Consider the following 72,089-nt stretch of genomic DNA (forward strand, 5'->3'; position numbering starts at 1 on the left):
AATATTGCATATTATCCCCCATTTATTACTTGGTTTTATGAACATGGTAATGCTTAATGTTCTATTTTAATCATGTTTGTGCTACAAGATGAGTTTAGGAGCTTGGATTGAAAAGGGTGCTAAAAGCATGGATTTGATGCTCAGGAATCACCAATGCAAGGGATGGATCTTAGAAGGCCAAGATTGAAGAAATCACATGCTAAAGATCTAAGAAAACCAAGTAGGAATGAAGAGCATTGAAGACTTGAAGTAAAGAAAAGGAATCATGAAATTGTCCTGAAAACAAACATATTCCTGAAAGTGTCCTGAAGAAGCATATTCTAAAATGCTGAGACATTTTGTGAAATTGCGCAGAGTGAGGCCTATTTTGGGAAACTGCATAAATTTGAGGTAATTTTTAGAGTTTCCAACTAGGTGCGAAAGTTGGAGTTCCACAACTATAAATAGGACTCCCTCGGATGTTCTTAGGCATCTTCTAGGGTTTGTGGAGTGGAGCAAAAGCATGGAGAAGCCATCGGCAAGAGTTTTTCTTCCCTTGTTTTATGCTTTCTTAAGAGATTTTAGTTCAATCATATCTATGGTTGGCTAAACCTCTTAGCTAGGGCTAAGAGGTGAAGCTTATAGCATGATGGGATATTTTCTATTGCTTTGATTCATGTTTAAGTTGAACTATCTTTGATTCTAGTTTGATTATAAGAAATACTTTCAGTTTTTAATGGTTAGTTGTGACTTAAATTACAATAAATCTGCATAGCTTTGAGTATATTCTTTTCATGTATTGAGATTATGAAATTAGGAAATCTCGTTGTTCACCATCGTCCAATAGGCATGGTTGGGTAATGGAATCCTTCTAATCTTCATGATTCTCTTATGATTGGTTGTGGGATTGGTAAATCCTTTTGTTTGCCTTGTCTCATGGGCATGGTTTTGTGATGGAATCACTGTCAGTTCTCACACCTCTCATCCATTGAGAATTAGGTCAAAAGAAGTTCAAATTTGGTTTTACTAAGATATCTTCCAATTGGATAAGATGGGACTCTGATTCCAGTTGCATCATTGAATCAAGCATAGATCTTCCTAATCTCTACAAGCTGATCCTTGGAAACCCTAGATTCTCACCTTTGAATTTCTTAAGTTTTTCATTAAATCTCTCACAATTACTCTCTATACTTCTAGATTTAGGTTTTCATCTTCTTCTAGTTCTAGTTGTAGTTTCTTTTAGAAAACACACGAGATTAGTCCCTGTGGATTCAACCTTGGTCTCATCGAGATTACTATTACATCGCAACCCTACACTTGGGGTTGTGAACACATCCCATATTTGAGTATTCTCCGCTAACATGTCTAGAAAATTAGAAGTCTCATTATGTTCTTTGTCAAGAAAGGTTCCACCAGACATCATCTCTATGAACTGACGGGTATCCATGGTGAGCCCCTTTTGAATCGCATCAATCAAGTGTCATGGTTCATAACCATGATATGGGCAAGTGAGTAGAAGGTCTTTGAAGCGGTCCCAAGCTTGGAAAAATAGTTCATTCCCCTTTTGGGAGAATGACATGATTTCTTGTTTCAGTGCATTTGTTTTGTGGTTGGGAAAGATTTTTTTTTAAAAAACTCTCTACTTAAAGCTTTCCATGTAGTGATGGTATGAGGTCATAGAGAGTTGAGCCATGATTTGGCCCGATCCTTCAGAGAAAATGAGAATAACCTAAGTTTGAGTGCATCCCTATAGCCATTGTTTACTTATAATGTTACAATCACTTCCTCAAAGTCCTTGAGGTGCAAGTAGGGGCTTTCAGAATCCAAGCCATGAAATTTATGAATCAATTGAATCACATCTGGTTTAAAATCAATGTTGCCTATATGAGTAGTGAACACAATTCAAGATGGTAAAGTCGATCTCCTAGGGTGTAGATGTTCATGTAAAGTCCGTGGTTGGTTTAACACATTCCTATATACTTCATACTCATCCTCAAGAGGAGCATTGCATTGATTTTCTCTATTTTGGATTAAAGTTGGATCTAGCAAATTTGGATTTGCATTATCAACTAGATCTACCATGCAATTCAAGTGGTGTTGACTACCTTTCCTAAATGAATGATCAGGGCCTGAAACTAGTCCACCTTCGGAGGAGAGTTGATTTTTTTGATCCCTACTCCAACAGGACAAACCATCCACACCACACAACAAAAACCACAAATTCAAATACCAAGTATGATACTTAGAGTAAAAATAAAAACTTATCCAACACATAAGTGGCAGAGCCGAGCATAAGGGTTTAAACAATAAAGCAAAATAAATAAAAAGAATGTAAAACTAATGCAAAAATTAAATTATACTAATCTGAAAAATAGATTCAGCGGATGATCTTTGTGATCAAACAGCAACTGTAGGACAACCATAACACTTGGGTGATAAAATGCCAAGTAGGAGCAACCTTATGTCACAGTTAGTACTTAAAAGACCCAACTGAATTTACTTTCAAAGTAAAATAAAAAAATCTATAGAAATTTCAGAGGTTTTAGAAAAGAACTTACCTTAGTTATCTTGTATAGATCTAATCACTCTTGGTCTCCCTAGCAACGGCGCCAAAAAACTTGATTGCTTGCCTCCAAATGCAGAGGTTCATAAGTATTATCCTGTGAATACAGGGTCTATCCCACAGGGAGATGGTTTAGGAGAATAACAAATCAAATGCAAAACTAAGGAAAACTGACCTATAAGAATTCTAACTAATGAATAGAATGATTTTGAAGGTTTTATTTTTAAATAGAATTTAATTAAATTAAAAATAACACCCAAGCTATCACGCCTCAAACTTAAAAATCGGGCTCACAAAATTTTCGATCGCTAAATCTAGTGCTGACAGCCTTCGTAGTACCCCATTCTCGGATCCCGGCACCCATATACCAGGTTCCAATCCTGAGATCATACAAGGAGGATTTTCAATATGAATTTATTTTGTAATAAGCATAACTATAGCATAACCCACGAACAATAACCCCAAGAACACCATCACAAAATCCATTATGATCAAAAACTTTAAGGTACAATGCGCATAAAGGGAAATACAATAACAGAATCGGAAGCTCCAGAAGTCCGCTACACGCTCCAATCTCAATGTTGTTGCGGCGTCCTAGCATCACCTGCACACAACGGTCATACATAAGCTTACGAAAAGCTTAGAGGGTGGTGGGAGTGTGTGCACAATATAAGCGTGCTTAGAATGCAATATCAGAGTAATGCGGAATATGTTGGCGAATACATGAATACTATCAGTTGTACCAAGGCTATGCGATATAAGGCATGAATGCTATCAGCCATATCAAGACCATGCGATGTAAGATCAACTCAAGCATATTAGTCCTCATCCAAATCCACATATCAATGCAGCTCATCACTAGAGCATCAAATATTAGTACAGTTCTCATGTTGGATAATCATTAAGGTCTAGTATACTCTATGCCAGCTTGTCGCCCTATTCGAGTGCACAACTGGGTAAGTGAAAGACACCTTACTATCCGCCTGCCAATATCAGACCCGGCTCGTCGATAGCGGACTCAACCTAGATATTACCCCCTCACTCAGGCGGGTAAGGTCACACCCCTTTCCAATCGACCATGATACAGTGGGAGACGTGACCTACTGGTATATGGCCCTCTTGCGTTCATGTATCCATTCGATCTCAACGTTGGAGCTTCTTCCAGTACCGTCAAGTTTAGGGATTTTTACCCAGGGACATCTATGACGCCCCAATGTTAATAACAATATTTCTAATGTCCAATCCTACCATCCACGATATGCATGTGGAGGCTACGGCCCTGATGTCACTAGGGTGTACAGTAATCACAACACATAATGTAAGATGCATGAGTCATACAATCCAGTCATGCATCAATCCTGTGCATACTATGCGCTCATGTGAGACAATCTCCGCCTATCAGGGAGTCCCATAACAACCTGCCCAATGGCATATGCAATGGTCAACCACATCTCATATCAAGCATACAGATGATGCATATGGGCATGTATCATAATGATATGATAAACATACTCGTAATCGGTATCGATAGCCGGCATCGATAATTGGCATCGACAATCGGCCTCGATAATCAGCCTACATGCAAGGCGGGGTCCATAGATGAACAGCCGATCTAAACCATAATATGAAGATCGACCCTCAATCGTGAATATATTAATTCTGGTAGTAGGGAGTCTACGTGAGGATGAACCATGCAACAAAAATGGGGCCCAATAATTTGGGTTAACCCACTAAGAGAATGATGAGAATGGGCTTAACAAGACTAAGGGAAGGCCACAATGTGGACATTTAACCATCATTGCCTATCAATGTGGACCTTTAACCAACATTGCTCCCAAGGGATAGCCCACATAGAGCCAAGCATATAGTGGGTCTATGGCCTCACATAAGGGTCTAATATACATCACAATAGGCCTCACTCAAGGGCCACATATACATCACATCAGGCCTCACCATACGGGCCTCATATATATCACATCGAGCTCACACATGGGCCACATATATACCATATCGAGCCTCACTCATGGTCTTTATATACATCACATTGGGCCTCAGCCCATGGGCCTCAAAAACATCACAATGGGCCTCATATACATCAAGTGAGCTGCACCAATGGGCCTTATATATATCAAGTGAGCCGCATCAATAGGCCGCACCAATGGACCTCATATATAGCAAGTAGGCCGCATCAATGGGCTATGTCATCTACACTATACATCTATTTTAAGAGGTTATTTTAGAGCATCATCTAAATGAATCATAACGGAAGATCATCTGGACCATACCACAAATAACAGTGGAGATAATGATTTCCTCCGTTTAAAATTTCCAGGGCCCACCATAACATTTATTTTCCATCCAATCTGATCATAAGGTCACAAAGACTTGGATTAAGTGAAAAACAAATTTTATATTGATCTAAAGCTTCTGGAACCCAAAACGGGTTTCAATAGTAGGAGTTCAATCCTCCACTGGTTTTTGCAGTGTGGTCCACCTGATATGCAGATCTGTCTTATTTTTAGTCTCAAGCCTTAAGACGAGCTCACTGTTGGATGGACAGTTTGCATGTAACATATACATCAAGGTGGCCTTACACCACCCGTCCAGATGGACGACGTGGATATACAGTACAAACACCAAGGCAGGTTTCACCTACCACCTCCAGATGGACGGATAAAAAAAACACATACATAATTTGGTGGGCTCCACACAACACATACATCACGGTGTGCGCCGCATAACACCGTCCAGACGGACGGTGTAGATATAAAATATACATCATGGTGGGTGTTACACAACACCGTCTAGACGGACGGTGCATATATGAAATATACATTAAGGTGGGTCCCACCAAACTTGCTGACGTCACCACATCAGCTATATAGCTGGTGTGGGTACTCCAACCAATCCACATCCCACATAGGCGGGTGGGTCCCACTTGGGGCCCATCAAATATTGTATATATTTTTATTTAATATATTTTTTATTGTTGAAAGCACCCAGCGTCCAAGCCTTAGACGGCCTGGATGCAATCTCTTATATCAGTGGGTAGGCCCCATGTCCAGGGGTTGGACGGTGTGGCAAAACATATACATCAGGGTGGTGCCACGTGGTGGCGCACCCAACCAAGCTGATATTTATCTTTCCTTCATCTAGGCCTGTCCAAGTGGGATGGCTAGGATATACAATATGTACATGATGGCAGGTCCCACGTGTGGCCCGCCAATAGTTTTGAATCAAGCAGATATTTGTATTTTCCCTTCATCAGGGTCTGTCCAAATGGGTAGCAAGGGTGGGCCCTGGTTAGACAGCAGGGATAGCCCACTGGTGGATGGTCTGGATATATCATACATCAAGGTGGCCCACAACAAGGAGAGAGAGAAAGAGAGAGAGAGAGAGTGTGTGCGATGGAGGGACCCTGGCACTATGGGCCCTCCCTTCCATGCATTTCAAAACATACATCAAGTGGGTCCCATTACATGTGGGCCCATCAATCAAAATCAACGGTGGAGATCCCTTGCCACCATTAAATGCAAAGTCTAGATGATCATTCACAATGGGAAAATAAATATCATGATGGGGTCTATGGAGAATGGCCCCATCATGGGATGATCATATGAATCATAGTGGGCCATCGGTCACACCTAGGGTCCAAAGTGAGATCCATACCATCAATCAATAGGCCCCAATTGGCCCATCATAAAAAATGTAAATCAAATCCTATAAACACCCACCTACGGCCTTCTTCTTTAGCTCCTTAGAATCCTTGGCTCCTAAGCTAACTCTTTAAGGGTGGATGATGAAGTTTGAAGGGTTAGATGGCGAGATGAAGGGGGTAGGAAGTGGGCCTTGATCTTTTCTCTCCTTAGAGCTTTTCTCTCATGAAAGCTTGAAAAATAGTAGAGAGAATGAGAAAGGAGATATAAGACCCGTATCCTAGCTCGTACCGTTCCTTAGGCTTCCGCAGTCCTCCCGGTCGAATTCCGGTGACCCGCGATTTGTAACCGGTATTTGGGCATGATCCTGAGTCGTATCCCGTATTCCAGGGTCGACTCGACCTGAGACTTGTACCCTAGTGACCGCGTCGTCGCCGCGATTCCAATGCCATGACTCGCGCACCGATCCGATACCCGGGTTAGAAGATGTGGACCTGCGTTCATTCTGAAGAAACACCGTGCGTTGTGAATTTCGAGAGAATCTCTACAACCTATCCCATCAATCAATTAATTAATCAATCAATAATGCCAAGTATACACCATACCATAAGTACAAGCAACCCATCCCTTTCCCATTCCCAAAGTCAACTCTCTCTCTCTCCACCCATCCCTTCCTTACACCTATCACCCATCTCATCCCTTTTCACCCATCACTTCTCTCTCCATCTCATTTCTCTCATCACTCCCAAGCAATTAAAGCAAGCTCCAATGTATGGACTTCCCAAGCTCTCGTAGAGAAGCTCCAGTGTGGCCCACTTCCTACCCTCTCATCCCCCATCTCAACCATCAAAACTTCATCATCTTCCATTAAGATCGAAGCCAAGGAGTTTGACGTTCCATCGGACCAAGAAGGAGGCCAATAGGTGGGTGATCCATTGTTGATTTTCTATTAGAAGGCCCACTTGTGATGGGGCCCATTTTTTATGTATGTTTGTAACCATGGAGGGCCCATAGGGGGTCCCTCCATCACCATCTGATCTCTCCATTTCTCTCTCTCTCTCTCTCTCTCTCTCTCTCTCTTTTCCTTCTTTGCATGGTAATAATGATGATGAGGTGTGTGGCCCACCATGATGTTTACATCCATGCCATCTGCTGGTGGACCCCATCCATGTGGGACACACCATGATGTTTATATGTCATTCCAACCATCCATCTAGGATGTGGCCCACCCCACATGTGTGGGTGGGGCCCTCATTGATGTATTTATCCACCCAAATCCATAGCTCTAGTGGTAGACTAAGTGAAAGATGAAATTGCAGTAATGACCGCCTTAGTTGAAGTAGGAATATGCCAATATGTCCTAGAGGGGGGTGAATAGGACTTTTATAAAATTTTATAACAATTTAAAATCCTATCACTCTAATCCTAGCAGCAAGCATACATTAGGATTACTCAAGAGTAACTCTACTGACTTCTAAGCCCGGTAGAGGATCCAATCACAAACTATTTGAGAGATGAATAATATGCGAATTAGTTTATGATGGATGTGACTGTGTGTGAGATGTGATCTCAGATAATTAAACATGAAAGCATATAATCACATAGGAATGAAAGACAATAGCAATCACAAACACAGTCATTTTTATAGTGGTTCGACTACTTATCTACTCCACTCTCAGCTGACACACTCAACCCTTGAGTGTACTGGATTTCACTAAGGAGGTTTGGCACGGTTCACCTCAAACCCAAGGTTTTAAATCAGTTCACCTTTAACCAGTACAACCTACACTTATGCTGACAGTTTATGCTCCCATGAGCAAGGTCAATACATAGTACCCGATTTTAGGCACACTGGCCAAGGATCCACACAAGGAACCTCTCACATTTATGCTCTCACGACCAAGGGTCAACACAAAGCACACACTTTTAGGGACACTGGCCAAGGACCTCCTACAAGGCCCTAACTTATATGCTCTCCACAGAGCAAGGGTCAACACAAAGCACCCACTATGTACACTCCTGCCGGAGGCCTCCTAGAGGACTTGCAAGGGATGAGAAACACCTTAGACCCAATCCTACAAAGAAATGATCACAAGGGTCCTCCGGACTCTATTGACTTACAGATAAGTAGATGAGACACATTCAGCGCGTTGTTGAAGATCTTCCTCCTTTGTTGATGAAGAATCTTCTACTTCCTTGAACCGTAACTCAGAAGATGTACCAATGCATGGTGACGGGTTGGGTCAAGGTTGTAATGGAATCCTACTCTATTGAAAGTTTTCCTATAAGGGAAATAGAGCGATTCCAATCATTTATGCATTCAAGGCATCCCAGCTCAATGATTTTCCATTAAGATGGTAGCTGGAGGATCCTTGAATGTGGAAGTTCATTCCCCAATCCACTCTATTGAATGTCAATGATGAGGGTGGATTGGAGGATGAACTTTCATGAGAGAGAAGGCTTAGGGTATATGATCTGGGGTTAAACACACTAAAGCACTCTTTATTTTCTCTCTGCTAACAACTGAAGACAAGTTCTCTATATATAGGCAAAAGGTTCTAACGGATATCAAATGGTCACATTTATGATAGAGTTCGATATTATCGAGCGTATACTCTTAATTGCATCAAATGGCTGCTCAATGACACAAACTCAAATGTCATACGCTTTTGAAACATTTTACCATGTGGTCGAGGAAATCGAAACATGTGTCAATGTCATCGAATTTTAAACTCCGATTTCATTGATACGAGGATTGATTCCTCGACATTTGAAAATGAGAGAGACTTGCTTTTAAAATATTTCAGGTTAAAAGAATGATCGAGGCACACTCGATATCATCGGAATTTGAATGTCAATGATATCGATAGTCATGTCGATGCATCGATAAATCCAAAGGATTTTTCAGTTAAGCTTGCTAGACAGTTTATGTCCATTCTCGATGCCATCGACTCGGCCTCGATATCATTGTTATTTGAATATTGATTCTATCGAGTCATCCCCAATCCAAGATAAAAGCCACCTGAAAATATTACTGGTAATCAGTGTCCAAGACCGATATCATCGAAGGCCTTTCGATATCATCGATAATTGAATTCTGAGGATATCGAGGAGTACTTCCATATATCAAAGGTCTTTATGATTTTTCATATAAAAAAATAAGGACACAAAATCTCTGCTGTCGATTTTATCGAGTCAACTTCGATAGACTTGAGATTCAAATTTCGATGATATCGATATAGCTATCGATACATCGATAATTCCGTCCAGAAGTATATGCGGTTGCTAGACAAGATATGTCCTCATTCGATACTATCAAGTGAGTGTCAAGGACATCGACAACATTTATCGATTATATCGATCAGACTATCAAGAAATTGACAGAGGTAGAAAACTTAGAGATTTTTCTGAATTGTGAAAATAGTTTTCTAACTCAAAAACCCTATGATATTCTAATCAGTTTTAAGGGTTTTAATTACCAGGCATTTTGGGACATGGGATGTGAGGCTTAGATTTACCTGAGGCAAGTTCGTGCCCACATCCGGTTGAGGCAAATGATTGATTGATCTTCCTATGGAGCTTCTCTGTCTAGCGAACTTAACACTCACGCTAATTGACAACCCAGGGCACTTTTAAAAGATACCTCATTCCAACAGTAAGGTGTGACTAATAGTGGGGGTGGCTAATAGTGAGGTGTGACTGATGGTGGGGGTGGCAACAATGAGGTGTGAATGGACAGTGGGGACCATGGGACCCACCCACGTCGTCCACCCATTTAGATGGGCCACACCGTGATGCGTGTGAGGCATCCACCATCCTTGGACAGTGGGACCCACCCCACATGTGGGACTACTTTTGATATGACGTTGTCAATATATTACATAGAATATTAATATATTATATTATAATGTAATATAAAATTTTATATTAAATGCTGTGGTGGGCCCTACGTAGGACCCACCTCTGCCTCTTTAAAGCAGCAAAAGCTGCATGTTATTATATAATATAATATTATTATATTATATTATATATATGAGCATGGGCCCTACGTAGGACCCACTTCTGCCGTTTTAAAAGCAGCTACACATACAACAGCTATGTAACTACTCTCTCTTAATGTCAGCAAGTTCTGCAGGTCCCACGTGATGTACGTGTACATCCAAGCTATTCTGACGATGGGACCCACTCCAGATGTATGTGTTTTATCCTTCTGGCATGGGCCCTAACGATGTATGTGCTTTATCTACACCGTCCACTGTTTGGATGGTGGGGCCCTCCATGATGCATGTGTTGTATCCAACCGTCCAACCATTTGAGATATCATTTTATGGCATGAGCAAAAGAATGGGTCAGATCTAAAGTTCAAGTGGACCCCACCATTTAAATAGTGGACAGCGACATCCACTGTTCAAACTTCTAAGGGCCACAGTAGTTTCCAATTAAGTTGATATTTGGTTTTCACTTCATCTATCTTTATGTTAACTTATGGATAGGTCAGATCTCAAAATACATAAGGGTGGGCCCAGTTTGATATACATGAGGCCCATCGGTGCAACCTATTTGATATACATGAAGTCCGTTGGTGCGGCCCATATAATACAGCCCATGTGATGTAGCCCACTTGACATATAAGGCCCAGTGATGAAGCCCATGGGCGAGGCCCATTATGATGTATTCAAGGCCCATGGGCGAGGCCCATTATAATGTATTCAAGGCCCATGGGTGAGGCCCATTGTGATGTATTTGAGGCCCATGGGCATGGCCCAATGTGATGCATATATGGGCCATGAGTGAGGCCCATGACGATGTATGTTAGGCCCTTACGTGAGGTCATGGGCCCACTATACATTTGGTTCTATGTGAACCACTCCTTGGGAGCAATGTCGATTAAATGTCCACATTGATGGGCAATGATGGTTGAATGTCCTCATTGTGACCTTCCTTTAGGCCTTGTTAGGCTCATTCTCATCATTCTGTTAGTGGGTTAACCCAGATAAGTGGGCCCCATGCACCATAGACGGATGGCTCCATGCTATCGAATTGATATAAACATGGTCGAGGGCCGATCTTTATATTATGGTTGATTGGCTGTCCATCTATGGACCCCGCCTTGTTTATATATGCTGGTTGTCGGTGCCGATTATCGATGTTAATCGTCAGTGCTGATTATCGATGTTGATTAGCGGTGTCGATTGTTGATGCTGAGCATTGGTGACAATTGTCAAGGCCGAGTTCGATGATTAAGGTCGATTTCAATTGTCGAGGCCGAGTCAGATTGACGAGGCCAATTCCGATTGATGAGGGTAATTCCGATTGTCGAGGCTGATTTCGATTATCAAGGCCGAGTCCAATTGATGAGGCCGATTCTGATTGTTGAGGCCGAGTTCAATGGTCGAGGCCGATTCCGATTGTTGAGGCCAATTCCGATTGTCAAGGCTGATTCCGATTGTGAGGCCGATTATATAGGCCAATTTCGATTGTCGAGGCCGATTCTGATTATCGAGGCCGACTGCCAAGGCCGATTGTTGAGGCCTAATGTGATGTATATGTGGCCCGTAGTTAAGGCCCATTGTGATGTGTATTCGGCCTGTGTTTGAGGCCCAATGTGATATATATGCGGCCTGTGTTTGAGGCCCAATGTGATGTATATGCAGCCCGTATTTGAGGCCCATTGTGATGTGTATTCAGCCTGTGTTTAAGGCCTAATGTGGTGAATATGATGTCTATGTGATGAGGCCCATTGTGATGCATTTGAAGGTCAGGCAATGGAGCCCATTGTGATGTATATTAGGCTCATGTGAGAGGCCCATCGTGATGTGTATTAAGCTCTTGAGCGAGGCCCATGGTGTTAGGCCCTTGTGTGAGGTCATGGGTCCACTATTGTTAGGCTCTATATGGGCCATTCCTTGGGGGCAATGTTGGTTAAATGTCCACATTGTCGAGGCCGATTGTTGATGTCGGTTATTGATACCGATTATGAGTATGTGACACCTAGCATCACGATACATGCACATGCGCATCATCTGCATATTTGTTATGAGGTGTGGTTGACCATTACATATGTCATTGGGCAAGTTGTTATGAGACTCCCTGATGGGCGGAGGTTATCTCACATGAGCGTACAGTATGTGCAGGATTGATGCATGACTGGATTGTGTGACTCATACATCTTGCATTGTGTGTTGTGATTACTGTATGCCCTAGTGACATCAGGGCCATAGCCTCCACAGGCATATCGTGGATGGCCAGATGGGACACTAAAAATATGTTATTAGCATTGGGCTGCTATAGATGCCCTTGGGTGAAAATCCCTAGACCCTCTTAGTACCAGAGGACGCCCCAACATATATATGAGCACATGAGGGCCGTATAATAGTAGGCCGCGTCTCCCACTGTGTCATGGTCAGTTGGGAGGGGGTGTGGCCTTACCCGCCTGAGGGAGTAGGCATAGCTAGGCTGAGTTAGACCAGCTCGTAAATGGGTCCGATATCAACGAGCCGATCTGATATTGGTACACGGGTATTGAGGTCTCTTCCACTTACCCAGTTGTATTGTGCGCTTGATGGAGTGGCAAGCTGGCGTAGAGTGTACTAGACCCCAGTGATGATCCCAGAGATTTACAATAGTGATTTTTGGAGCAGGAGTTGCATACTCATTCATTCATTTATTCACTATCCACTCGGACTGGTGGTGTGCAACTATTTGTTACGTGTACCGTCACAATGGCCAGGATTTCGGTTGGGCCGCGCGACTAACCTAAGGTCAGGAGCTTACCACATTGGGTCTATCTATCCAAATTTAGGTATGGGACTTGTTTGGATAGAAGCTCTTTGTGATAGGCCCCATAGCCTGCGATACCATGTACTATCATCCCGACTTCACACTACAGCTTGGTCATTTCATTCACACCACATATTGCATATTGCATTACATCCTCAGCATATGAGATTTTGTGTTGCTATGTTTCTGCATTTATATGACCTAGATGAGGCTGATGGTATTCGTAGCTCTTCCGAATTGCATATTGTATTGCATCCTCGATATCTGATATCTAGTTCATTATGTTTTCGCATTACATAGCCAATTTACATTACTTTCTCAGTATATGACATTAGCTTACTATATCTTTTCATCGTATATCTTGGATGAGGTTGATGATATTTTTATGAACTTGTTAGTATTTCTTCTTACTCTGATATTGTATGGTTTGTGGACATATCAGTATCTCCGTTTACTCTAATATTACATTCTGAGCACGCATATACTACTTACACACTTATACCATCCTCTAAGCTTTCTATAAGCTTATGCACGATAGATGCATGCAGGTGGTATTAGGTTGCAGCAGCGTCAAGCTTGAAGCGTGCAGCTGTCTTCTGGAGCTTTGATTTTCGATATATGTATTTCCCTTTCAGCATTGTATTCAAATGTTTATATTAGTGGATATGTGATGATGACGTTGCCTTTGTGATTTAGGTATACTTGTGGTTATGCTTCTTATAAGACAAATGTACGTTGAAAAATCCTCCTTGTAGGATTCCAGGATCAAAACATGGCGTGTGGAAGCTGGGAGCCGAGAATGGGGTACTACGGAGGCTGTTGGCACCGGATTCGGCAATCAGGAATTTTGTGACCCCGATTTTCGAATTTGGGGCATGACAGGAGAGGGTGTTGTAAGAGCGATGAGATGGGAGGAATGGATGTTGTAAGAAGGGGATGGGTGGAGAGAGAGAAAGTTGACTTTGGGAATGGGAGAGAAATGGGAGTCATGCCTTGTTGGTAAGAGAGGGATGGCTTGTGTACTTGACTTGTGATTGATTGATTGATATGATGGGTTATAAATATTCTCTTGGAATTTGCAACACGTGCGTTTTCCTCGAAATGAATACGGGCCCACAACTCCTGGCCTGGGTATCGCATCGGCGAGCGAGACGCGGCGTTGGAACCGCGACGACGGCATAGTCGCTAGGATATAAGTTTCGAGTCGAGTCGACATAGATATACATGATGTAACTTAGGGTCGCACGCAAACACCGATTACAGGTCGCAGGTTACCAAAATTTGACTGGGAGGACCGTAGAAGCCTACGGAACGGTACAGACTATGATACAGGCCTTACAGCTCTCCCCTCCTAATAAAAATTTTACCCTCAAAATTTACGCAATCATCGCAATTAGAAATAACACATAAGGAAGAGGAAACATAGCATCATCATATAAAATTGGAGACAATATACAAGATACAACATATAATTAATCATCAAAGATATGGGGATAGCACTCTTGAATCTCTGCCTCGCGCTCTTAAGACGACTCATTAACAGAATGGTGACCCCACCGCACCTTCACTAAGGGAATGACCTTGGTCCGGAGGACCTGCTCCTTTCGATCAAGGATATAGACTGGCTGCTCAATGTGAGAAGCATCCTCGTGAACCTCTAACGGTTACCAATAAACCAAAATGGTGTCTCACCCACGCTTCCTCAACATAGAGACATGGAAAATGTTGTAAACATCAGACAACTCAGATGGCAAGGCAAGCCGATAGGCCATGGCACCAACACACCCAGTGATATCGAAAGGTTGTATAAATCTCAGGGCAAGCTTGCCCTTCGCTCCAAATCAAACCACACCCTTCATGGGCGAGACCTTGAGATACACTCTGTCCCCAATAGTAAACTTCAAAGGACAATGCTGGTGATCAGCAAAACTCTTCTGTTAGTTCTAAGTTGTGCGCATCCTCTGCTTAATGATATCGATAGCCTCTGACGTCTACTGCACAAACTCAGGACCTAGGAGATGCTACTCTCCAACCTCGGTCCAATAACTTGGTGATCTACACGGTCTGCCATATAGTATCTCAAAAGGAGTCGTGTCGATGGTCACCTGATAGTTGTTGTTATATGCGAACTCCGTCAATCACAGATAATCATCCCAGCTACCCCCGAAGTCAATCACGCAGGCCCGAAACATATCCTAAAGGATTTGGTTGACCCTCTCAATCTGCCCATCGGTTTGCGGATGATACACTGTGCTGAGCTACAAAATAGATCTCATTGCTCTTTGAAAGCTCCTCCAAAACTAAGACGTGAACCTCGGGTCTTAGTCAGAAATGATCGATACTGGAACATCGTGCAGTCTTATAATCTCCTCGATGAATAACCTCGCAAGACGATCCAAAAACCAGGTCGTACGAATCGCAATAAAATGAGTCGACTTCATCAAACGGTCGACGACACATGCTTCAAAGTTCCACATACAAGTTAATAACCCATAAATCATGATGACTTTGATAACACAATTAGGATCCGAGCACTATAGTCGGCCTAATTGAAAAATAAAACAGTTCAAATATTTTTAGTAAATGATATAAGAGATTAGAGAATCATGGATTAACACTATTAACATATATTATCAAGCTCCAGTGATTTTAAGCATCCATATTCATAAGACAATGAATCAAAGAAATGTAGTAGGTTGAGAACATCTCCCATCTAAGAAATCTAATTGATCCAGGTTAAGCCTATCCATTAACATGGATCTCACATAATGGAAGCATATGAATCTCACATGAGGATAAAAAACCTAAACCTATATAATTAATAACATGTATACACCATTCATCTCATCATTAAAAAAAATCAATTAATCATAACTTATGAATCATTAAACCCATGTCACTACGTGAAAAATGGAAAGAAAAAAAAAGGACGGATTTTGAGACGGTTCTAGACTGTCTCTAAAATTGCTTGGTTTAAAGACGCTTCAGAGACGGCCGTAAACCGTCTCTAAAATTTTAGACGGCCCCTGACCGTCCTTAATATTGTCTTAAAAACTTAAACATCCACAAATCATTTAAGACGGTCGTTGACCGTCTTATATGCGATCATCTGAGACGGTCATTGGCCGTCCGCATTAGAGATGGTCTTTGACCGTCTTATATGCGGTCATCTGAGACGGTCATTGGCCGTCTGCATTAGAGACGGTCATTGGCTATCTTTTACATGTAATCTGAGACTGTCAAAGACCATCTCTATTAGAGACGGTCTTTAGCCGTCTTATAGACCTGTCAAAGATTGTCTCTATTAGAGACTATCAAAGATCGTCTCTATTAGAGATTGTCAAAGACTGTCTGTCTCTATTAGAGACGATCCTAGACCGTTTTATAGCCCGTCAAAGACCATCTCTATTAGAGACTGTCAGAGACCGTCTCTATTAGAGACTGTCAAGGTTCGTCTCTATTAATGCTCAGGTCAAAAATTAAGAAGCTCAAAAAAATTATGAATTTTGAAAAAAAAAATAGTTGAGAAGCTTAGAAAAATAATTAATAATGTTAAAGAAAAATTTAAATTGTAAAAAAAAAAAACTGTAATTTTATAAAAATCTAGATTTTGAAAAAAAATAAAATTAAGAACTAAAATTATGAATTTCGAAAAAAAAAATAGTTGAGAAGCTTAGAAAAATAATTAATAATGTTAAAGAAAATTTTAAATTTTGAAAAAAAAAACTGTAATTTTATAAAAATCTAGATTTTGAAAAAAAAAATTAAGAACTTTGAATAATGTTGATAATTTTGAAAAAAAAAATCGATAAAAAATGATATTTTGAAAAAGAAAATTTAAAAAATTAAATAAATTTGTGAAAACAATTGACAAATTGTAAAAAAAAAAATATTTTTTAAAAAAGAAAACTAGATTTTGTATTTTGATAAGAAAAATTAAAAAGTTATAAAACTAAAGTGAGATTTAAAAAATGATATTTTGAAAAAGAAAATTTTAAAAATTAAACAAAATTGTGAAAAAATTGACAAATTGTAAAAAAAAAAATATATAATTTTTAAAAAAGAAAACTAGATTTTGTATTTTGGCAAGAAAAATTAAAAAGTTATATAACAAAAGTGAATGGACCAGACATGTAAAATGGTCCAAATATTCTGGTCAAAATTGTGATCCAACTTACTGACCTCGTGAGAACGTAAGAATTGATGTTAGTAAGTTTTGTGGGCCCCATCATGATGTGTGTCGAACATCAACACTGTGGATTTGATGTGTCCCCTTTAGGTTATGAGATATCTCAAAAATCATCTGTATATGAAACTCAAGTGGGCCAACCATCTAAAACTATGTGAAGACATCCTAAAAATATAAAAGCACTTGGTGGGGCCCACATGAGTTTTGGATGCGGTTGAAACTTGGTCTGACCCCTCATCCAAGTGGGACACACATAATGAGTGGGTTGGATATGTGAATCACATTTACGTAGGCCCAATATATGATTATGAATGTTTTAAGGAAACCCTTCTCTACTACATTTAGGTGAGTTACTCGTTACCCTTACCAGAGTAAACTCTGTGGGGTCCACTCCAATTTATTTATTTTATCCACTCCATTCATCCATGTTAACAGATAATTTGAGGTCTAAAGAACAAAAAGGAAGCATATCCAAAGCTCAAGTGGACCACACCACAGGAAATAGTGGGATTGAACCTCTACCATTTAAAATTTCTTGGAGGCCATAGAAGTTTGGATCAAGCTGATGTTTGTGTTTTCTATTCATTCATATATTTTTGATATTATGAACAACATTTAACCATTTTTGGAAAATCTAATTAGTTCAAATTGAAGAGTAAATAACTTCAGATGTTTAAATCAAATTTCACTGAAATTGTTGATCAATCTTGGTATACCCAATATCTTTTCTCATATGTAGTCTGATTGAGGCGAGTAACTAGTCAAATTCAGGGTATTGACTAGTAAAATAGAGTGAATGGACCAGATATATAAAATGGGCCAAATATTCTGGTCAAAATTGTGACCCAACTTACTGACCTCGTGAGAACCTAAGAATTGATGTTAGTAAGTTTTGTGGGCCCATCATGATGTGTGTCGAACATCAACACGATGGATTTGATGTGTCCCCTTTAGGTTATGAGATATCTCAAAAATCATCTGTATACGAAACTCAAGTGGGCCATTCCATCTAAAACTATGTGAAGACATCCAAAAAAAAATAAAAGTACTTGGTGGGTCCCACGTGAGTTTTGGATGCGGCTGAAAATTGGTCTGACCCCTCATCCAAGTGGGACACACATAATGAGTGGGTTGGATATGTGAATTACATTTAGGCAGACCCAATATATGATTATGAATGTTTTAAGGAAACCCCTCTTCATTATATCATGTGGTGTGGCCCACCCAAGTCATGGATTGACTTTATTTTTAAGCTCTTGGCCCACCTAAGTCATGGATTGACTTTCTCCATACTGTTCAACGCTTTTCTTGGATCATATTAAGATATTAACCAAAAAATGGGGCGGGTCCAAAGCTTAAGTGGACTACAAAGTAAGGACTAAACATCCACCATTAAAAATAACATTCATAGAAGTTTTAGATTAAGCTAATGTTTATGTTATCTCTTCATTTATATCTTCTTGTTTTGGGATTTGATGGTTTTTTGTCCATCTGGATTTGGGTGTTTGGGTATCACATTCCTTTTTTTTTCCCAGCTTTGATGTTGAAATCTCTTTCATAATTCGGATTTCTCCCTTTGTTTGTGAAATTTTAAGGAATCCTGTTCCTATATATAAAAAAAAAAATAGAAAGATTTACTCATTCTTCATGGTTATGAAGTATCTGCCCTTGTTGTAGCAGTAGTTGAACTTATTGAACATTGTCTCTTGAAGAAGAATTATAGTCTCCATGTAAAAAATAAATAAAAATAGTACAGTTGGCCTTAGGACGATTTTAATGATGGATAACCAATCACTATTGTTTTCATGTGGTGTGGTCCACCTGATATTTGAATATGATTCATTTTTGGGCTCATATCCTATAATGAGTTGGCAAAACAAATGGATCATATGGATATACAATATATAAATCAAAGTGGGCCCACATCTACCGCATCAGTCAGATGCACCATTCCATGGTGGGCCTAGGGCTTAAAAATCAAGTCAATCCGTGACTTTTTTAGGCCACACCACATACAAAAGTTGAGAGGGGTTACCCTCCATTAAAATATTCATAATCATTTGTTAGGCCCACCGAGATGTGGTCCACAAATCTAGCCTATCCATTATGTGTGTCCCACTTGGATGAGGAGTCAGACCAAGTTTCAAATGTATAAAAATTTCAAGTGGGCTCCACCAAGTACTTTTATATGTTTTAGGCATTTCTTCACATGATTTTGATGGTATGGCCCACCTAAGTTCTGTATACAGTTGATTTTTGGGATATCCCATAATTTAAAGGGGACCCATCAATGGAGGGTAACCCCTCTCAACTTTTGTATGTGGTGTGGCTCACACAAGTCATAAATTAATTTGATTTTTAATCCCTGGGCCGACTATGGGATGGTGCATTTGACTGATGGGGTAGATGTTTGACACGCATCATTGTGGGGCCCACAGAGCCATACCAGACCCAGCCTAAATTTGGGCGTGCGCTCAAAAACAGAGTCGCGCCCAAAAAACCCCAAATCCCAAATGTCTCTCTCTCTCGCTCTCTCTCTCTCTCTCTGTGTTCCCTAATCCAGATTTGGTCTGTCTTCTCCTCCTCTCAGCAGCTATTAGAATCCACGGCAGGTTCAGTAGTTGGTTTTTCGTGCAACGATGAAGGCACTCATTCTCTCTCTCGCGAGGCTTTCAAGAGAGAAGCTTAGATCCGAAAAACTGTAAGAAATTCTTCCTCCTTTCAATTTCTCGATGCAAAAGAGCTTCGAGATCAAATCATTTTGCGGTATTTTCACACAAATCCGTTGAAAATCACGTTAATCCATGTTCTTTCTTTGACTGAGTTGATTTCAGATTGAGAGGTAGATGTTAGGGTTTTGTTTTGTAGTGAGATCGATTGCTTGTTTGTATTGGAGACTGTAAATCTTTGATTCAATCTCTTGCGTTTTAGTTTTATTAAGAGAAAATGAAAATGTTTTTGTTTTTATTTTTTATTTTTTAATTTTAAAGAAATTAAGGATATTTTTTGGCATAGTAGTGAAATTTTTGACGTTTGAAACTGTAGATCCTTGAATAATCCATCTTTCTTTCTTTCTTTCTTTATTTCTTTCTTCTTTTTTTTTTGAAAAAGAGGCTTTGTGAAGGTAATTTAAAAAAAAAAAAACTGGAGGATATTAGTGAATTTCAGTGGGTTTCGATGTTTGGAACTGTAAATCTATGGGATTTCAGTGGATTTCGATGCTTGAAACTGTAACCCTTTTTTAAATTGGATGGTGAAAGAGGATGTTGGAAGATTTTTTTTTTAATTTATAATTTTTTTATTGGCATTTTATCACATATATATATTTTTCAAATTAGACGAATTAGGTGAATTGTAATTTTTGGGATGTTTAATTACAACAAATTCCTCTCTGTTTTTTTTTTTGGTTGTCACTAATCAAATAGAAAGATACAGAATTTGTTTTTCCTATTTTTTTCCCATGTCTTCTTGTCTGTTTGTCTTTGTTTTTTTTTCCCATGTCTTCTTGTCTGTCTGTCTTTATTTTTTTTTCTTGTGTGTGTGTGTGTGTGTGTGTGTAACTGAGCAAGTAAGAGGCGCTAATGCAATTTCTGCATGGGCAAATTGAAGAAGCAAGCAATTCCTGGCACATGCCAACCTGGCACTGTTGGAGATCACTGCCATTCATCAGATGGGGCCTAACATTGTTATGTTCTGGCCTGAAAATCAAGCCAGTATTGCCCACCTACCTGTCCACATATGGTTGAGTAAAAAGGGTGCTTAGAAAAAAAAGATCGACATTTAATGTAATATGTGCATGTGTTGCCTTCCTGATTAGTGGATCAACCTGATTTTTATGTTAGGGCATGTTCACAGTGGGACCCACCTGGTAAAAGATCAGGGAATGTTCACGTATTTGCCAGTAGACACGTGGACTACAAATTGTTTCGACAGTCTTGCCTTGTGTGCATTGCCTTAGCATTCCACTCAGCATATTATAGGGCTTCAATGAATTTAGTAGATTATCTGAAGTCGCAGTGCCGATACATTGTTAAAGCAAATTTTTTTTCTTCTTCTTGTTTTGTTTTGAAGATGCTTACTCTTTTTTTTTTTTTTTGGTCTCCGGTATGTTTCTACACTTGTTTGTTGGATGGATGGTCAACTGAAGTGGAATATCCAAATTTGGATTGGTCACATGTGTTATTGGTTAAGTCACTAATGAATAAAATCTTTGGATCTAGGACATTTGGAGAAAACAATGGGTCTTGAGTGGGGTTAGACTTGAATTTTAGTTGAACCTTTAATGCTTTGGAAAGATAAAAACACCGACAAGCCCAAAAATTGGATTTTAGGTTCTGCCAAGTTTCAAAGGAAGTTGCTTAAACCCAGGCAAGTGAAAACTTGATTAGATATGGGAAAATGTGTTGAGCTTCTCTAGTAATCAATTAATTTGTTTTTTGAAGCTTTTAAACAGGTGAGTTACACCCGTAGTCAACCAAAACCTCGAACAGAGCTATTCAATGCAATATCTAAATTATTTCAGATCTCTATTACCTGGTTAATTAAGAACGAGGGTACTGGTATCTTATCAATGCAGAAAGACTAAAAGCAGAGCATCAGAATTGAAATGCTTCCTTTTTTACTAAATTGCTAAAAACCGAAGTACATCATCTTTTTTTTTAAATAGATAACACAATAAACAGAAAACACAACCTGATTTTTTTTATTTATTTATTTATTTTATTTTAAATTTTTAAATCAACCCTTTTGAGTCAACTACAATGTCATGGAGTGTGTCATATATTCAGTTGTACATGACAGACACATTATTATAATATTTATCAATTGTATCTGTTAGTGTAGACTCTTTCTTAACAAAATTTCTAAGCCAGTTATGACTAAAGGCGAGGCAATATGGATGAGAAATTAATTAGTTGCCCTCAAATTTGTTAACAAGTACTTTATATGGTATGTATTTTAGAACCAACATTCTTGCAATTGAAGTAATAGGGACGGGAATTGCACATGCTTCAATGTGTTTAGATAGGGGTGCGGTTGCGAATTCATGATATTTTATAGGGCTATGTATGATTTAGTGGTGTGACTGAGGATGAGATAACACATGATTCAGTTAATATTAGTATTTTTAATTACATGCCATGATACAGATGAGTTTAAAAAGTCAGGGTCTGTTTGGTTTCCAGTAATGAATGAGTTGATTTCGCTTCAAATCTTTCATATATTTCCATTTTTTTTTCTCATTTTGGCTATTATTCGCTTCAAATTGTCATAAGCGAGTTAAGTCTTCTTGTTGGTTCATCCACACTTATATGTTTTCCCTAGTATTTCTTATTATTTTCTAATAATAAGTTTCATTCATATTGTATAATGTTAGGTAAGGGAGGGAATGCCAAAAGATTGCCTAGAACCATGGCGGATTGGATATTCATGATATTTTAAACACTCCTTTGTGGAGCCAGAAACATACAAGATCCCATGCCACAATAACTCATGCACAAATATCTCATGTTCTTGACATGGCTGCTTTTTGTGTTGGCAGGCTCAGTAGAACTGCACCAATGATACAGGACAAAATCTTGATTAAGGTAATATGTGAGAATCTTGAGAACAACTTATGTATTTGCTCGAAATTAATGGAGTAGACCCGGATGTGCGTCGGAGCTATTCGGATGAGCGGGGGTCCCTAGAAGATGGGAACTGCTGTTATGACCATGATGAAGCTGTCCATTTCCTATGGACAGCATTGGAGGGGCCTGGCCATTTGGACAGGCCATGTTTATGTATTTGCTTAAAATTAATGGAGTAGACCCGGATGTGTGTCGGAGCTATCCGGATGACCGGGGGACCCTGGAAGGTGGGAACCGCTGTTATGACCATGATGATGATGTCCATTTTCTATGGACAGCATTAGAGGGGCCTGGCCATTTGGACAGGCCGTGTTTATGTATTTGCTCAAAATTAATGGAGCAGACCTGGATGTGCGTCGGAGCTATCCGGATGAGCGGGGGTCCCTGAAAGATGGGAACCGCTGTTATGACTATGATGAAGGTGTCCATTTCCTATAGACAACATTGGAAGGGCCTGGCCAATTGGGGTAGGCCGTGTTTATATTTGTATTTGCAGGGACCACACCCTTAACGTAAACCACACCCTAAACCTAAAACCTAAACCTTTTCTCAAATCCCAAAACCTATACTTATAGCTGAAACCTAAAACTATAACCTAAACCTATTCTCAAATCTCAAAAGCTATACTTATAACGTTAACCTTAACCTATAACCAAAACCTATACTTATAACCTTAACATAAACCTATTCTCAAATCCCAAAACCTATACTTATAACCTAAACCTAAACCTTAACCTATAACCTAAACCTATACTTATAACCTTAACCTAAACTTATAACCTTAACCTAAACCTATTCTCAAATTCCAAAAGCTATACTTATAACCTAAACCTAAACCTTAACCTAAACCTATTTTCAAAAACCAAAACCTAAACCTTAACCTAAACTTATAACCTTACATATTCTCAAATACCAAAACCTATACTTATAACCTATAACCTAAACCTATACTTATAACCTTAACCTAAACCTATTCTCAAATCCCAAAACCTATACTTATAACCTAAACCTAAACCTGAACGTATAACCTAAGCCTATACTTACAACCTTAACCTAAACTTATTCTCAAATCCCAAAACCTATACTAATAACCTAAACCTATAACCTTAACCTAAACCAAAACCTATGACCTAACCTATAACCTATAACTAAAACTTAAAACCTATAACCTAAACCTTAACCAATAACCTAAAACCTAAACCTAAAACAAAAACCTAAATGTATTCTCAAATCCATAAACCTAAACCAACACCTAATCCTAATCTCAACTCCCTAACCTAAACCTAAACCTAAACTTGAAAACTCAAACCTAAACCCGATCCCGAACCCGAACCCAATTTCCTAAACCTAAACATTAACCTATTCTCAATTCCCTAAACCTATAGCTTATTACCTAAACATAAACCTTAACCTAAACCTAAACCTAAACCTATAACCTATAACCTAAGCCTAAAACCAAAATGTATTCTCAAATCCGTAAACCTAAACCTACACCTAATCCTAATCTCAACTCCCTAACCTAAACCTAAACCTAAACTAGAAAACCCAAACCAAAACCCGATCCTAAACCCGAACCCGATTTACGAAACCTAAACCTTAATCGATTCTCAATTCCCTAAACCTTGACCTATAACCTAACCTAAACCTAAACCTATAACCTAAACCTAAGCCTAAAACCTAAACCAAAACCTAAAACTGAAATGTATTCTCAAATCTTTAAACCTAAACCGACTTCTAATCCTAATCTCAACTCCCTAACCTAAACTTAAACCTAAACTTGTAACCCCAAACCTAAACCCGATCCAGAACCCGAACTTGATTTCCTAAACCCAAACCTTAACCTTAACCTATTCTCAATTCCCTAAAGCTATAACCTATATACTATAACCTATGACTAAAATCTAAACCTTAACCTAAACCTATAACCTAAACCTAAACCTTAACCTAAACTTAAATCAAAACCTATAACCTAAACCTTAACGTATAACCTATAACCTAAACTTATAACCTATAACCTAACCTTAACCTAAACCTAAACCTAAAACCTAAACATAAACCTAAACCAAAAACTAAAACCTAAAACCTAAACCTAAACCTAAACCTAAAACCTAAATGTATTCTCAAATCCCTAAACCTAGACCTACACCTAATCCTAATCTCAACTCCCTAACCTAAACCAAAACCTAAACTTGAAAACCCAAACCAAAACCCAATCCCGAACCCAGACCCGATTTCCTAAACCTAAACCTTAATCTTAACCTATTCTCAATTCCCTAAAGCTATAACCTATATACTATAACCTATAAGTAAAACCTAGACCTTAACCTAAACATATAACGTAAACCTAAACCTTAACCTAAACCTAAACCAAAACCTATAACCTAAACCTTAACCTATAACTTATAACCAAAACTTATAACCTAGAACCTAACCTTAACCTTAACCTAAACCCTAAACCTAAACCTAAACCTAAACCTAAAACCTAAAACCTAAACCTAAACCTAAACCTAAAACCTAAATGTATTCTCAAATCCCTAAACCTAGATCTACACCTAATCCTAATCTCAACTCCCTAACCTAAACCTAAACCTAAACTTGAAAACCCAAACCTAAACCCGATCCAGAACCCGAACCCGATTTCCTAAACCTAAACCTTAACTTATTCTCAATTCCCTAAACCTATAGCTTATAACCTCAACCTAAACCTAAACCTAAACCTAAACCTTAACCTAAACCTATAAGCGAAATATATTCTCAAATCCCAAAACATAAACCTACACCTAATCGTAATCTCAACTCCCTAACCTAAACCTAAACCTAAACTTGAAAACCCAAACCTAAACCCAATCCCGAACCCAAACCCGATTTCCTAAACCTAAACCTTAACCTATTCTCAATTCCCTAAACCTATAGCTTATAACATAAACCTAAACCTAAACCTATAACCTATAACCTAAACATAAACCTAAACCTAAAACCTAAATGTATTCTCAAATCTCGAAACCTAAACCTACACCTAATCCTAATCTCAACTTCCTAACCTAAATCTAAACCTAAACTTGAAAACCCAAACCTAAACCCGATCCGGAACCCGGACCCGATTTCCTAAACCTAAACCTTAACCTTAACATATTCTCAATTCCCTAAAGCTATAACCTATATACTATAACCTATAACTAAAACCTAAACCTTAACCTAAACCAATAACGTAAACCTAAACCTAAATCAAAACCTATAACCTAAACCTTAACCTATAACCTATAAACTAAACTTATAACCTATAACCTAACCTTAACCTTAACCTAAACCCTAAACCTAAATCTAAACTTAAACCTAAAACCTAAAACCTAAACCTAAACCTAAACCTAAAACCTAAATGTATTCTCAAATCACTATACCTATACCTACACCTAATCCTAATCTCAACTCCCTAACCTAAACCTAAACCTAAACTTGAAAATCCAAACCTAAACCCGATCCCGAACCCGAACCCGATTTCCTAAACCTAAACCTTAACCTATTCTCAATTCCCTAAACCTATAGCTTATAACCTAAACCTAAACCTTAACCTAAACCTAAACCTAAACCTAAAACTTATAACCTAAACCTAAACCTAAAACATAAATGTATACTCAAATCCCTATACCTAAACCTACACCTAATCCTAATCTCAACTCCCTAACCTAAACCTAAACCTAAACTTGAAAATCCAAACCGAAACCTGATCCCGAACCCGAATCCGATTTCCTAAACCTAAACCTTAACCTATTCTCAATTCCCTAAACCTATAGCTTATAACCTAAACCTAAACCTAAACCTAAAACTTATAACCTAAACCTAAACCTAAAACCTAAATGTATTCTCAAATCCCTATACCTAAACCTACACCTAATCCTAATCTCAACTCCCTAACCTAAGCCTAAACCTAAACTTGAAAACTCAAACCTAAACCCGAACTTGATTTCCTAAACCTAAACCTTAACCTATTCTCAATTCCCTAAACCTATAGCTTATAACCTAAATGTGAGACCTGACCCGAGTTCACATGTGTGCATATGTGTGTGTGAGTATGCATCTCGTGTATTTTGGTCCCGGGTCCTACCGGTCAAATTTCGGCGACCCGCGACCTTCGGATAGTGATTGCGGTCACCCTCGAGTTTGGTCACGTAGACCCGACTCGGATTGACCCAAGACCTATGCCATTGCGACTGCATCGTCGCCGCGGTTCCAGTGCCGGGTCTCATGCGTAAATCCGGTGTGTCCATCGAAAGTTATGGGCCGCGCATTATTTGGACCGTTGATTGCATTTTTGGTGGGACCCACCTGATTGCACATTTCCCCATGTGCACAATTCTCCATGAAAGCTACCTTTAGTCTAGCAATGATGGCTTCTTTTCTCAAGAAAACCATGATGAGATTGGCTTCTCTAGGCAATGATGAGCCACCCTATCCCATGAGTAATGATTATTTTCTCTTTTCAAAACTCATCTTTTTCTAGGGAAGCAATCATTTCAACCTTAGAAACTCTCTCATCTCCCTCTCTCTTTCTTCATTTCTCTCTTCTCCTTGCAATTGCTCTCCAATGTCCTCCATTGCTGAACTTTTCCAGCCCTCTTTCCTCTTCTTTCCCCCTAGATCTAACCATCAAAGATCCATCATCACCATTGAACCTCCTTCCTTGAAGCTTAAGGAGCATGGTGGTTGAAGAATCTTGAAGATCCAACAAGTGGGTGAGCATGTAGGATAGATTGCATGGTTCTTATTTTTCATAGATCTTTTGTTGCTTCATATGGAGAGTGTAGGACTCACCACATCAATGGTGAAGGTCCACCACTCCTTGGATAAGGTTTTTTTTTAGCCATCACTTGCATGCATGTGATCTTGATGGGGCCATTCTCCATGGACCCCATCTTGATGAGATTTCCTTTATTCCTCTCTTCTCCACTTTCTATGGTTTGGATGTAATGATTATGTGGCCCACCTGATGTGCCATGCAACCAGAATTTTTAAATTTTGGGACATCCAGGCCCAAGTTGTTGGACACCCAGGCCCAACTGTGCTGCCTAGTTTTGCTGCTTGATTTGGAAATCCTTTGGGCCTGATTTTATGGATTTTCTTGGGGAGGTGCTGGGCTTGGGAGTTGTGTGACACATCAGGGTGGACCCCACCTTGTGGAATCTATGATTTATTTCCCATTTATTAAATTTTTGGGCTGATCTAGACAGCAACATGTTGCTGTCCAGATTGCTGGAATTTTTTTTTATGCTGTAATGTATGTGTTGTAGGCCTTGTTTGTGGTCTCCTTTTTCCTAATTTCTTAGACTTCTCTTTGAGGTATGGACCCCACCTAAAAGTATGCTAAACCTCAGCTTCAAATGTCCCTATTTGATCACCCAAAAGGGTGGGCCAAGGAGGGTGGACGGTCCAGATTTTTCTGGACTGTCCAGCCACATTGTTTGCTGGAAAATCATAAATATCAGCTTGATTTTGAAATGGTGGGCCACCTTTGTGGACCCCACCTTACTGTATACTTGTATAGGAAGGTTGGCCTTGCATTTTTCCAAATTTACATAGACCTGGGCCCACTCAAATGGGGTGCTAAAGTTAGGGACAACAGCATTGCTGCAGCAGGAAAATAAAAATCTGGACCTTGCTGTCCATAAATTGCATGAGTTAAATAAAATATTTTTACTATCCCAAAAATCCTAAATTTTTGTAGGGAGGTGTCCCACCCATGGTAGGACCTATCCACACAATTTTAGGGCCAAGGAATCCTATTTGGGCATCCAAAATGGTGGGCCAACATACTGGACTGCCAGAAATTTCTGCTGTGCAGTCCAGCAGCATAGTCCCATAAAAATAATATTAAAAAAAATAATTTCTAAGAAGGTGGGCCATATTTCTAGATCCCAACTTGTTTTAGGCTTGATGAGGGACCTTGGGTCCAAATTTCAAGAATTTTGGAGGCCCAGAACCCACCCATTGGATGGCCCAAATTCAGGACAGTTATATTCCAGCAATATTTCACCCTGGATAGATTGTATTATTTAAATTAATTTAAATACTTTTGAGTATCCTAAAATCATGAAAATTTACAGGGAGGTGGTCCACCTATGGTGGGACTCACCTACAAATTTTTGGGGCCAATGGAGCCCTATGCACACCGTGGCAAGTGCTGGAATGGCTCACCACGTTCAGGTGTCCCGATTCACCAGATTTTCTTGATGGTCTGTTTTATTCAAATTAATTAAAATACTTCTGACCGTCCAAAAATCACAAAATTTTGAAGATTCGTGGTCCACCTATGGGAGGACCATCTTGTAAATTTTCATAGCCATCAAGCCCCTGTACTGACCGTGGTGTGGCCTGCAAACTTGGGTCAGTTTTGGGCCAGATACTCAGGCCCGTAGGACTACCCATCACGGGACGCCCCTACCTTGGGCTGTTGCTGGGCCTGTATTCCAGCGGCATGGCCCACTTCTAATGTGTGTTGTGCATTCCCCTCTCATCCGGTGGGACCCACTGTGATATGTGTGGGTCACCATGGGCTAGTAACCCATCTGAATTACATAAATTTCTGGATTCCAGCAGGCCCAGAAAGTGGGTGGGCTAGAATTCCAGTAAGGGGCCCAAATTTGCTCCATAGTTGATTGTTTTGGAGCTGTTGTGGCCCACCAGATTTAAGGGAGTGTTGCACATACTCCTTGCCTTATTTCCTTAGATATTTTTGGGCATAATTAGTGGCTCTTAAGGCTCACCTTTGTGGTGATGTTGTGGGTTAGCCTTAACCAAATTTTTGGTAGTTTATAGGCCCAATGGGCTGGAAACCTATTTCTTGAGCCCAAGATCGTGTAGGGCCTGACCTTATTGTTTCACGGGCCCAACGAGCCATCTACAGGCTGACTGTGTGTATTTATTAGCCGTGATGCCCTCATGAAATGCTTAATTATGGGCTGACTTGCGGGGCCCACATAAATGTATAGTGTGGAGGGCCTTACTAAGTCTTTGGGCTGATGTGGCAAGGCCCACACTGTCAGTATAGGCCATGCCTATGTGTATTCTTGGGTTTTTGGGCTGCACTCAAGCCCACCATAATGTATGAATTGAATGACTTTTGTTTTGGGCCATTTCTTTAGGGCCCATTATGTGATATAGTATATGCATGTTTGTGTTAGCAAGTAGGCCTTGTGGACTCAGTTCTTTTGGATAGGCCCACTGATCTTGAGCCTATACTCTCCTATCTATTGTGATGGGCTTAGGGGCAATGATACACAAGAAGTCGGGCCCTTGGCTACCCATTAAACTGACCCTGTACTTAGGCCAAAAGTGAGGCCCAACTCACTTGTGTTAAATGTGAAACTTGCCCATGTAAATGAATTATTGGGCTGCCCATGAAGCCCACCACAATATGTGGAATTATGACCTTTGTGGTTGGGCCTAAACCTTACTTGAGGGCCCACTATATGGCTTATGAGTTGGGCTTGGTGTATGGCCTACTAGTCCACACATTGCTTAGGCCTTAGATCTTTCATTATATGGGTAGTGGTGAGCTACCTCTTGAAAACTAGTTGAGGTTGGATGTCCTCCTGGGTGATCCTAAGGTAAGCTCATAGGTTTCTCTATGGGTGGTTAAAGGCCCACCATAGACCTTAGGCCATTTATTTAAGGCTCAATGTGCATGTTTGGTCCAGGCCGTCCAAGCCTTGGATCGCCCGATTGTGGAAGCACTCTCTGCCTTGGGTTGCTGTTGGACTCACAATCCAGTAGTAGGCCCACTTGATCTTTTCATGATATATACACACTCTCCATCTAGTAGGGTTCCCCAGTGAGTATAGTTGGCCTTCATGAGATTATTTCCACATACTCAACTAATTTCTGGACCTTAGCAGGCCCAGGAAGTCAAATGGGCCAAAAGTTTATCAAAGGGCCTTCGATGTACAATTTTATGGTTACAACTTTATTTGGCTGTGGGGCTCACCATATTGAGAACTTGTGTACGTGTTACATACTTATGTTTTCTTATAATCCTTGGGCTTAATCAGTGCATTCTTTTGGGTCATTTTTAGTGATCTTATGAGGACCACCATCTTAAGATCAGAATTTTGGGACATCCAGTGAGCTCAGATTGGGCAGGGACATCCCAGCTTGGCCCAACCATACATTGGGCCGACTTCCACCATTTTGATGGACTTGTGGGCTGAGGTAAGGATAATATTGGGCCCTCGGTTGCCTACTTAAATTGCTAATTATTGGGCTGATGTAGTGGGGCCCATTTCATCCAAACTTAAACCTATTTTTGGGCCGTATATTATGTACGCGGGCTGCCCACCAAGTCCAACTTAATGCATGGATTCTATGGCCATTGGGAATTGGGCCTTGGGCCTTAATTTCCCTCTTAGAGCCATGTTGTTAAAAGTGGTATTATATCTTTTTATGGCCTATTATGAGGAATATATGTATGTCGTTACTTTTATTTTTATCTTAAATGTAGGCCTTGGGCCTTTTATCCATATAGTTCATGGTAGATATGCCTTTTTGGGGAATGGTGGTTAAATGTCCCCATTATGAACCCCTCTAGGTCTGATTGTATTTAAAAGTGATTGGATACTTATCTTAGACAGTTGCTAGGCTCATTTCTATATTACTTAGACCCGTAGTTATATGCTTAATCTCGTGGGCTACCCCAGGTAAATGGGCCCCCACTAGAGGTGGGATTCCTTATGGATATTGTCTAAGTACCTAGTCTTGATTCCTTCTTGGATAGGAGGAATGTAATTTACTTTGTATATCGCCGCATAATGCGCCTAGACCCATCTTCATGACCCATGTGCATCATTGTATGCTTGGATGACACTGTGTGTGTGGTTATGATTGTGCCATTGGGCATTGCATGCTGTCTTCCAGAGGGACGTAATATTCCCTCTTGAGCATGTTGGATGCTTGGAATTGATGCATAGTTGATTGTGTGATTCATGCATCTGGCATTGCATAATATGAGCATTATCACCCTTGCTTCATCAGGGTTGTAGCCTCCATAGATACATCATGGATGGCCATGTTTGGACACCGGAAATGTTACTTGAGCATACTGGGTGCATAGGATGCCCATGGGTAAAATTCCCAAAACTTCCATGGTACCAAGGATCTGCTCCAACGCCGTGACCGGGTGGAATATATGAGCGCACGAGGGCCTTATACCATTAGGCCGCGACTCCCACTGTCGTGTAGTCGGTTGGATAGGGGTGTGGCCTTACTCGCCTGATGTAAGAGGGCATTGCTAGGCTGAGTCGACCGCTCGTGAATGGGTCCGCTACCATCGAGGCCTTGTTGGTGATTGGTTGTCCACAGCGGGTAGTGAGGTCTTTTACGCTCGTTTGTATGCGGGGTCTGTAGAGCGGCCAGCAGTGTAATGGACCCCGGTGATTTCCTTATGATTGGAAATATACTTGACACACGGTTTGGTTATGAGCACTGGCATTACTTGCATCGCATTTGTATTGGTTATGTAAGCCCCTTCATGCATTGCCTTGGTATGGCGTCCAGTACTCATTGCATCATATTCATGATAAGCCTTGGTAAGGCTAGTGATATTCTCATTGAGCATGTCTCCTTCCTGTATCTCCTATTATTCTTCTGTGCACTATTATCACACACTTACACCACCCTCTAAGCTTCTATAAGCTTATGCACGATTGATGCGTGCAGGAGATCCTAGGCAGGTGTCGCAGTGGCAGAGTTTGGATTAGAGCTGAGCTTGAGGACCCAGTATTGCATCCTTCCTTTCTTTCTTCTATTATCTTATGTATGTCCTTTTGGACCTTATGTAAACTTGTAAAAGTTTAAATTCATAGTGGATTTTGTGATATGTGCCTTTTTTTTATTCTCAGATTTACTTGTTATGATCTTGGGTATGCTCATGTTGGAAATGGTTATATTGTTATGAAAATCCTCCTTGTAGGATCCCAGGATCGGAACCTGCTTCAGGAGCCGAGAATGGGGTACTACGGAGGCTGTTGCGGCCAGAACCGGCCATCGGGTTCCTTGTGAATCCGGTTACCGAGTCTGGGGCGTGACACTAAACCTAAACCTAAACCTAAACCTATAACCTAAATATATTCTCAAATCCCAAAACCTAAACCTACACCTAATCCTAATCTCAACTCCCTAACTTAAACCTAAACCTAAACTTGAAAACCCAAACCAAAACGCGATCCCGAACCCGAACCCGATTTCCTAAACCTAAACCTTAACCTATTCTTAATTCCCTAAACCTATAGCTTATAATCTAAATCTAAACCTTAACTAAACCTAAACCGAAAACCTAATTGTATTCTCAAATCCCTTAACCTAAACCTACACCTAATCCTAATCTCAACTCCCTAACCTAAACCTAAACCTAAACTTGGAAACCCAAACCTAAACCCGATCCCGAACCCGAACCCGATTTCCTAAACCTAAACCTTAACCTATTCACAATTCCCTTAAACTTGACCTATAACCTAACTTAAGCCTAAACCTATAACTAAAACCTAAGCCAAAAACCTAACCCTAAACCTAAAATCGAAATGTATTCTCAAATCTTTAAACCTAAACCTACACCTAATCCTAATCTCAAATCCCTAACCAAAACTTAAACCTAAACTTGAAAACCCAAACCTAAACCCGATCCCAAACCTGGACCTGATTTCCTAGACCTAAACCTTAACCTTAACCTATTCTCAATTCCCTAAAGCTGTAACCTTTATACTATAACCTATAAATAAAACCTAAACCTTAACCTAAACCTATAACGTAAGCCTAAATCTTAACCTAAACCAAAACCAAAACCAATAACCTAAACCGTAACCTATAACCTATAACCTAAACTTATAACTTATAACCTAACCTAAACCTAAACCTAAAACCAAAAACCTAAACCTAAACCTTAACCTAAAACCTAAATGTATTCTCAAATCCCTATACTTAGACCTATACGTAATCCTAATCTCAACTCCGTAACCTAAACCTAAACCTAAACCAAAACTTGAAAACCCAAACATAAACCCGATCCTGAACCAGAACCTGATTTCATAAACCTAAACCTTAACCTATTCTCAATTCCCTAAACCTATAGCTTATAACCTAAACTTAAACCTTAACCTAAACATATAACCTATAACCTAAACATAAACCTAAAACCTAAATGTATTCTCAAATTCCTATACCTAAACCTACACATAATCCTAATCTTAACTCCCTAACCTAAACCTAAACCTAAACTTGAAAACCCAAACCTAAACCTGATCCCAAACTTGAACCCGATTTCCTAAACCTAAACCTTAACCTATTCTCAATTCCCTAAACCAATAGCTTATAACCTAAACCTACACTTAAACCTAAACTTAAACCTGAACCTAAACCTAAACCAAAACCTATAACCTATAACCTAAACCTAAACCTAAAACCTAAATGTATTCTCAAATCCCTAAACCTAAACCTACACCTAATCGTAATCTCAACTCCCTAACCTAAACCTAAACCTAAACTTCAAAACCCAAACCTAAACCCGATCCTAAACCCGAACCCGATTTCCTAAACATAAACCTCAACCTATTCTCAATTCCCTAAACCTTGACCTATAACCAAACCTAAACCTAAACCCATAACCTAAACCTAAACCTAAAACCTAAACCTAAACCTAAAACTGAAATGTATTCTCAAATCTTTAAACTTAAACCTACACCTAATCCTAATCTCAACTCCCTAACCTATACTTAAACCTAAACTTGAAAACCCAAACGTAACCAGATCCCGAACACGGACATGATTTCCTAGACCTAAACCTTAACCTAAACCTATTCTCAATTCCCTAAAGCTATAACCTATAACTAAAACTTAAACCTTAAACTAAACATAAACCTTAACCTAAACCTAAACCAAAACCTATAACCGAAACCTTAACCTATAAACTATAACCTAAACTTATAACCTATAACCTAACCTTAACCTTAACCTAAACCTAAAGCTAAACCTAAACCTAAAACTGAAAACCTAAACCTAAACCTAAACCTAAAACCTAAATGTATTCTCAAATCCATAAACCTAGACCTACACCTAATCCTAATATCAACGCCCTAACCTAAACCTAAATCTAAACTTGAAAACTCAAAACTAAACCCGATCCCGAACCCGGACCCGATTTCCTAAACCTAAACCTTAACCTTAACCTATTCTCAATTCCCTAAAGATATAACTTATATACGATAACCAATAACTAAAACCTAAACCTTAACCTAAACCTATAACGTAAACCTAAACCTTATCCAAAACCTAAACCAAAACCTATAACCTAAACCTTAACCTATAACCTAAAACCTAAACTTATAACCTATAACCTAACCTAAACCTAAACCTAAAACCTAAAACCTAAACCTAAACCTAAACCTAAACCTAAAACCTAAATGTATTCTCAAATCCCTAAACCTAGACCTACACCTAATCCCAATCACAACTCCCTAACCTAAACATAAAACTAAACCTAAACTTGAAAACTCAAACCTAAACCAGATCATGAACCCGAACCAGATTTCCTAAACCTAAACCTTAACCTATTCTCATTTCCCTAAACCTATAGCTTATAACATAAACCAAAACCTAAAACTTATAACCAAAACCTAAACCTAAAACCTCAATGTATTCTCAAATCCCAAAACCTAAACATACACCTAATCCTAATCTCAACTCCCTAACCTAGACCTAAACCTAAACATGAAAACCCAAACCTAAACCCGATCCCAAACCCGAACCCGATTTCCTAAACCTAAACCTTAACCTATTCTCAATTCCCTAAACCTATAGCTTATAACCTAAATCTAAACTTAAACCTAAATCTAAACCTTAACCTAAACCTATAACCTAAATATATTCTCAAATCCCAAAACTCAAACCTACACATAATCCTAATCTCAACTCCCTAACCTAAACCTAAACCTAAACTTGAAAACCCAAACCTAAACCCGATCCCGAACCCGATTTCCTAAACCTAAACCTTAACCTATTCTCAATTCCCTAAACCTATAGATTATAACCTAAACCTAAATCTAAACCTAAACCTTAACCTAAACCTAAACCTAAACCTATAACCTATAACATAAACCTAAACCTAAACCTAAAACCTAAATGTATTCTCAAATCCCTAAACCTAAACCTACACCTAATCCTAATCTAAACTCCCTAACCTAAATTTAAACCTAAACTTGAAAACCCAAACCTAAACCCGATCCTGAACCCGGACCTAATTACCTAAACCCAAACCTTAACCTTAACCAATTCTCAATTCCCTAAAGTTATAACCTATATACTATAACCTATAACTAAAAAATAAACCTTAACCTAAACCTGAACCTAAACTTATAACCTAAACCTTAACATATAACCAATAACCTAACCTAAACCTAAACCTAAAACCTAAAACCTAAACCTAAAACCTAAATGTGTTCTCAAATCCCTAAACCTAGACCTACACCTAATCATAATCTCAACTCCCTAACCTAAACTTAAACTTGAAAACCCAAACCTAAACCCGATCCCGAACCCGAACCCGATTTCCTAAACCTAAACCTTAACCTACTCTCAATTCCGTAAACCTATAGCTTATAACCAAAACCAAAACCTTAACCTAAAACTATAACCTATAACCTAAACCTAAACCTAAAACCTAAATGTATTCTCAAATCCCTAAACCTAAACCTACACATAATCCTAATCTTAACTCCTTAACCTAAATCTAAACCTAAACTTGAAAACCCAAACCTAAACCCGATCCCAAACCCGAACTCGATTTCCTAAACCTAAACCTTAACCTATGCTCAATTCCCTAAACCAATAGCTTATAACATAAACCTAAACTTAAACCTAAACCTAAACCTTAACCTAAACCTAAACCTAAACCTATAACCTATAACCTAAACCTAAACCTAACACCTAAATGTAATCTCAAATCCCTAAACCTAAACCTACACTTAACCCTAATCTCAACTCCCAAACTTAAACCTAAACCTAAACTTGAAAACCCAAACATAAACTCGATCCCGAACCCGATTTCCTAAACCTAAACCTTAACCTATTCTCAATTCTCAAAACCTATAGATTATAAGCTAAACCTAAACCTAAACCCCAACCTAAACTTAAACCTAAACCTAAACCTATAACCTATAACCTAAAACTAAACCTAAACCTAAAACCTAAATGTATTCTCAAATCCCTAAACCTAAACCTACACCTAATCCTAATCTAAAATTCCTAACCTAAATCTTGTCACGCCCCAGACTCGGTAACCTGACTCACAAGGAACCCGATGGCCGGTTCTGGCCGCAACAGCTTCTGTAATTCCCCATTCTCGGCTCCTGAGGTAGGTTTCGATCTTGAGATCCTACAAGGAGGATTTTCATAACAGTATAATCACTTCCAATGCGAGCATACCCAAGATCACAGCAAGTACATCTGAGAATAACAAAGGCACACATCACAAAATTCACTAAAAATTTAAACTTTTACAATCATCCAAAAGGTCCAAAAGGACATACATGAGAATAAAAGGAAAAGAGAGAGAAATCAGCAACACTGGAGTCCTCACTGCTCAACTCTACTCCACGCTTTGATACTACGGCACCTACCTAGAGTCTCCTGCACGCATCAATCGTGCATAAGCTTATAAAAGCTTAGAGGGTGGTGTAAGTGTGTGACAATGGTGTACAGAATAATAGCGGGAGGTATAAGGAGAGAAGCATGATCAATGAACATATCACTAATCTTACCAAGGCTTCACATGAATGCGATGTAATAAGTAATGGGTGCCATACCAAGGCAATGTATAAAGGGGGGCTTGTACAGCCAATGCTAATGCGATGCAAGTAATGTCAGTGCTCATATCCAAACTATAAGTCAAGTACATTTTCAATCATAAGAAAATCACCGGGGTCCATTACACTACTGAATGATTGTCGCTCTGTAGACCCCGCACAGTCAAACGAGCATAAGAGACCTCACTACCCGCATATGGACAACCAATCACCAACAAGGCCTGAAGGTAGCGGACCCATTTACGAGCTGGTCAGACTCAGCCTAGCAATGCCTCCTCACACCAGGCAGGTAAGGCCACACCCCTATCCAACCGACTACACGACAGTGGGAGTCACGACCTAACGGTATAAGGCCCTCGTGTGCTCATGTATTCCACCCGGTCACGGCGTTGGAGCAGATCCTTGGTACCATGAAAGTTTTGAGAATTTCGCCCATGGGCATCCTATGCACCCGGTATGCTCAACTAATATTTTCGATGTCCACATATACGGCCATCCATGAATACCCCTGTGAAGGCAAGGCCCTGATGAAGTAAGGGCGGATATCCACAAGATATGCAATGCCAGATGCATGAATCACACAATCACACATGCATCAATTCCAAGTATCCATCTCTTGAGGAGATAACAACATGTCCTATACAATGACACAGCCATAGCCAATCATACCTCAACCAATCATGCATATGATGCGTATGGGAGTGGGCCATGAAGATGAATAGGGGTGCCGATGAGGTGAAGATGAATTCTCTACTTAACAATGAAGGGTCTAGGTACTTAACCAATTCCTCATAAGGAATACAACCTCGAGTGGGGGTCCATATACTTGGGGTAGCCCATGAGACTAAGGACCTAGACTAAGGACCACGAGACTAATGGTATAGGCCTAAATAGATGAAACGGGCCTAACAAGGGTCTATGGTGGGCCTTTAACCACCTATAGAAGCCCATGGGCCTACCTTAGGGCCACCAATGCGGACATCCAACCACAATTGGTCCCCAAGAGTTAGCCCATCTCTAATTGATTATGGATCAAGGCCCAAGGCCCACGCAACATCAGAAATAAGAAACGGGCAGCCATAATCATATCACAAATACTCATGTTGGGCTTTAGAAAGGCGGCCCAAGGCCTATCTACAACATGGGTCCAAGGGAAACACACATAGCCCAACCCATATATACCACTATGGGCCCATAGGGGAAAGGTTAGGGCCCAACATAAAGGCCACTAATCCCATATATTGTGGTGGCCTAGTGGGCAACCCGTTACTCAAACTACATGGGCAAATGTCATGCTCTTAGTCAAGTAAGTTGGGCCTACAACCCGGCCCAAGTATTAAAGATGATTTGGTGGGCAACCAAGGGCCCATCTACTTATGTAATCTGGCCCACTAACCCAACACAATATTATGGTAAAAATGGCCCATGAGTTTAATGGGCCTGTATGAAAAGTCCCAGCCCAATTGGGCCTAAAGAGTTCAACAACTAGCTACATTCACGAACCCAAATTAAAATTCAACTGTGGTGGGCCTCAAAAGTACATTTATTAAGCCCAACATTTAAGTAACCAAAGGTATAAATTATTCCCTCTAAGATCTTCACAATGTGGTGGGCCTCACTCCTCAAAATTTCAGCCTAAAGGCCAAGCATAATTATAACATGTTGCTGTCTTAAATTTGGGCACTCCATTGGAGTGGGTCCAGGGCCTCTAAAACTCTGGAAATTGAGGGCCAGGGTCCCTCATCATGCATACAATGAGAGGTAACCCAAACATGTGGCCCACCATCGGAGGAAATATTTTTGAATTATGGTTTTATTAAGGCATATTGCTGGACTGTATAGCAGAAAATCTGGCAGTCCAACTATCTTTTCCCATTCTTTTGGATGCCCAAATGAGGTCCGTTGGAGCTGAAATTTTACAGAGTGACACTACCATTGGTGAGACACACCCCCACAAAATTTAAAAATTTTTAGACATCTGTAAATATTTTAATTCATTTAAAGAAATCCATTTGTCCTGAAAATCGGACTGATCTGGATGCCATGTTATAATGGGCCGGTCCAGCCATCACTATGGTGTGTACAGGTGTCCATTGGCCTCAAAATTTTGTACGTGGGTCCTACCATGGGTGGTACACCTTTATGTAAATTTTTATAATTTTTTCACACCCAAAACTATTTTAATAAATTTTGGAATTCTAACCTGTCCAGGGTGGATTGCTGCCGGAACAGTGCAGAAAATCCAGACTGTCCACCTCACTTGGACCACACCTTTGGGACCCCTATGAATGTTAGATTGGGTTGAAATTTGGGAGACATTAAGATGAGATCCCCACCTTTAAGAAAAGTATATTTGGTGGTTATGAATAGTCCCCCAAACAGTCCCAAAATATGGTCCAAAATCAACCAGAAACTGTCCAGAAAATTCTGGACAGCAACATGTACTTGGATAAAATTAATTATATAAGCTAAATAAAAAGGGGAATACTCCAAGAACTAGGTGCTATGGCCCTCCCTAGTGGGCCCCACAAATGTCCAAAACAAATCCCAAGGTTACCACACTTGCATGCATCAATAAAGGTCAGCAAATGGGACATCCAACCATAGTGTAGGTGGGTATGGATGTCCCACCCTAGCTGGACTTTTCTAGACTGTCCAGGCCCACCAAGTGGACCACACACATCATCAGCAATCATAGAAAAGGTAAAATAAGAGAAATAAAAATATTCTGGCCATTGGGAGAAGGCTCCGTCACTATTAAGCCTTCCCCAACACAATCACACCCATACATTGCATTTCCATCTATATTTCACCATGGATCTTCATTATGCATAATCTACACTTGAGATGAATGGATGAGATACCATCTCAACCATGATGCAAGGGTCTAGATGACCCATCAAGTTATGGAATGTGTAGAACCCTCCATGATGGGGTCAATCAAGAGGAAACCCCATGCATGGGACATGCATGCATAAGATGGACCATTTGGCCACATCCAAGGAATTGTGTAAGATCTCCAACACTGATTGGTGGGTCCTATACTTTCCGAATAAAAGAAGAAGAAGATCTACACTATGGAAGGGATATTGCATAGAATAAAGAAGCACCCACCTAAATATCTTCACCAAAACTTGGATCACCAAGCTCCAAATGCTCTAAGGAACTAAGATAGATGGATGAGATGGGTTTTTAATGGATGGATTAAGAGGAAAAAGGAGGAGAAGGGGCTGGAGAATTTGAAAATTTTTGGAGGAATGTTGCTAGGGAAGAAGAGAAGAGAGAGAGAAATGAGAGGGAAAGAGAGAAAAATCTCTTTTAAGCTAAGTAATCATGAGTTTCTTACCTAGGATAAAGAAGAGAAATCATGGTAATAGGGAGTTAGAAACAATGTTATAGGGTTAGTAGACATTTTAGGTTAGTGGGTGATGTTTTAGAGATGGGTGGTGTAAGGATAGGGCCTAGGTAGTGTGTGTGTGTAGTGTGTGTTGGAAATAGTGTAGTGTGTGTTGGAAATAGTTCCAAGAGATGGGACCTACTGAGAAATCCATGCACACCACCCCTAGGTGGGCCGCATGATCATGATCAAGGGCTTAGAAAATGAAATGCACCCAACTTACGATCTACACATCAGATGGATGCACAAGATGCGCCGTTGGAACCGCGGCGACAATGCGGTCACAATGGTATAGGTCTCAACTCGATCCGAGTTGGGTCTTCATGACTGGGCTCACGGATGACCGCAAACACTATCCAAGGGTCACGGGTCACTGGGATTTGACCGGTAGGACCGCGGGATCAAGATGGAAGGAATGCATACTCACACACACACATGCACACATGTGAACTCGGGTCGGGTCTCACAAATCTAAACCTAAACTTCAAAACCCAAACCTAAACCCGATCCCGAACCCAGACCTAATTACCTAAACCTTAACCTTAACCTCAACCTATTCTCAATTCCCTAAAGTTATAACCTATATACTATAACCTATAACTAAAACCTAAACCTTAACCTAAACCTAAACCTAAACCTATAACCTAAACCATAACCTATAACCTATAACCTAAACTTATAACCTATAACCTAACCTAAACCTAAACCTAAAACCTAAAACCTAAACCTAAAACCTAAATGTATTCTTAAATCCCTAAACCTAGACCTACACCTAATCCTAATCTCTTAACTCCCTAACCTAAACTTAAACTTGAAAACCCAAACCTAAATCCGATCCCGAACCCGAACCCGATTTCCTAAACCTAAACCTTAACCTATTCTCAATTCCCTAAACCTATAGCTCATAACCTAAACATAAACCTTAACCTAAACCTATAACCTATAACCTAAACCTAAAACTGAAATGTATTCTCAAATCCCTAAACCTAAACCTACACATAATCCTAATCTTAATTCCCTAACCTAAACCTAAACCTAAACTTGAAAACCCAAACCTAAACCCGATTCCAAACCTGAACCCGATTTCCTAAACCTAAACCTTAACCTATTCTCAATTCCCTAAACCTATAGCTTATAACCTAAACCTAAACTTAAACTTAAACCTAAACCTTAACCTAAACCTAAACCTAAACCTATAACCTATAACCTAAACCTAAACCTAACACCTAAATGTATTCTTAAATCCCTAAACCTAAACCCACACCTAACCCTAATCTCAACTCCTTAACCTAAACCTAAACCTAAACTTCAAAACCCAAACCTAAACCCGATCCCGAACCCGAACCTGATTTCCAAAACCTAAACCTTAACCTATTCTCAATTCCCTAAACCTCTACCTAAACCTATAACCTAAACCTAAGCCTAAAACCTAAACCTAAACCTAAAACCGAAATGTATTATCAAATCTTTAAACCTAAACCTACACCTAAACCTAATCTCAACTCCCTAACCTAAACTTAAACCTAAACTTAAAAACCCAAACCTAAACACGATCCCGAACTCGGACCTGATTTCCTAGACCAAAACCTTAACCTTAACCTATTCTCAATTCCGTAAAGCTATAACCTATATACTATAACCTATAACTAAAACCTAAACCTTAACCTAAACCTAAACATTAACCTAAACCTAAACCAAAACCTATAACCTAAACATTAACCTATAACCTATAACCTAAACTTATAACCTAGAACCTAACCTTAACCTTAACCTAAAGCTAAAGCTAAACCTAAACCTAAAACCTAAAATCTAAACCTAAACCTAAACCTAAAACCTAAATGTATTCTCAAATCCCAAAACCTAGACCGACACCTAATCCTAATATCAACTCCCTAACCTAAACCTAAATCTAAACTTGAAAACCCAAACCTAAACCCGATCCCAAACCCGGACCCGATTTTCTAAACCTAAACCTTAACCTTAACTTTTTCTCAATTCCCTAAAGCTATAACCTATATTCGATAACATATAACTAAAACCTAAACCTCAACCTAAACCTATAATGTAAACCTAAACCTTAACCTAAACCTAAACCAAAACCTATAACCTTAACCTAAACCTATAACCTAAAACCTAAACTTATAACCTATAACCTAACCTAAACCTAAACCTAAAACCTAAATGTATTCTCAAATCCCTAAACCTAGACCAACACCTAATCCTAATCTCAACTCCCTAACCTAAACCTAAACCTACACCTAAACTTGAAAACCCAAACCTAAACCCGATCCCGAACCCGAACATAATTTCCTAAACCTAAACCTTAACCTATTCTCAATTCCCAAAACCTTGACCTATAACCTAGCCTAAACCTAAACCTATAACCTAAATGGATTCTCAAATCCCTAAACCTAAACCTACACCAAATCCTAATCTCTACTCCCTAACCTAAACCTAAACCTAAACTTGAAAACCCAAACCTAAACCCGATCCCAAACCCGAACCCGATTTCCTAAACCTAAACCTTAACCTATTCTCAATTCCCTAAACTTATAGCTTATAACCTAAACCTAAACTTAAACCTAAAGCTAAACCTAAACCTAAACCTAAACCTAAACCTAAACCTATAACCTATAACCTAAACCTAAACCTATAACCTAAATATATTCTCAAATCCCAAAACCTAAACCTACACCTAATCTTAATCTCAACTCCCTAACCTAAACCTAAACCTAAACATGAAGACCCAAACCAAAACCCGATCCTGAACCCGAACCCGATTTCTTAAACCAAAACCTTAACCTATTCTCAATTCCCTAAACCTATAGATTATAACCTAAACCTAAACCTAAACCAAAACCTTAACCTAAACCTAAACCTAAAACTATAACCTATAACCTATAACCTAAACCAAAACCGAAACCTAAAATCTAAATGTATTCTCAAATCCTTAAACCTAAACCTACACCTAATCCTATTCACAACTCCCTAACCTAAATCTAAACCTAAACATGAAAACCCAAACCTAAACCCAATCCCGAACCCGGACCCGATTTCCTAAACCTAAACCTTAACCTGAACCTATTCTCAATTCCCTAAAGCTATAACCTATATACAATAATCCATAACGTAAACCTAAACCTTAACCAAAACCTAAACCAAAACCTATAACCTAAACCTTAACCTCTAACCTATAACCTAAACTTAAAACCTATAACCTACCCTTAACCATAACCTAAACTCTAAACCTAAACCTAAACCTAAACCTAAAACCTAAAACCTAAAACCTAAACCTAAACCTAAACCTAAAACCTAAATATATTCTCAAATCCCAAAACCTAAACCTACACCTAATCCTAATCTGAACTCCCTAACCTAAACCTAAACCTAAACTTGAAAACCCAAACCTAAACCCGATCACGAACCCGAACCCGATTTCCTAAACCTAAACCTTAACCTATTCTCAATTCCCTGAACCTATAGATTATAACCTAAACCTAAACCTAAACCTTAACCTAAACCTATAACTTATAACCTAAACCTAAACCTAAACCTAAAACCTAAATGTATTCTCAAATCCCAAAACCTAAACCTACACCTAATCCTAATCTCAACTCCCTAACCTAAATCTAAACCTAAACTTGAAAACCCAAACCTAAACCTGATCCCGAACCCGGACCTGATTTCCTAAACCTAAACCTTAACCTTAACTATTCTCAATTCCCTAAAGCTATAACCTATATACTATAACCTATAACTAAAACCTAAACCTTAACCTAAACCTAAACCTAAACCTATAACCTAAACCTTAACCTATAACCTATAACATAAACTTATAACCTATAACCTAACCTAAACCTAAACCTAAAACCTATAACCTAAACCTAAACCTAAACCTAAAACCTAAATGTATTCTCAAATCCCTAATCCTAGACCTACACCTAATCCTAATCTCAACTCCCTAACCTAAACCTAAACCTAAACCTAAACTTGAAAACCCAAACCTAAACCCGATCCCGAACCCGAACCTGATTTCCTAAACCTAAACCTTAACCTATTCTCAATTCCCTAAACCTATAGCTTATAACCTAAACCTAAACCTTAACCAAAACCTATAACCTATAACCTAAACCTAAACCTAAAACCTAAATGTATTCTCAAATCCCAAAACCTAAACCTACACCTAATCCTAATCTCAACTCCCTAACCTAAACCTAAACCTAAACTTGAAAACTCAAACCTAAACCCGATCCTAAACCCGAACCCGATTTTTGAAACATAAACCTTAACCTATTCTCAATTCCCTAAACCAATAGCTTATAACCTAAACCTAAACCTAAACCTTAACCTAAACCTAAACCTAAACCTATAACCTATAACCTAAACCTAAACCTAACACCTAAAAGTATTGTCAAATCCCTAAACCTAAACCTACACCTAATCCAAATCTCAACTCCCTAACATAAACCTAACCCTAAACTTGAAAACCAAAGCCTAAACCCGATCCCGAACCGAAACCCGATTTCTTAAACCTAAACCTTAACCTATTCTCAATTCCCTAAACCTTAACCTATAACCTAACCTAAACCTAAACCTATAACCTAAACCTAAGCCTATAACCTAAACCTAAACCTAAAACCGAAATGTATTCTCAAATCTTTAAACCTAAACCTACACCCAAACCTAATCTCAACTCCCTAACCTAAACTTAAACCTAAACTTGAAAACCCAAACCTAAACCCGATCCCGAACTCAGACCTGATTTCCTAGACCTAAACCTTAACCTTAACCTATTCTCAATTCCGTAAAGCTATAACTTATACACTATAACCTATAACTAAAACCAAAACCTTAACCTAAACCTAAACATTAACCTAAACCTAAACCAAAACCTATAACCTAAACCTTAACCTATAACCTATAACATAAACTTATAACCTATAACCTAACCTTAACCATAACCAAAACCTAAAGCTAAAACTAAACCTAAAACCAAAAACCTAAACCTAAACTTAAACCTAAAACCTAAATGTATTCTCAAATCCCTAAACCTAGACCTACGCCTAATCCTAATATCAACTCCCTAACCTAAACCTAAATCTAAACTTGAAAACCCAAACCTAAACCCGATACCGAACTCGGACCCGATTTTCTAAACCAAAACCTTAACCTTAACTTTTTCTCAATTCCCTAAAGCTATAACCTATATACAATAACATATAACTAAAACCTAAACCTCAACCTAAACCTATAACGTAAACCTAAACCTAAACCAAAACTTATAACTTTAACCAAAACCTATAACCTATAACCTAAACTTATAACCTATAACCTAACCTAAACCCAAACCTAAAATCTAAATGTATTCTCAAATCCCTAAACCTAGACCTACACCTAATCCTAATCTCAACTCCCTAACCTAAACCTAAACCTAAACCTAAACTTGAAAACCTACACCTAAACCCGATCCCGAACCCGAACCTGATTTCGAAAACCTAAACCTTAACCTATTCTCAATTCCCAAAACCTTGACCTATAACCTAGCCTAAACCTAAACCTATAACCTAAACCTAAACCTAAAACCAAAATGGATTCTGAAATCCCTAAACCTAAACCTAGACCAAATCCTAATCTCAACTCCCTAACCTAAACCTAAACCTAAACTTGAAAATCCAAACCGAAACCCGATCCCAAACCCGAACCCGATTTCCTAAACCTAAACCTTAACCTATACTCAATTCCCTAAACCTATAGCTTATAACCTAAATGTAAACCTTAACCTAAACCTAAACCTAAACCTAAAACTTATAACCTAAACCTAAACCTAAAACCTAAATGTATTCTCAAATCCCTATACCTAAACCTACACCTAATCCTAATCTCAACTCCCTAACCTAAGCCTAAACCTAAACCTGAAAACTCAAACCTAAACCCGAACTTGATTTCCTAAACCAAAACCTTAACCTATTCTCAATTCCCTAAACCTATAGCTTATAACCTAAACCTAAACCTAAACCTAAACCTTAACCTAAACCTATAACCTAAATATATTCTCAAATCCTAAAACCTAAACCTACACCTAATCCTAATCTCAACTCCCTAACCTAAACCTAAACCTAAACTTGAAAACCCAAACCAAAACACGATCCCGAACCCGAACCCGATTTCCTAAACCTAAACCTTAACCTATTCTTAATTCCCTAAACCTATAGCTTATAACCTAAATCTAAACCTTAACTAAACCTAAACCTAAACCTAAACCTAAAACCTAAATGTATTCTCAAATCCCTTAACCTAAACCTACACCTAATCCTAATCTCAACTCCCTACCCTAAACCTAAACCTAAACTTGAAAACCCAAACCAAAACCCGATCTCTAACCCAAACTCGATTTCCTAAACCTAAACCTTAACCTTTTCTCAATTCCCTAAACCTATAGCTTATAACCTAAACCTAAACGTAAACCTAAACCTAAACCTACAACCGATAACCTAAACCTAAACCTGAAACCTAAATGGATTCCCAAATCTCTAAACCTAAAACTACACCTAATACTAATCTCAACTCCCTAACCTAAACATAAACCTAAACTTCAAAACCCAAACCTAAACCCGATCATGAACCCGAACCCGATTTCTATTCTCAATTCCCTTAAACATGACCTATAACCTAACTTAAACCTAAACCTATAACCAAAACCTAAGCCAAAAACCTAACCCTAAACCTAAAATTGAAATGTATTCTCAAATCTTTAAACCTAAACCTACACCTAATCCTAATCTCAAATCCCTAACCAAAACTTAAACCTAAACTTGAAAACCCAAACCTAAACCCGATCCCAAACCTGGACCTGATTTCCTAGACATAAACCTTAACCTTAACCTATTCTCAATTCCCTAAAGTTGTAACCTTTATACTATAACCTATAAATAAAACCTAAACCTTAACCTTAACATAAACCTTAACCTAAACTTATAACGTAAGCCTAAATCTTAACCTAAACCAAAACCAAAACCTATAACCTAAACCGTAACCTATAACCTATAACCTAAACTTATAACCTATAACCTAACCTAAACCAAAACCTAAAACCAAAAACCTAAACCTAAACCTTAACCTAAAACCTAAATGTATTCTCAAATCCCTAAACCTAGACCAATACCTAATCCTCATCTCAACTCCCTAACCTAAACCTAAACCTAAACCAAAACTTGATAACCCAAACATAAACCCGATCCCGAACCAGAACGCGATTTCATAAACCTAAACCTTAACCTATTCTCAATTCCCTAAACCTATAGCTTATAACCTAAACCTAAACCTTAACCTAAACCTATAACCTATAACCTAAACATAAACCTAAAACCTAAATGTATTCTCAAATTCCAAAACCTAAACCTACACATAATCCTAATCTCAACTCCCTAACCTAAACCTAAACCTAAACTTGAAAACCCAAACCTAAACCTGATCCCAAACCTGAACCCGATTTCCTAAACCTAAACCTTAACCTATTCTCAATTCCCTAAACCAATAGCTTATAACCTAAACCTAAACTTAAACCTAAACCTAAACCTAAACCTAAACCTAAACCAAAACCTATAACCTATAACCTAAACCTAAACTTAAAACCTAAATGTATTCTCAAATCCCTAAACCTAAACCTACACCTAATCCTAATCTCAACTCCCTAACCTAAACCTAAACCTAAACTTCAAAACCCAAACCAAAACCCGATCCTGAACCCGAACCCGATTTCCTAAACATAAACCTCAACCTATTCTCAATTCCCTAAACCTTGACCTATAACCAAACCTAAACCTAAACCTATAACCTAAACCTAAGCCTAAAACCTAAACCTAAACCTAAAACTGAAATGTATTCTCAAATCTTTAAACTTAAACCTACACCTAATCCAAATCTCAACTCCCTAACCTATACTTAAACCTAAACTTGAAAACCCAAACCTAACCAGATCCCGAACACGGACCTGATTTCCTAGACCTAAACCTTAACCTAAACCTATTCTCAATTCCCTAAAGCTATAACCTATAACTAATACTTAAACCTTAACCTAAACATAAACCTTAACCTAAACCTAAACCAAAACCTATAACCGAAACCTTAACCTATAACCTATAACCTAAACTTATAACCTATAACCTAACCTTAACCTTAACCTAAACCGAAAGCTAAACCTAAACCTAAAACTTAAAACCTAAACCTAAACATAAACCTAAAACCTAAATGTATTCTCAAATCCCTAAACCTAGACCTACACCTAATCCTAATATCAACGCCCTAACCTAAACCTAAATCTAAACTTGAAAACTCAAAACTAAACCCGATCCCGAAACCGGACCCGATTTCCTAAACCTAAACCTTAACCTTAACCTATTCTCAATTCCCTAAAGATATAACCTATATACGATAACCAATAACTAAAACCTAAACCCTAACCTAAACCTATAATGTAAACCTAAACCTTATCCAAAACCTAAACCAAAACTTATAACCTAAACCTTAACCTATAACCTATAACCTAAACTTATAACCTATAAACCTAACCTAAACCTAAACCTAAAACCTAAAACCTAAACCTAAACCTAAACCTAAAACCTAAACCTAAACCTAAACCTAAACTTAAAACCTAAATGTATTCTCAAATCCCTAAACCTAGACCTACACCTAATCCCAATCACAACTCTCTAAGCTAAACCTAAACCTAAACCTAAACTTGAAAACTCAAACCTAAACCAGATCACGAACCCGAACTAGATTTACTAAACCTAAACCTTAACCTATTTTCATTTCCCTAAACCTATAGCTTATAACATAAACCTAAACCTAAAACCTCAATGTATTCTCAAATCCCAAAACCTAAACCTACACCTAATCCTAATCTCAACTCCCTAACCTAGACCTAAACCTAAACATGAAAACCCAAACCTAAACCCGATCCCAAACCCGAACCCGATTTCCTAAACCTAAACCTTAACCTATTCTCAATTCCCTAAACTTATAGCTTATAACCTAAATCTAAACTTAAACCTAAACATAAACCTTAACATAAACCTCAACCTAAACCTATAACCTAAATATATTCTCAAATCCCAAAACCTAAACCTACACCTAATCCTAATCTCAACTCCCTAACCAAAACCTAAACCTAAACTTGAAAACCCAAACCTAAACCCGATCCCGAACCCGATTTCCTAAACCTAAACCTTAACCTATTCTCAATTCCCTAAACCTATAGATTATAACCTAAACCTAAATCTAAACCTAAACCTTAACCTAAACCTAAACCTAAACCTATAACCTATAACATAAACCTAAACCTAAACCTAAAACCTAAATGTATTCTCAAATTCCTAAACCTAAACATACACCTAATCCTAATCTAAACTCCCTAACCTAAATCTAAACCTAAACTTGAAAACCCAAACTTAAACCCGATCCCGAACCCGAACCTAATTACCTAAACCTAAACCTTAACCTTAACCAATTCTCAATTCCCTATAGTTATAACCTATATACTATAACCAATAACTAAAAAATAAACCTTAACCTAAACCTAAACCTAAACCTATAACCTAAACCTTAACCTATAACCTATAACCTAACCTAAACCTAAAACATAAAACCTAAACCTAAAACCTAAATGTATTCTCAAATCCCTAAACCTAGACCTACACCCAATCCTAATCTCAACTCCCTAACCTAAACTTAAACTTGAAAACCCAAACCTAAACCTGAACCCGATTTTCTAAACCTAAACCTTAACCTACTCTCAATTCCCTAAACCTATAGCTTATAACCAAAACCAAAACCTTAACCTAAAACTATAAATAACCTAAACCTAAACCTAAAACCTAATGTATTCTCAAATCCCTAAACCTAAACCTACACATAATCCTAATCTTAACTCCTTAATGTAAATCTAAACCTAAACTTGAAAACCCAAACCTAAACTCGATCCCAAACCCGAACTCGATTTCCAAAACCTAAACCATAACCTATTCTTGAAAAGGCCAAGCTATATGTCCTAGGGGGGGGGGGGGGGGTGAATAGGACAATGCCAAATAAAACTTATAACAGCGGAAATAAAAAAAAATATGATAGCCAAAGTAAATCACAAAGCAGTAAATTAAAATAACCTCAAAATTCAGATCTTGAGAGGTTGATACAAACGTTGTTCTAAGGACAACCTTACACCAAAAACTAGAGTTTATGGTAGGACAACCTTATTTCTAGAAAGATCTTTGTATCAAATCTCAAATCGAAGAGGAATACAGAATTAAATACAAACTGAATTGAAATAACTTGAATCACAAATGTATTGTTCTAGGGACAGCCATACACCATAAAAATGGCAGGGCAACCTTGCTGGAACAACTTTCAAAAGAAATAGAATATCAAGCGATAAAGGAATAGCAGAAAATAAATTCTAAACTATTACAAAATTCTCACAATGCTTGAATTAAATGATTACAACATTCACCACCATACATACATCCCACAAAATAATTAAAGATTAGAAAAATAAATCAATCAACCATAACACAAGGGTTTATAGTGGTTCGCCTATGTGTTCACCAACTGTTATACAACAGCCACACAAAATGCTACTCCACTCCTAATATCCACACACAGGGGATATTAGCGTTCACTAAAAATAGGTTTTCCCAGGTTCACCCAAAACCTTTACAATTGTGTCTTTGTCTGTGGGCTTACACAATTAAAAAAACCCCACTTCTGAGTTTTCCTGGCTCTCCTCAGATAACCAATACAACAAGATTTTTCTGGCAAATCTTGAAAGAAACCAAAACAAAAAGGAATTTACAATTAAATGTAAAATACCTGAATATCTCCTTCGTTGTAGCAGCCCGGTAGAACCAAATCAGAGTAGATGATTGAATGTCCAAGTTCAATATCCAGTACTCAATTACAATGGTTCTAATTCTAATAGATTTTAAATTAAACCGAATAGGGCTTGCCTTAATTGATTTTGATTCCAAAGAAAGGGAATAACAATTCCTCTTATCAAATCAGATTGGAATAGCAGAAACAAAATCAATTAAATAAAGCTAAGGAAAGAGAATATTAAATAAGCACACTTAGCTTAGATGGAGCACAGAATTATCTCTCAGAAGTTCGACGAAGATTGGCTTGAATAGATTAAGTAATTCAATGATTTCTTCTGAGATTCGTCACTATTTATAAGTGAGAAGATCGTGTCTTCGACTGGTCTAGAGAGCTCTTCGACTAGTCGAAGCAACAACAGATTTTTGAAAAATCCGACGGGATATGCTCTGACCGTTCTACGACTGGTCGAAGCTCTCCTACGACTGGTCGTAGGTCACCTATGACTGGTCGTAGCTCTCCTTCGACTGGTCGTAGGTCTTAAAAAGCTTCGCTGGAATTCGAGTCAAAAATGTTCTACTCGTCGAAGATGTAGTCGACACTGTTCCTACGACTGGTCGAACAGATTCCTGGACTAGTCGAAGCCTAACAGATTTCATCCAAAATTTATAACAAACTCACGACTGATCGAGGAGTTTCTTAGACTGGTCGAAGCAAGTCTAGGACTAGTCAAAGAACAGACCAATCACATGAAAAATAACATTCGGTTTATGTATCCGAAATGACCTACTTCTAAGGTCAACCTATGGTCAATCAAACCTCAATAATGAAGTATGGACATTGAAACATTAGGAACAAGTGACCTTGAAGTATCAGCCATGAAGTCTTGATGTGGATTAATCTTAAAATCTTCATGTAGCTCAATCTTGAAAGGGTCTTGAGTTCTTTACCAACTGCCTTGTACTCTTCAGCTTGAGTCTTGTCTTGTGAGCTTAGCTTGTTCATGAATGTTGATCCTTGAGAGAGCTTCACTTATGCAAGTTATATATAACATAACAGTGATTTTGACACCACAAATTTGACAACAGACAGGGATATAAACTATAGCACTTACAATCTCCCCCTTTGTCAAATTAGTGACAAAACACATAACCAAGATAAACAAAAGTAAAACAACTGGTTAATACATGCAAATCAATATTCAATATTCAACATTCAACCAGTTTCAACCAGTTTCAACATTCAACCAGTTTCATTCAACAAGATCAAACATATACTCCCCCTGACTCCCCCTGAGTAACATAACCAATGCTACTTCTCTCATAATCACATTAAGAACAAACCATTCTCCCCCTTTTTGTCACAATATGACAAAGGAGAACTAAATAAAGGAATTCATGAGAGTAAACATGAGGAGATAAGCATAAAACATGAGTATAGCAAAAGAGTGATAGCATCACATAGAATAAATATCCAGCATAAAACATAAATAGAATCCAACTCTAAATCAGCCAGGTGTTAAGTTATAAAGTTATTACAGACCAGAAGTCTCATAAAAACTACTCAGAACTAGAACTTGATGACGGAGCAGGAATAGAGGGATCAAGTTGGTGCATGCCTTTGTTCAAGCGCCTAAGATATTTGCGCATGTACTTGAATTGCAAATCATGAGCAACAGACATGTTTTCCAACTTTATATTTATATTTTCAACTTTACCCTCTAATGCACTCAGACGTGCATCAACATCAGATGGTACAAAATCTGGATCATTTGCTGAGTCAAAATCCAGTTCCTCAAAAATGTCAATGTGCTTATTACGAGAATGCTGAATAGGATTTTTTGAAATATTTATCGCACTGGAATTATCACAATGTAATAACATAGAATCCTATTTAATTCCATAATCACTTAGCATTCGTTGCATCCAAACAAGCTGTGTACATGTATTACCAGCTGCGATATACTCAGCTTCAGCTGTTGAAAGTGATATAGAATTTTATTTCTTACTAAACCAGAAAACTAGACAATTTTCAATGTAAAAACAACCACCACTGGTTGATTTTCTATCATCTAGATTACCAGCCCAGTCAACATCCGAGTACCCAGCTAATTGAACATTGGTTTCATGAGGATACCAGAGACCGAGATTTACAGTACTTGCGACATATCTAATAATTCGCTTGACAGCAATCAAGTGAGATTCTTTTGGATCAGATTGATATCTTGCGCAAATACCAACACTTAGAGAAATATCAGGTCTACTAGCAGTTAAATATAACAAACTACCAATCATACTCCAATAAAGTTTTGAGTCAACATTTTTACCATTAGAGTCTTTTGATAGTTTCAGGGTAGTACTCATAGGAGTATCGAAATTCTTGCCATTCTCAAATCCAAATCTCTTGATTAGATTCAAAGCATACTTAGATTGAGAAATGAATATTCCTTCAGGTTGTTGCTTTACATGCAATCCAAGGAAATAAGTCAATTCCCCAACCATGCTCATTTCGAATTGTGATTTCATCAAATCTGCAAACTCAGTAGTCAAGTCAGTACAAGTTGATCCATAAATGATATCATCAACATAAATCTGCACCATTAAGATATGATCATTATGTTTCTTAACAAACAGAGTTTTATCAACAGATCCCATTTGAAAATTATGACTTAAAAGAAATTTTGTTAGTTTCTCATACATGCCCTAGGTGCTTGTTTTAATCCATAAAGTGCCTTTTTAAGCCGATATACATGATCAGTATTTTTGGAATCTTCAAAACCCATTGGCTGTTCAACATAGACTTCTTCATGTAAATCACCATTTAGAAAAGCACTTTTTACATCCATCTGATAGATCTTTATCTTTCTAAAACATGCAATGGATATAAATAGTCTGATAGATTCAAGACGTGCTACTGGTGCAAAGGTTTCATCGAAATCAATCCCTTCAATTTGAGTATAACCTTGTACCACCAGTCTAGCCTTGTTTCTAATTATATTTCCACATTCGTCAAACTTATTTTTGAAAATCCATTTTGTTCCAATGATGTGTTTATCTTTAGGTCTTGGTACGAGATACCAAACATCATTTCTTACGAATTGGTTGAGTTCATCTTGCATCGCAACAATCCAGTTCTCATCAGCCAGAGCTTCTTTTACATTAGATGGTTCAATTTGGGATGTAAAACATACATAATTACATATATCCTCAAGTGGTCTACGGGTGCGAACACCGGTGAGAGGGTTTCCAAGAATTTGTGTGGTTGGATGATCTTTAACTGTCCTCAACTCAGAATTAGTCTGATTCGATGAAGTATCGGGTTTATCTATGATTAGTACTTCATCATTATCTGAATTTGAAATTGGTGTGTTTAAGTGATCATCAATGACAACATTAATGGATTCTTGAATCACACCAGTCCTTTTGTTCAGAACTCTATAAGCTCGACTGTTTAAAGAATATCCTAGAAAAATACCTTCATCACTCTTTGTATCGAATTTTTCCAAATTTTCACGATCACGTAAAATATAGCACTTGCTGCCAAAAACTCGAAAGTATTTAACAGTAGGCTTTTTATTGAACCATAATTCGTAAGCCGTTTTATTATTATCTTTGCTAGTGTATACTCGGTTAATAATATAGCAAGTTGTGTCGACTGCTTCAGCCCAAAGATTTTTAGAGAGCTTCATGCTATTCAACATGACATTAGCCATTTCTTGAAGCACCCTATTCTTTCTTTCTACAATTCCATTTTGTTGTGGAGTTTTGGGAGCAGAGAATTCATGTAATATTCCTTGGTCGGTACAGAACTTCTCAAAATTGCTATTCTCAAATTCAGATCCATGATCACTACGAATTTTACTGATTTGAGAAGATTTTTCAGTTTGAATCCTTTTGAGAACTTTTCTTACTTCTTCAAGGGTTTCAGATTTATCCCTTAAGAAGACTACCCAAGTGAATCTGGTAAAGTCATCAACTATTACCAGGATATACTTTTTACCACCACGACTTTCTGTTCTAGTAGGTCCTATCAGATCCATGTGGAGAAGTTCGAGTGGTCTTGATGTGGTATTTGAATTCACCTTTTTGTGTGAGTTCTTTGTTTGTTTGCCTATCTGGCACTCACCACATATTTTATCTAATTTCTGAGGTTTGGGTAAACATCTTACAAGTTCTCGTTTGCTCAATCGATATAAATTTCGATAATGTACATGTCCAAGACGTTTGTGCCATAAATCCGTCTCGTCTGTATGGACCATGTAACATGTTTGATTAGATGAGCTGGATTCACTAATAATATAGCAATTTTCAGATGTTCTACGTCCAGTTAATATTACAGAACCCTTATTGTTTAGAATCTCACAGCTTTGATTAGAAAACCGAACATTATGGCTATTATCACATATTTGTGATATACTAAGCAAGTTATGTTTTAAGCCCTCAACGTATAAAACATTTTTTAAACACCGGAAGATTAAAAAGTTGAACCGTACCTTGGCCTATAATCTTGCAGTTGCTACCATCACCAAATGTGACTGAACCATCAGTCATATCTTTCAGATCGGTGAATAAAGCTTTGTCACCTGTCATATACCTGGAGCATCCACTGTCTAGGTACCACTTTGAATGACTTGTTGCTTTGAAAGCAGTGTGAGCAACCAAGCAGGTGACTTTAGGAACCCATTTCATAACAGTTTTGGGTTTAGAAGCATAGTTGGTCTTCTTTTGTGTATACTTGTAGGAATGACCTATAGAGTTAGATTTTAAGAGCTCCTTGAGTAAATCAACTATCTTTTCAGCTAGTGGATTTCGTTTCTGATTAAAGTTGACATGGCTGCTTCTAGGTTTTTGAAAAGTTTTTGAATTTCTAGAAAAATTTTGATAAGTATTTTTCCCTTTTGAATTTGAGGACTCTCCTTTAACAAACATAGGAGGAGTATACTTTTGTTTAGGAGGTAAATTTTTATCATAGCCCAACCTGGATCGATCGCCACATTTTCTTGATCCGGATAAAAGTTTCTCTAACTTTGGATCACCTTGGGCATATTTTCATGTGTCCTTTAAACTCAGAAGAGAAGATACTTCAGTTTTAAGTTTCTCAATTTCAGATTTTAAATCAATAATTAGGGAGTTTTTGAATTCCAAATCGCATTTTGATTTTTCAAAACAATATGAAATTTGTGATTTTTCTAAGACAAGTGAATCAAAACAATTTTTGAGTTTAAAAAACTTTTCTTTTTGAAGTTTAAGTTTGACAGCAATTTTACAACTTTCCTTATATAGGGCATTGTAAGCGTCTTGAAGATCATCTTCATTTTCACATTCACTATTCAGATTTTCTTCACTTGTTGAGTCATTATCTGAAAATGTGAATTTGGCTAGAGTCATAAGAGCTTTAATCTCATTGCCCGACTCAGTTTCAGAATCTTCTGATTCAGAAGAACCTTCAGAATCAGATGATTCATCCCATGTAGCCAACATACCCTTCTTCTTGGGTTTGTCCCTTTTAGGACATTTATTTGCTAAGTGCCCATAATTTTGACAGTTGTAACATTGACTATCTTTCAAAGATTTTCGAGATTTGGGTCTAAACTTCTTTTTATCATTTGACTTTTGAAAATTAACCCTTTTCTTGCTTTTGAAAATCTTGTAAAATTTTTTAGCTAAGAGAGCCATATCATCTTCTGAATCAGAATTTTCTTCTGAATTACATTTAGAAGATTTTAGTGCGATAGATTTACCTTTAGGAGCTTTAAAGTTTAACTCGTAGGTTTGTAGTGAACCAACTAGTTCTTCTGCCCTCATATTATCCGTATCACGAAGTTCCTGGATCGCGGTTACTTTAGAATTGAACCGTTCAGGAAGTGAGCGTAATATTTTTGCACACACTTTACTTTCTGGGATTTTATCGCCAAGACCCCACATTGAGTTTACAATGTCATTCAATCTAGTGTAAAAGTCCATAAACATTTCATTTTCCTCCATATGAATTTCTTCAAATCTGGTTGTGAGGAGTTGGACTTTAGATTTTTTGACAATTGTAGTACCCTCGTGTGTCATTTCTAATATATCCCAAGCTTGCTTTGTAGTATCACAGGAAATGATTCTTTTGAACTCATTCGGTGATAGTGCGCAAGTAATTGCATTTAGTGCTTTAGCATTTGCACTACTCTCACTTTTCTGAAGAGTGGTCCATTGGTAATATGGTGTGACTTTCATAGATTTTGGACCATCAACCCCAGTAACTTCCATGATAGGAGGATTCCATTCAGTCACTGTGGCTTGCCACACATTTTCATCCATTGATTTGAGGAAGATCCTCATTCTGGCTTTCCAATGGGCATAGTTGGAGCCATCAAAGGGTGGAGGCCTAGTGACTGAAAGGCTATCAAAATTTGACATCTTAAATAGCTTAAATCGTTAGCTCAGGAATTAAATCCAAGAATAAAAAAGAGCTATTAGGCTTTGATACCACTTGAAAAGGCCAAGCTACATGTCCTAGCGGGGGGGGGGGGTGAATAGGACAATGCCAAATAAAACTTATAACAGCGGAAATAAAAAGAAAATGATAGCAAAGTAAATCACAAAGCAGTAAATTAAAATAACCTCAAAATTCAGATCTTGAGAGGTTGATACAAACGTTGTTCTAAGGACAACCTTACACCAAAAACCAGAGTTTATGGTAGGACAACCTTATTTCTAGAAAGATCTTTGTATCAAATCTCAAATCGAAGAGGAATACAGAATTAAATACAAACTGAATTGAAATAACTTGAATCACAAATGTATTGTTCTAGGGACAACCATACACCATAAAAATGGCAGGGCAACCTTGCTGGAACAACTTTCAAAAGAAATAGAATATCAAGCGATAAAGGAATAACAGAAAATAAATTCTAAACTATTACAACATTCTCACAATGCTTGAATTAAATGATTACAACATTCACCACCATACATACATCCCACAAAATAATTAAAGATTAGAAAAATAAATCAATCAACCACAACACAAGGGTTTATAGTGGTTCGCCTGTGTGTTCACCAACTGTTATACAACAGCCACACAAAATGCTACTCCACTCCTAATATCCACACACAGGAGATATTAACGTTCACTAAAAATAGGTTTTCCCAGGTTCACCCAAAACCTTTACAATTGTGTCTTTGTCTGTGGGCTTACACAATTAAAAAAACCCCACTTCTGAGTTTTCCTGGCTCTCCTCAGATAACCAATACAACAAGATTTTTCTGGCAAATCTTGAAAGAAACCAAAACAAAAAGGAATTTACAATTAAATGTAAAATACCTGAATATCTCCTTCGTTGTAGCAGCCCGGTAGAACCAAATCAGAGTAGATGATTGAATGTCCAAGTTCAATGTCCAGTACTCAATTACAATGGTTCTAATTCTAATAGATTTTAAATTAAACCGAATAGGGCTTGCCTTAATTGATTTTGATTCCAAAGAAAGGGAATAACAATTCCTCTTATCAAATCAGATTGGAATAGCAGAAATAAAATCAATTAAATAAAGCTAAGGAAATAGAATATTAAATAAGCACACTTAGCTTAGATGGAGCACAGAATTATCTCTCAGAAGTTTGACGAAGATTGGCTTGAATAGATTAAGTAATTCAATGATTTCTTCTGAGATTCGTGCACTATTTATAAGTGAGAAGATCGTGTCTTCGACTGGTCTAGAGAGCTCTTCGACTAGTCGAAGCAACAACAGATTTTTGAAAAATTCGGCGGGATATGCTCTGACCGTTCTACGACTGGTCGAAGCTCTCCTACGACTGGTCGTAGGTCACCTACGACTGGTCGTAGCTCTCCTTCGACTAGTCGTAGGTCATAAAAAGCTTCGCTAGAATTTGAGTCGAAGATGTTCGACTGGTCGAAGATGCAGTCGACACTGTTCCTACGACTGGTCGAACAGATTCCTGGACTAGTCGAAGCCTAACAGATTTCATCCGAAATTTGTAACAAACTCACGACTGATCGAGGAGTTTCTTAGACTGGTCGAAGCAAGTCTAGGACTAGTCGAAGAAGGCCTAGGACTAGTTGAAGAACAGACCAATCACATGAAAAATAACATTCAGTTTATGTATCCGAAATGACCTACTTCTAAGGTCAACCTATGGTCAATCAAACCTCAATAATGAAGTATGGACATTGAAACATTAGGAACAAGTGACCTTGAAGTATCAGCCTTGAAGTCTTGATGTAGATCAATCTTGAAATCTTCATGTAGCCCAATCTTGAAAGGGTCTTGATTTCTTTACCAACTACCTTGTACTCTTCAGCTTGAGTCTTGTCTTGTGAGCTTAGCTTGTTCATGAATGTTGATCCTTGAGAGAGCTTCACTTATGCAAGTTATATATAACATAACAGTGATTTTGGCACCACAAATTTGACAACAGACAGGGATATAAACTATAGCACTTACAATTCTCAATTCCCTAAACCAATAACTTATAACATAAACTTAAACTTAAACCTAAACCTAAACCTTAACCTAAACCTAAACCTAAACCTATAACCTATAACCTAAACTTAAACCTAACACCTAAATGTATTCTCAAATACCTAAACCTAAACCTACACTTAACCCTAATCTCAACTCCCTAACTTAAACCTAAACCTAAACTTGAAAACCCAAATGTAAACTTGATCCCGAACCCGATTTCCTAAACCTAAACCTTAACCTATTCTCAATTCTCAAAACCTATAGATTATAAGCTAAACCTAAACCTAAACCTCAACCTAAACCTAAACCTAAACCTAAACCTATAACCTATAACCTAAAACTAAACCTAAACCTAAAACCTAAATGTATTCTCAAATCCCTAAACCTAAACCAACACCTAATCCTAATCTAAAATTCCTAACCTAAACCTAAACCTAAACTTGAAAACACAAACCTAAACCCGATCCTGAACCCGGACCTAATTACCTAAACCTTAACCTTAACCTTAACCTATTCTCAATTCCCTAAAGTTATAACCTATATACTATAACCTATAACTAAAACCTAAACCTTAACCTAAACCTAAACCTAAACCTATAACCTAAACCTTAACCTATAACCTATAACCTAAACTTATAACCTATAACCTAACCTAAACCTAAACCTAAAACCTAAAACCTAAACCTAAAACCTAAATGTATTCTCAAATCCCTAAACCTAGACCTACACCTAATCCTAATCTCTCAACTCCCTAACCTAAACTTAAACTTGAAAACCCAAACCTAAACCCGATCCCGAACCCGAACCCGATTTCCTAAACCTAAACCTTAACCTATTCTCAATTCCCTAAACCTATAGCTTATAACCTAAACATAAACCTTAACCTAAACCTATAACCGATAACCTAAACCTAAACCTAAAACCGAAATGTATTCTCAAATCCCTAAACGTAAACTTATACATAATCCTAATCTTAATTCCCTAACCTAAACCTAAACCTAAACTTGAAAACCCAAAACTAAACCCGATCCCAAACCTGAACCCGATTTTCTAAACCTAAACCATAACCTATTCTCAATTCCCTAAACCTATAGCTTATAACCTAAACCTAAACTTAAACCTAAACCTAAACCTTAACCTAAACCTAAACCTAGACCTATAACATATAACCTAAACCTAAACCTAACACCTAAATGTATTCTTATATCCCTAAAGCTAAACCCACACCTAACCCTAATCTCAACTCCCTAACCTAAACCTAAACCTAAACCCGATCCCGAACCCGAACCAGATTTCCAAAACCTAAACCTTAACCTATTCTCAATTCCCTAAACCTTGACCTACAACCTAACCTCTACCTAAACCTATAACCTAAACTTAAGCCTAAAACCTAAACCTAAACCTAAAACCGAAATGTATTATCAAATCTTTAAACCTAAACCTACACCTAAACCTAATCTCAACTCCCTAACCTAAACTTAAACCTAAACTTGAAAACCCAAACCTAAACACGATCCCGAACTCGGACCTGATTTCCTAGACCAAAACCTTAACCTTAACCTATTCTCAATTCCTTAAAGCTATAACCTATATACTATAACCTATAACTAAAACCTAAACCTTAACCTAAACCTAAACATTAACCTAAACCTAAACCAAAACCTATAACCTAAACATTAACCTATGACCTATAACCTAAACTTATAACCTATAACCTAACCTTAACCTTAACCTAAACCTAAAGCTAAACCTAAACCTAAAACCTAAAACCTAAACCTAAACCTAAACCTAAAACCTAAATATATTCTCAAATCCCTAAACCTAGACCTACACCTAATCCTAATATCAACTCCCTAACCTAAACCTAAATCTAAACTTGAAAACCCAAACCTAAACCCGATCCCAAACCCGGACCCGATTTTCTAAACCTAAACCTTAACCGTAACTTTTTCTCAATTCCCTAAAGCTATAACCTTTATTCGATAACATATAACTAAAACCTAAACCTATAATGTAAACCTAAACCTTCACCTAAACCTAAACCAAAACCTATAACCTTAACCTAAACCTATAACCTATAACCTAAACTTATAACCTATAAACCTAACCTAAACCTAAACCTAAAACCTAAATGTATTCTCAAATCCCTAAACCTAGACCTACACCTAACCTAATCTCAACTCCCTAACCTAAACCTAAACCTAAACCTAAACTTGAAAACCCAAACCTAAACCCGATCTCGAACCCGAACATAATTTCCTAAACCTAAACCATAACCTATTCTCAATTCCCTAAACCTTGACCTATAACCTAGCCTAAACCTAAACCTATAACCTAAACCTAAACCTAAAACCTAAATGGATTGTCAAATCCCTAAACCTAAACCTACACCAAATCCTAATCTCTACTCCCTAACTTAAACCTAAACCTAAACTTGAAAACCCAAACCTAAACCCGACCCCAAACCCGAACCCAATTTCCTAAACCTAAACCTTAACTTATTCTCAATTCCCTAAACTTATAGCTTATAACCTAAACATAAACTTAAACCTAAAGCTAAACCTTAACCTAAACCTAAACCTAAACCTATAACCTATAACCTAAACCTAAACCTATAACCTAAATATATTCTCAAATCCCTAAACCTAAACCTACACCTAATCCTAATCTCAACTCCCTAACCTAAACATGAAGACCCAAACCAAAACCCGATCCCGAACCCGAACCCGATTTCCTAAACCAAAACCTTAACCTATTCTCAACTCCCTAAACCCATAGATTATAACCTAAACCTAAACCTAAACCAAAACCTTAACCTAAACCTAAACCTAAAACTATAACCTATAACCTATAACCTAAACCAAAACCGAAACCTAAAACCTAAATGTATTCTCAAATCCTTAAACCTAAACCTATACCAAACCCTATTCACAACTCCCTAACCTAAATCTAAACCTAAACATGAAAACCCAAACCTAAACCGATCCCAAACCCGGACCCGATTTCCTAAGCCTAAACCTTAACCTTAACCTATTCTCAATTCCCTAAAGCTATAACCTATATACAATAACATATAACGTAAACCTAAACCTTAACCAAAACCTAGACCAAAACCTGTAACCTAAACCTTACCCTCTAACCTATAACCTAAACTTAAAACCTATAACCTACCCTTAACCATAACCTAAACCCTAAACCTAAACCTAAACCTAAACCTAAAACCTAAAACCTAAAACCTAAAGCTAAACCTAAACCTAAAACCAAAATATATTCTCAAATCCCAATACCTAAACCTACCCCTAATCCTAATCTGAACTCCCTAACCTAAACTTAAACCTAAACTTGAAAACCCAAACCTAAACTCGATCACGAACCCGAACCCGATTTCCTAAACCTAAACCTTAACCTATTCTCAATTCCCTAAACCTATAGATTATAACCTAAACCTAAACCTAAACCTAAACCTTAACCTAAACCTAAACCTAAACCTAAAACCTAAATATATTTTCAAATTCCAAAACCAAAACCTACACCTAATCCTAATCTCAACTCCCTAACCTAAATCTAAACCTAAACTTGAAAACCCAAACCTAAACCTGATCCCGAACCCGGACCTGATTTCCTAAACCTAAACCTTAACCTTAACTATTCTCAATTCCCTAAAGCTATAACCTATATATTATAACCTATAACTAAAACCTAAACCTTAACCTAAACCTAAACCTAAACCTATAACCTAAACCTTAACCTATAACCTATAACGTAAACTTATAACCTATAACCTAACCTAAACCTAGACCTAAAACCTAAAACCTAAACCTAAACCTAAACCTAAAACCTAAATGTATTCTCAAATCCCTAATCCTAGACCTACACCTAATCCTAATCTCAACTCCCTAACCTAAACCTAAACCTAAACCTAAACTTGAAAACCCAAACCTAAACCCGATCCCGAACCCGAACCTGATTTCCTAAACCTAAACCTTAACCTATTCTCAATTCCGTAAACCTATAGCTTATAACCTAAACTTAAACCTTAACCAAAACCTATAACCTAAAACCTAAACCTAAACCTAAAACCTAAATGTATTCCCATATCCCAAAACCTAAACCTACACCTAATCCTAATCTCAACTCCCTAACCTAAACCTAAACCTAAACTTGAAAACTCAAACCTAAACCCGATCCCAAACCCGAACCCGATTTTCGAAACCTAAACCTTAACCTATTCTCAATTCCCTAAACCAATAGCTTATAACCTAAACCTAAACCTAAACCTAAACTAAACCTAAACCTAAACTTATAACCTATAACCTAAACCTAAACCTAACACCTAAATGTATTGTCAAATCCCTAAACCTAAACCTACACCTAATCCAAATCTCAACTCCCTAACATAAACCTAACTTTAAACTTGAAAACCCAAACCTAAACCCGATCCCGAACCCGAACCCGATTTCTTAAACCTAAACCTTAACCTATTCTCAATTCCCTAAACCTTGACCTATAACCTTACCTAAACCAAAACCTATAACCTAAACCTAAGCCTATAACCTAAACCTAAACCTAAAACCGAAATGTATTCTCCTATCTTTAAACCTAAACCTACACCTAAACCTAATCTCAACTCCCTAACCTAAACTTAAACCTAAACTTGAAAACCCAAACCTAAACCCGATCCCGAACTCGGACCTGATTTCCTAGACCTAAACCTTAACCTTAACCTATTCTCAATTCTGCAAAGCTATAACCTATATACTATAACCTATAACTAAAACCTAAACCTTAACCTAAACCTAAACATTAACCTAAACCGAAACCAAAACCTATAACCTAAACCTTAACCTATAACCTAACCTTAACCATAACCAAAACCTAAAGCTAAAACTAAACCTAAAACCAAAAACCTAAACCTAAACCTAAACCTAAAACCTAAATGTATTCTCAAATCCCTAAACCTAGACCTACACCTAATCCTAATATCAACTCCCTAACCTAAACCTAAATCTAAACTTGAAAACCCAAACCTAAACCCGATACCGAACCCGGACCCGATTTTCTAAACCAAAACCTTAACCTTAACCTTTTCTCAATTCCCTAAAGCTATAACCTATTTACGATAACATATAACTAAAACCTAAACCTCAAGCTAAACCTAAAACGTAAACCTAAACCTTAACCTAAACCTAAACCAAAACCTATAACTTTAACCTAAACCTATAACCTATAACCTAAACTTATAACCTATAAACTAACCTAAACCCAAACCTAAAATCTAAACGCATTCTCAAATCCCTAAACCTAGACCTACACCTAATCCTAATCTCAACTCCCTAACCTAAACCAAAACCTAAACCTAAACTTGAAAACCTAAACCTAAATCCGATCCCGAACCCGAACCTGATTTCAAAAACCTAAACCTTAACCTATTCTCAATTCCCAAAACCTTAGCCTATAACCTAGCCTAAACCTAAACCTATAACCTAAACCTAAACCGAAAACCCAAATGGATTCTCAAATCCCTAAACCTAAACCTACACCAAATCATAATCTCTACTCCCTAACCTAAACCTAAACCTAAACTTGAAAACCCAAACCTAAACCCGATCCCAAACCCGAACCCGACTTCCTAAACCTAAACCTTAACCTATTCTCAATTCCCTAAACCTATAGCTTATAACCTAAACCTAAACTTAAACCTAAAGCTAAACCTTAACCTAAACCTAAACCTATAACCTAAACCTAAACCTATAACCTAAATATATTCTCAAATCCCAAAACCTAAACCTACACCTAATCCTAATCTCAACTCCCTAACCTAAACCTAAACCTAAACTTGAAAACCCAAACCTAAACCCGATCCCAAACCGAACCCGATTTCCTAAACCTAAACCTTAACCTATTCTCAATTCCCTAAACCTATATATTATAACCTAAACCTAAACCTAAACCTAAACATATAACCAATAACCAAAATCAAAACCGAAACCTAAAACCTAAATGTATTCTCAAATCCTTAAACCTAAACCTACACCTAATCCTAATCTCAACTCCCTAACCTAAATCTAAACCTAAACATGAAAACCCAAACCTAAACCCGAACCCGATTTCCTAAACGTAAACCTTAACCTGAACCTATTCTCAATTCCCTAAAGTTATAACCTATATACAATAACCTATAACGTAAACCTAAACCTTAACCAAAACCTAAACCAAAACCTATAAACTAAACCTTAACCTCTAACCTATAACCTAAACTTATAACCGATAACCTAACCTTAACCATAACCTAAACCCTAAACCTAAACCTAAACCTAAACCTAAAACCTAAAACCTAAACCTAAACCTAAACCTAAAACCTAAATATATTCTCAAATCCCAAAACCTAAACCTACACCAAATCCTAATCTCAACTCCCTAACCGAAACCTAAACCTAAACTTGAAAACCCAAACCTAAACCCGATCACGAACCCGAACCCGATTTCCTAAACCTAAACCTTAACATATTCCCAATTCCCTAAACCTATAGATTATAACCTAAATCTAAACCTAAACCTTAACCTAAACCTAAACCTAAACCTATAACCTATAACCTAAACCTAAACCTAAACCTAAAACCTAAATGTATTCTCAAATCCCTAAACCTAAACCAACACCTAATCCTAATCTCAAGTCCCTAACCTAAATCTAAACCTAAACTTGAAAACCCAAACCTAAACCCATTCCCGAACCCAGACCCGATTTCCTAAACCTAAACCTTAACCTTAACCTATTCTCAATTCCCTAAAGCTATAACCTATATACTATAACCTATAACTAAAACCTAAACCTTAACCTAAACCTAAACCTAAACCTATAACCTAAACCTTAACCTATAACCTATAACCTAAACTTATAACCTATAACCTAACCTAAACCTAAACCTAAAACCTATAACCTAAACCTAAACCTAAACCTATAACCTAAATGTATTCTCAAATCCCTAATCCTAGACCTACACCTAATCCTAATCTCAACTCCCTAACCTAAACTTAAACCTAAACCTAAACTTGAAAACCCAAACCTAAACCCGATCCCGAACCCGAACCCGATTTCCTAAACCTAAACCTTAACCTATTCTCAATTCCCTAAACATATATCTTATAACCTAAACCTAAACCTTAACCTAAACCTATCACCTATAACCTAAACCTAAACCAAAAACCTAAATGTATTCTCAAATCCCTAAACGTAAACCCACACCTAATCCTAACCTCAACTCCCTAACCTAAACCTACACCTAATCCTAACCTCAACTCCCTAACCTAAACCTAAACCTAAACTTGAAAACCCAAACCTAAACCCGATCCCAAACCCGAACACGATTTCCTAAACCTAAACCTTAACATATTCCCAATTCCCTAAACCTATAGCTTATAACCTAAACCTGAACCTATTCTCAATTCCCTAAACCTATAGCTTATAACCTAAACCTAAACTTAAACCTAAACCTAAACCTTAACCTAAACCTAAACCAAAACCTATAACCTATAACCTAAACCTAAACCTAAAACCTAAATGTATTCTCAAATCCCTAAACATAAACCTACACCTAATCATAATCTCAACTCCCTAACCTAAACCTAAACCTAAACTTGAAAACCCAAACCTAAACCCGATCCCGAACCCGAACCCAATTTCCTAAACATAAAGCTTAACCTATTCTCAATTCCCTAAACCTTGATGTATAACCGAACCGAAACCTAAACCTATAACCTAAACCTAAGACTAAAACCTATACCTAAACTTAAAACGGAAATATATTCTCAAATCTTTAAACCTAAACCTACACCTAATCCTAATCTCAACTCCCTAACCTAAACTTAAACCTACACTTGATAACCAAAACCTAAACTCGATCCCGAACCCGGACCTGATTTCCTAGACCTAAACCTTAACCTTAATCTATTCTCAATTCCCTAAAGCTATAACCTATACACTATAACCTATAACTAAAACCTAAACCTTAACCTAAACTTAAACCAAAACCTATAACCTAAACCTTAACCTATAACCTATATCCTAAACTTATAACCTATAACCTAACCTTAACCTTAACCTAAATCTAAAGCTAAACCTAAACCTAAAACCTAAAACCTAAACCTAAACCTAAACCTAAAACCTAAATGTATTCTCAAATCCCTAAACCTAGACTTGCACCTAATCCTAATATCAACTCCCTAACCTAAACCTAAATCTAAACTTGAAAACCCAAACCTAAACCCGATCCCGAACCCAGACCCAATTTTCTAAACCTATACCTTAACCTTAACCTATTCTCAATTCCCTAAAACTATAACCTATATACGATAACAAATAACTAAAACCTAAACCTATAATGTAAACCTAAACCTTAAACTAAACCTAAACCAAAACCAATAACCTAAAACTAAACCTATAACCTATAATGTAACGCCCGCGTCATCATCTGCATCTAAGACAAAGTCTAGTTAGTGTTGAAACACCGCCCCAGAATATGGGAGTGAGTGATTAACTCAATGGAACTATACAGTAAAAGTTAACATGATATCAAATCAATCAAGCAGTAATGATAAGGCAATACAATCAAACACGTCTAAAGTACTCTTGTTAATGCAAGGATGTATGTATAAATGATGCATGCTCTCGCCTGCACTCCCTCAGCGTCTTCATCTTACGTTACGCATGATCACTACGGAGAGGCTCGTCACCCCAGCGTAGGCCGACAGCTTCGCCACGGTGTCCCATACCACCATGTCTAGCTCATGAGTCTTAGCGGATCGAGGTACAACGATTAACGGGACTGCATCGGTAAGTTTGGTACCCTAGATTCAAACAATAGCATCCATATATGGTGAACATACATCGGGACAATCGGGTTACTTGACGAACTCAACTAGCACGAGCGCACGTTGAGTTGAACGACATAGAGTGCGCAAACACTCCCTATGGCCAAACCACTGCCGACAACCCTAATACAACTCGGGTTCATCAAAACACGTCTTACGTGGCGAAAGCAACCTTGGCCATGAACTCAAGGTCTGTTACCGATTTCCTGGACGATTCCATAGTCCCAAACACATTCAACTATAACAGATATTCATATCAACAATTTAGAACAGTAATGGAACAGCAATTCAACTCATACAGTATGTGAGCATTTGAAGAATATCAACTTAACATGGATTTCAACATAAGTAGTACTTGCACTTAAATAACAAAGAGTGTAAATTGACTATAGGAAATCATACACACCAGTAGGAGAGTTGAGAATCTCTTCTCAACGCCCGTAAATAGGATAATATATTACACATTAGACCATTCAAACATTTCTACAAACACTTAGACTACATATTCCAACATATGTGACATATGTTGGTGATAACACACATTTGGACAATTCCTTTTGCCAAGGAGTTGACACACATACAACTAGCACAAGTACACGACAAATAATCATGGCAAACACATGTTCGTATTTCATATGTATATGATACTTTCTATATACACATAGAATACACAAATCTCAACATAAGTCATATATATCAGGAACGCAATATATACATCGCATTTGGCATGTGAAATTACACCCACAACAATAATAAACGATTATCTGACATTGAAAGCCTTGAAAACCATAACCTATATGAATATAGTCTGCACCTTAAACCAGAAAAAGCGCACAGAACTGATTCAGACGATATGTCTTCGTCAACGGCGACTAGATAACCTAAGGCAAGAATAGAAATGAGCTACATCAACACATAGACTATTCTAATCTCTAAAACAGATTAGGGTTTGATTGACTTACCCAAGAATGAACTTAGAATCGCCGGAATAACGATTCAGAAGTGACGGTTTCAGGATGTAGGGAAACAAGAAAGAATCTTAAGAGGATTCACCAACTTCTCTCTCACTTTCTCTCTCTTTTCCTTCTCTCTCTTAGCTAAGGTTTAGGAAATTCGTATGGAATAGAGAGTGAGGGTTTTAAGGTCTTTATATAGGCCTAACATTGATGAAAATAGCCCCAGGGCCAAGGTATACTTAGGTTATAACCAAATCGGGCCTCTCTCGATCCAACGAAACACTTCTGGTGGTCCTTTTTCCACGTGCGGTCGGACTTAAGCTCACTGTCCATGGATCTAGGCCAGACTGAGTTTTAGTACCGATCAGATCTACAGATCACTCATGGCGGACCAATCTCAATTCAACAATCACCAAAACTCGATCAGGTCCACAAGCACCATGACATGCCTGGGCCATCTTCCCTGATCTGAGGGTGAAATTGGGTCAGAATCCAACGGTCAGATTGTTTAAAATCGTCGCGCAAGTGACACGACTCAGATTTCATAAATCATATTTAATTTCTCACCGTTCTCACACTCTTTACTCCGGACTCAAATAAATCGACCCAAGACATCATCTGGACTTGATTTCTAAGGTGATGGTCAAGCCCAACAAGGTGACCATAACTGCCTAAGATCATCGCTATCGGACTTTCGACACGTGGTCCAGGTCCGATCCAAAGATTCTAAATATTCCCGAGAGTAACTGGATTTAGCATTAAATCCCAGATTTTAGAGTAACATAGCGCTAACGATTCTACAGGTTTTGAGTCTAGCTGATCAAATTTAAAGTGATTGATGCTAATTTCACAAGCAATCGAGTTTAGCGCTAATTACCCACAATTAACTTCTAAGGAATTGGAGGTAGTACTCGACACTTTGCACGAAATTTTTCGGGTCATTACATATAACCTAAACTTATAACCTATAACCTAACCTAAACCTAAACCTAAAACCTAAATGTATTCTCAAATCCCTAAACCTAGACCTATACCTAATCCTAATCTCAACTCCCTAACCTAAACCTAAACCTAAACCTAAACTTGAAAACCCAAACCTAAACCCGATCCCGAACCCGAACCTGATTTCCTAAACCTAAACCTTAACCTATTCTCAATTCCCTAAAGCTACATAGCATATAACCTAAACCTATAACCCATAACCTAAGCCTAAACCTAAAACCTAAATGGATTCTCAAATCCTAAACCTAAACCTACACCAAATCCTAATCTCTACTCCCTAACCTAAACCTAAACCTAAACTTGAAAACCCAAACCTAAACCCGATCCCAAACCCGAACCCAATTTCCTAAACCTAAACCTTAACATATTCTCAATTCCTAAAACCTATAGCTTATAACCTTAACCTAAACCTAAACTTAAACCTAAACCTAAACCTTAACCTAAACCTAGACCTAAACTTATAACCTATAACCTAAACCTAAACCTAAAACCTAAATGTATTCTCAAATCCATAAACCTAAACCTACACCTAATCCTAATCTCAACTCCCTACCCTAAACCTAAACCTAAACTTGAAAACCCAAACCTAAAACCGATCCCGAACCCGAACCAGATTTCCTAAACTAAAACCTTAACCTATTCTCAATTCCCTAAACCTAGACCTATAACCTAGCCTAAACCTAAACCTATAACCTAAACCTAAGCCTAAAACCTAAACCTAAACCTAAAACCGAAATGTATTCTCAAATCTTTAAACGTAAACCTACACCAAATCCTAATCTCAACTCCCTATCCTAAACTTAAACCTAAACTTGAAAACCCAAACCTAAACCCGATCCCGAACCCGGACCTGATTTCCTAAACCTAAACCTTAACCTTAACCTATTCTCAATTCCCA

Source organism: Magnolia sinica, chromosome 12, assembly GCF_029962835.1.
Source record: "Magnolia sinica isolate HGM2019 chromosome 12, MsV1, whole genome shotgun sequence".
NCBI lineage: Eukaryota > Viridiplantae > Streptophyta > Magnoliopsida > Magnoliales > Magnoliaceae > Magnolia > Magnolia sinica.